Source organism: Nycticebus coucang, chromosome Y, assembly GCF_027406575.1.
Source record: "Nycticebus coucang isolate mNycCou1 chromosome Y, mNycCou1.pri, whole genome shotgun sequence".
Lineage (NCBI taxonomy): Eukaryota > Metazoa > Chordata > Mammalia > Primates > Lorisidae > Nycticebus > Nycticebus coucang.
In genome coordinates, this window is record NC_069805.1 from 18,655,940 (window position 1) to 18,728,028 (window position 72,089).

Consider the following 72,089-nt stretch of genomic DNA (forward strand, 5'->3'; position numbering starts at 1 on the left):
ATAAAGTGATCTTCCTTTTGTGTCTTATTGATTCTAGTAACAGTTGAGATTCTCGGCATGAGGCTCACACAAGTTTTGAGATTTGTACAAAAGTGTGACCCAAGCTACATAACACTGACAAAACTTTATGTAATCACCTAGATAGTATGGTATTTGTTTTTCCTTTTTTCTTTGAGAAAGAATTTTACTTTGTCACCCTTGGTACAGTGCTGTGGTGCAAACAGCAAAAAGCAAACTCCAACTACTTGGCATAGATGATTCTTTTCCATCAACCTACCAACTAGCTGGAAGTACAGGCACCCACCACAACATCCAGATATATTTTGTTGCAGCTTCACAGGTAATGCATTCAAAATCACCACACTTGCTGTATGGGCCCGGCCCCATGCTCACTGAGCTACAGGCACAGCCTGTAGCATGCATTTCAGGACCTGATTGACTCCTACACCAAAACATCCATTAAAAAAAGCTTACAAATTTACTACACATGTCTACAGCCTGAATTTGATCATGGCTACACAGGTCTTAAGCATGTCTACTTTGCTTGAACCATCAAGGTAATGCTGGTCTTTTAAGGTGGTAAAAATGTTGATTTATATGTTGGTTTGCCTGTGCATGGGTGTGTGTCTGGATATTTTTTGAGATAAATTTTCTATTTGTGGCCCAGGCTAGTCTTTTGTGATCTCAGAGTAGATCATAACAATCTAAACTCAGGAGTCAGCCAATCCTCCTGCCTGAAAATCCCGTGTAGCTAGAACTATTGGTGACTGTTTCAATGCGTAGATAATTTTTCACTTATTAGTAGAGACAAGTACTCCCACTTGCTCAGTACATTCTCAGCACCCCTGTATTGAAGAACTGCACTCGTCTCAACATTCCAAAGGGCTTTGTTTTAGGTTTGAGCCATCTAAAGTTTTTGTAATTTTTTTGTAATTTTGTAATTTTATCTTTTTTGGTTTTTCTCCCTGCCTTTGCCCCTCTCTCAATTTACTCTTTCTTTTTCCCATTGTCTCTCTGTCATTCAAGTGCTCTCTCCATTCTTTTCTTTCCTTACATTCTTTCTTTCCTCTATCTTCTCTACACCTTAAGAGAAACTTCTGTGGTAAGAAACAAAGTATACAAGTGATCCATGAAGCTGTAGTATTGAACTCTATACTTGAAATGGGTGAATCGTTGAGTGTGTAAATCATATCTAATTGGAGTTGTTATTTTCTAATCAATGGTCTATTATGTATGAAGATAATTTAGAAATTCTTCAATAAAATGTAAGTATGGATGACCACCATAGCTCACACTTATAATCCCAGGAATTTCACAGGCAGGGCAGAAAGATCACTGGTAGGCAGTAGAATTCAGACTAGACTGATCAACATAGTTACAGTCCATGGTTGAAGAATTAAGTGCAAAACTATCCCAGCAGTCGTGGTATAGGCCTTTATTCTCAGCAGCTGAGAAGCATAACCTTTGGAGGACAACTTGAGCTTAGAAACTTGCATTTTCTTATCTAGGATGGTAAAAATATAGTTTTCTGATGAAAATGGGGAAACACATTATCTAATCCATTAGATATATATTGTATAGGTGCAGAAAAGTCTGGTAGCATACAAAATATTATTCACACGTGTCTCAAATGGGATTTATTACCAGGATTGCCAGTCTAGCTGATATGGGTAAATCAACTAATAGAACACATGCCTTGCAAGAGGGACTTTACCTAACAATTGCAATCAATGTAACCTGGCTTACTGTACCCTCAATGAATCCCCAACAATAAAAAAAAAAAAAAGAATCAATAAGAAAAACCACATAGTAGCAGAAAGAGACACAAAAACATTTTTTTGTCTTAGTCTCCCAGTATTTTATTTATTTATTTATTTTATTTTTTTATTAATCATAACTGTATACATTGATATGATCATGAGGCAACATATGTTATTGATAAATCTTTTTTTTTTTTTTAGCCTTCCTGGCATTTCTTAGTTATTGTACTAAGATATTCACATTCCACATTTACTAAGTTTCACATATACAACAAATCTTTTAAAAATCTTAATTTGGAAGGGAACATGTTCAGGACAATTTAGGGAATTTACAGATGGTTGGATACAAATAAATGCTATATTTACAAAATGAAATATATTTCAACAATTAAAAGGAATAAAGTGCACATTTATGTAGGAATAAAAATGAGCCTTAAAATTATCAAGACAAGGGAATAAGGCCACTTTCATAAAAGCACATAAAGGAGGAATGAAATCAGATGAAAACATCAAGACAAGGCCAATTCTCTGCTATGAGTAGGGGGCCAGTGTTAGGGAAGAAAAAAATGACTGCTAGTAGGTATTGATATTGTTTGTCTGGGGGAGAGACAAAGTCCTACAATTGTATTTTGATGATACCTGTACAATTCTCTGACTATACTAAGAAACACATAAATTTTAGCTTTCAAAGGGTGAACTAATTATTACAATGAAGCTACTTGAGGAAGTTTTCCAAAACGTGAGGTGGTCTAAATGCTCACCGCATAAGAATATAAAGATCGTGAGAATAAGTGAGAGACATTCAACCCTATATCTCTGTTCACACGCAGGTTACCATGAATTGACATGAAAGGCATATTGTTCCATCCTACCGAAGTTGTCATTTTATTTTTATTTCAGACAGAATCTGACAACTTCCCCCTGGGAGAGTGCCCTGACATCATCATAGCTAACCATAATCACAAACTCCTGAGCTCAATAGATCTTCTTGCCTCAGCCTGCTGAGTCTCTGAGAGTCTAGGTGACCCCACAGTGCCCACTTACTTTGGAACACCTACTTCTGCTTCTGAATGTTTTAGGATTACAGGTTTTAGCCACCATATCAGATCTTGAATTTGGGATATTTTTTAAACTATGATTTATGGCTAGTGGTGGTGTTTTATGCCTGTCCTCTTGGCACTTTTGGCGGCCGAGTTACTTGGATTCTCTGAGCTTCTGAATTGGAGACCAGCCTGAGCTCTAGTGAGATTGCTATCTCTGAAGAATGAAAATGGCCAGATGTTATTCAGGTCACTGTATTCCCAGATGAGTGCATAGGTTCGCAACACATGCAAGCCCATAAATGTTAATCACCATACTAACAGAAGCAAAGACAAAGACCATAATATCCTACAAATATATGCAGAAAAAATATTTGATAAAATCCAGTATACTATTCTAATTAGAACACTGAAGAGTATACACATATGTGGCACATTACTGAAACTGATCGAAGCTATCTATGGCAAACCCACAGCTAATATTTTACTGAATTGAGTACAAGTGAAAGATTTTCCTCTTAGAACTGGAACCAGACAAGGTTACCCTCTGTCACCACTACTGTTCAAAATAGTGCTGGAAGTTCTAGGTAATACCATTGGCAAGACAATGAAATAAAGGGCATTCAAATAGGAGCATAGGAGGTCAATTTCTCCCTCTTTGCTGATGATATTATCTTACACATAGAGAACCCCAAATACACAACCACGAGATGTCTGGAAATCACCAAAAAATACAGTAATGTCTCAGGATATAAAGTCAATGTCCACAAGTCAGTTGTCTTTGTATATGCCAATAATTGTCAAGATTAGAGTTTAAGGATAGATATCCCTCCACCATAGCTTCATAGAAAATGAAATACCAAAAAATATACTTAACAAAAATGATGAAAGACCTCTATAAAGAAACTTATCAAATGCCAAGAAAGGTAGTAGCAGAAGATATTAACAAATGAAAGAAAGAACATACCACGCTCATGGCTAGGAAGAATCAACATTGTTAAAATGCCTATACTTCCCAAAGCAATTTACCTATTCAATGTCATCCCAATTAAGATACCAAAGCTTACTTTCAAGATTTTGAAAAAAATTATTCTGCATTTTGTGTGGAACCAGAAAAAAGCCTGTATACCTAAGGCAGTTGTTTTTGTAAAAAAAACAAAGCTGGGGGCATCACCATACCATATTTTAGGCTGTACTACAAACCCATATTCATCAAGATATCATAGTCGTGGCACAAAAATAAACACATAGACATTTGGAATCAAAGACAAAACCAAAAAAAATGAAACTAACATCTTACAACCATCTAGTCTTTGATAACCCGAACAAGAACAAACCTCGGAGGAAAGACTGTCTAGTAAATAAATGGTACTGGGAGAACTGGATATCCACATGTACAGACTGAAACTGGACACATCTTTTCTCTCTCAGAAAAATTGATTCAAGTTTAATAAAGGACTTAAATTTAAGGCATGAAACAATAAATATTCTCAAAGAAAACATAGGAAAAACACTGGAAGATATTGGACTGGGAAAGACTGTGGCAATTGCAACAACAAAAATAAACAAATGGGACTTACTTAAACTGAAAATCTTTGGTACAGCTAAAGAGAATACAAAAAAACAAAATAGACAACCTACACAATATGAAAGAATATTTGCATATTTTCAATCAGACAAAAGTTTTATAACTAGGACATATAGAGAACTCAAATTAATCCTCAAGACAAAATCTAGCAATCACATATATCAATTGGCAAAAGACATGAATAAAACCTTCTCTAAAGGAGACAGACAAATGGCTAACAAATCTATGAAAAATGCTCATCATTCCTATGTATTAGAGAAATTCAAATCAAAACCACCCTGAGATACCATATAACCCCAGTAAGAATAGCATACATCACAAAAATCTCAAAACTGCAGATGCTGGCATAGATGTAGAAAGAAGGGAACACTTTTATACTGCTGATGGGACTGCAAACTAATATAAACTTTTTGTAGGAAAGTATAAAGAATGCTTAAAGAACTCAACTAGACCTCACATTTAATCCTGAAATCCCAATTACTGGCCATCTAACCAGTAGAGAAAAAAAAATCTTTTTATCATAAGGACACTTTCACTAGACTGTTTATTGCAGCTCAATTTACAATCACCAAAATGTGGTAACAGCTTAAATGCCCACCAATCCAGGAATGAATTAACAAGCTGTGGTATATATATATAATATGGAATAATATTTAGCCATTAAGAAAATAAAGACTATACATCCTTTGTAGTAACTGAAATTGAAGTAGAATACATTTTTTCTTAGAAAAGTATCAAAAGAATAAAGAAGTATGAACCTATGTACTCAATTTTCATATGAGGACAATTAACGACTATTAATGACATGGTGAGGGTGGGGGAAACGGAGAACAGAGAGAGAAAGTAGGATGGAGATGTGGGGAAAGAAAGAGCAGAGAGAGGAAAGTAGGGAGGGAAGTGGAATCTTAGTGTGTGCCACAATGTTTGGAGGCAAGAAACGATTGTAAAAGGGACTTTTCCTAGCAAATACAATCAGTATAACCTGGTTTCTTATACACTTAATGAATCTGAAACATTATTTCTGGACTGGCAAACCTGACAATAAATCTCATGTGGGATAAAATCTCATGTGTATAAATTATTTTGTAAGCTACCAGACTTTTCCTACACCACTACATTATCTGTCTTATAGATTAGATACTGCGTTTCCCCATTTGCCACAGAAAATCATAGCTCAAGGAAATTCAAGCTGCTAAGCACAAGTGATCCTTCTGAGCAGCGGAGAGTAAAGGCACATTCCACAACTGCTGAGAAATTTTATCACTTATTCTTTGGACAAGTTGGGTCTAACTATGTTGCTCAGTCTCATCTGAAACCCCTTAGCTTCCAGTGATCTTTCTGCCTAGGCCTCCTGATTTGTTGGAATTATAGGTATGAGCTATGATGCTTATCCATGCTGCTTTGGTGAGGGTTTTTCTCAAAAATGCTCATAGTTTACAACCTGTGGATTACAAAATAACAACTCTATTCACATATAATTGATAACACTCCACAATTCACCCATTTCAAGTACACATTTCATACTACACATTCAGAGATCACTTGTATACTTTGTTTGTTGCTAGAGAAGTTTCCAATAAGGTTTCCAATAAGGAGAGAGCTAGAGGAAAGAAAGGAATGAAGGAAAGAAAGGGTTGCTGAGAGGAAGCAAATGAGGGAGAGAAAATTGGAGGAAGGAAGGAAAATGTAAGGTAGGAGCAAAGGGAGGGAGGGACAGAGAGAAACAAAGAAAGAGAAAATGACCAAACTTGGTGGCTCACACCTTAAATGCAAGCCCTCTGGCATGCTGAGATGAGCGTAGTTCTCAAACAATGGGGTGCTGAGAGCAGACGGAGCAAGTGTCAAACCCTGTCTCTACTAAAAATTGAAAAATAATTTAGAAATTGCAACAGGCACCTGTAGTCCTAGACACATGGTACTCTCAGGTAGGATTGACTAAATCCTGGAGTTTGAGGTTGCTATGATCTAGGCTGAGGCTACAAAAATCTATCTTGGGGTATATATGGAAACCCTTCTCAAATATGCCCATACACATACACATGCACAGACAAACCGACAAACCAACAAACCAACCAAAAAAGATTTTCTTCTTCCAAAAAGTCCAGAATTACCTTGATGGTTCAAGCAAAGTAGACATTATCAAGACCTGTAAATATGACCACATTCAGGCTGTAGCCAGGCACATTAAATATCTAAGCGTCTCTCAAATGGATGTTTTATGGTAGGTATCAAACATTACCTTGAAGTAGTGTTCAAGGGTTTTGCCTGTGGCAAATTGGGTAGGGCACTGGCCCCATATAATGAGGGTGGTGAATTCAAACCTAGCCCCAACCAAACTGCCAAAACAAAACAAACAAACGAACAAAAAAAAAAAAAAACTGGAGGCATTGCCTCATATTATCAGAGATGGTGGGTTCATACCCGGACCTGTCTAAAAACTGCAAAAAAAAAAAAAAATAGCTAGGTGTTGTTCTGGGCTCTTGTAGTCACAAATACCTTGGAGGCTGATGCAAATGAATCACCTGAGCTTATGAATAGCATATTGTTCTGAGCTGTGATGTCGCAGCACTCTACCAAGAGTGACAAAGTGAAACTCTGTCTCTAAGAAAGAAAAATAAATAAATAAATAACATCTTACTTAGGTGACTCCATGAAGTTATGCCATCTATGATGCTGCCTGAGACACACTATTGTACAAAATCTCAACTGTGTTAGTTTAGTACCCAGAATCTCAATCATAAATATTATCAAAAAGGCACAAATGGGAGATCACGTCTCTGTCTGTGGATGTAGGACTAAGAATTTTCCTTTTCAAACCCTTGAGGGATACCAGCTGAAGTAAGCAGGAAATACCACTTAGTATGAACCAGAAGACTGGTTCTCAGGACATTAAAGGATGAAGTCACTATATGGTCACTATGAATGACATCACAATGGATGTTGCCCTGGGTTACCATGTCTATGCTTAAACTTATTCCTGCTAAGCATGTGTGGTGACTATCCTTGTTTGTTGTTGGATTCAAATTGTGAAAGAAGAGTGGCCTTCTTTTCTCCACACTTAATTCCTACTTCCAGAAGTTTGTACATCTGTCCAAGGGATTTAACAACTCTCCCTTTCCTTTTCAAATCATGGATTTGTAAGCTAGTGGAAGAGTATCGTTTATACCTAGTGCTGCCCTGCAGCGTACACACCAACAACAGAAGTCCAAAGAACAGACAGTGATTTCACAGACCTGACAGCTACGTAACACAATTCTCAGTTCAACTTTTCTCGAGATTTTGTTTTTTTTCTCTGGTATGTGCTTGTTTCATATGGTAGGTGTCCAATTGAGGGTCCTCTCTTAAAATCTTGTTAGGTAATGTTTCCAATAGTGTCGCCTGCATTTGCAGTTCTTTCTTTTGATCATGGAAAATATCAGGCTATCACGAAAGTTTCAAGATTCCTGACCTCTGTGCCAGGTTTGGCCAAACTTTTGGCTTCTTTGCCACATAGGAAGCAGAAGAGTTGTTTTGGGCCACACATTCAATACACACTCACAAACGAAACCTGATAAGCAAGAAAGATATGTGGACATAATTGTGATGATATCTGCCATGATGAATATGCAAAACAGTTCTAACATATTCACTATCTGTCACCAGTATCTGAGGATTGGACACTACTCAAAGTCCCTCTAAGCTCATTAATTAGAGCTAAATGACTTTTGCCTCACATGACTATAATATTTGGTTGCTCTGAGAGGCCAAGCTAGGCTGATCCTTTGAGCTCATGAATTGCAGACAAGGCTGAGCAACAGCAAGACATCCTCAGTTTGAAATACACAACCTGTTTGCACTAAAAAGAAAAGGTTGTCAGGGGTTGTAGCACTTACTTTTAGTTCAAGCTACTTAAGAGCTTTACGTAGGAGAATAATGTAGTTTGAAAATCCAAAGGGTACCAAATGTAGTTTGAAAATCCAAAGGGTACTTCATACCAAGGGTTGTATGTTGCTATTTGCTAGGCTGAAGCCATGATACTCTAGCCTGCACAACATTGTGAGTGGTTGTATGATGATAAATAAGAAAGAAAGAAAGAAAGAAAGAAAGAAAGAAAGAAAGAAAGAAAGAAAGAAAGAAAGAAAGAAAGAAAGAAAGAAAGAAAGAAAGAAAGAAAGAAAGAAATTAATTTACCTGGAACAATTTTTAAGAGGCAAAGCACAAAAAGAGGTAAGTAAGTAGATTGACATAGGACTACATAAACGAGAAAATTTATTGTGGGCCCAAGGTGGGGATGGGCAATGAGTCAGGACAAGTAGCTTTTGGATTGGTTTGTTAGGATTTTTCAAATTGATCTGATGGGTAGTTCTTCTCCAAGATATCTGATTCGTGGATTCGGGGACGTGGATTGGGGCAATGAATATTGGCCAAGATTCAAGAAGTTCAACAGTAGATGTGGAGATTATCCTCTGATTATTTAAGGTGGATATGAAAAGGGTGTTCTGAGTCAAGAATTCATTGTGTGTGCAGTTTCCAGTGACTACAAGAATCTAGAATATCAGGCTGTCCCTGTGGCTCAAAAAGTAGGGCGCTGGCCCTGTGTACTGGAGGTAGTGGGTTCACACTTGATATTGGCCAAAATCTGCAGAAAACAAATATTCTAAGATATCAAAGGGTAAGAGTAAAGTAAAATCAAAAAGGGTAATAGAGGTTGTAGGAAAAGATTTCTCTGTGAGAGAATATTTTCTCTAGTTGACATTTAACCTGGAGAAAATATTTCAACTCTACATCAGTGTTCAGAAGTAAAAATGAGGGATAAGTTCCCTACCAAAGTTTTTCTCAATTTATCTACTGAGACAGAGTCTCATTTTTTTGCCCTCAAGAGAATGTTCTGATATCATACATCACAGCAAACATAAAGTGTCATCTTCAAGAGAACCAATTCCTTGAGCTGGCACTCTTGACACTTGCATAACACCTGCCCATTATTTATTCTTTAGAGATGAGGATCTCAGTAGTGCTCAGGCTGGACTTCAAATCAGAAACTCAGGCAAAACTGGACCTTCCTAAATTCTGTCCAAAACTGGACGGACATAAAACACTACTGGTAGCCACCAAATGTAGTTTGAAAAATATCACAAAATCAAGGTCTAGAGTGGTGGCTCATACCTGTAATACTAACACTCTGGGAGGAAGCAGCAGGTGGTTCAAAGTAACTGGAGACTTTGGGTGAGAACATGGACTTCCAGAAGCTCCGGAGGTATCAGGGCATTCTACCCAGTGGAAAATAGTCAGACTCTGTATCAAGTAAAAAGAAAATGTCAACTTTGGTAGGATAGAACAATGTGCCTTCCACGTAATTTGACCCTGTGTATGAGCAGAGAGATAGGGTTGACTGTCTCTCAAGTACTTTCACAACCTGGACATTTGTTATGCTGTTAGCACTAAAGTTTTGGAAAATATCTTCATATAGTATCATTGAAATAAGATGTTCACCCTTTGAAACTATATAATTCTGTGTTACTTAGTACACAATTGTACAGCTATCATGACAATCTAGTTTTACAACTTTGTCTCTTCCCCCACACAAGGAATGTCAATACCTACTAGCTGTTTTACTTTAACTTCCCCACTACTCTCCCCTGCCTGCCACCTACCATAGCAGACAATTGTCTTGAAGATTTATTCTGAGTTCAGTCATGCTCTGTGTGCTTTTTTGAAAGTGGTCATGTTCTCTTCTCAGAATTAGTTTAAGGTTCATACCTACTGAACATAAATGTGCACTTCATTTTTTTGGATTGTTGTAAAATATTCTATCTTTGTGAATATAGCACGTTATATGTATCCACTCAGCTATAAATCCCAATAGTAGTTCTGATCCAAGATTTGTTGTTGTTGTTTTGTTGTTGTTGTTGCCGTTTGGCTGGAGCCAAGTGTGAACTTGCCACACTGGATATAGGGGGCTAGCACCCTACTCAGTGAACAAAAGGCACTTCCCCTCATTTAATATTTTAAAAAGGTATTAGCTACAAGATATATTGTCTCTGTCAAAAGCTTTTTCTATGTCTTTTGAAGCAACCGTGTGATTTTCCTTAGTGAGTCTATTAATGAAGTGAGTTCTATTACTTTATTTTACCATGTTGAGCTGGATTGGCAATCCTGGTAAGAAATCCCATTTGAGATACATGTATAAAACATTTTGTATGCTACTGGATGTTTCTCACACGTATAAAGTATGCCTTATAGATTGATACTGTGTTTACCTCATTTGCTCCAGAAAAATACATTGGTACCATCATAACTCATGGAAATGCAAGCTGCTAACCTCAAGAGTGGTTGCTAGCCCAATCAAGTGTCTGCTAGCCCAATCAAGGACACAAATGTAAGCACTGCAGATGAAATAATTTATTAAGGGAGGTCTTGACCTCACTCAGGCCCCAGCAATTGCCCATCTTTATTCACTGTATTATATATCCAAACTCATCATGTAGGAATAACAAAGAATAAAGAATAAAAGCACTAGTTGAGACTGCCATAAATAATTTCTCTGCAGCATAAAAGTTACAACTTATGTACAAGTCATTTGTAAGTCTGGAGCATTTAACTTAAGATAAACTACAAAGATTGTCTGTTCTGTTAGCCCACCTCCCTAAAAGATTAAATGAAACTTTTTTGTAATTTGAAGTTAGGCAATGAAGAGCAACAATTCAGTTCCAGACAGGTGCTAAATCTCCAGCTAGGGACTTGGCAGGGACCTCAGGGATTTATTTATCAAGGCCCTTTCAACAAGCAAGAAGTAATTAACCCTAGGGTCTTGCTTATAGCCCAGAATGGACTTTTTCTTCTCGGGGCCTTATAACTCAAGGAGGACATAAGAGACAAAGCCACAGTTCTGTGATGCAGAAAACCGTGCACCTTCATCAAGTCAACTTCCTAATGTTTTGTTTCTCAACAGCAGAGAATACACACCCATGCCACAAATGTTGGGGAATTTTTGCACTTATTTCTTGGAAAAGTTGGGTCTTAATATGTTGCTGGCTGTGGTATGATACCATTCATCTTCCAGAGATCTTTTGCCTTGGCCTCTGAAATTTCTGGGATTATACATGTGAGCTTTGGTGCTCATAAATACTTATTTAGGTGAAGGTTTTCTTAATAATCCTCAGAGAAAAGAGCATGTAGATTATAAAATAACAACTTTATTCACATATCATTTTCCCATTCCATAATTTACCCATTTGAATTATAGAGTTCAAAACTACACATTCAGGAATCACTTGCATAGTTTCTTTGTTTGTTACTAGAGAAGTTTCACATAAGCTGTAGAGCAGAAAGATAGAAGAAAGAATGAAGGAAAGATTGGAGACAGAAAGTGAATGAGAGAGATACAATTGAAGGTAGTAAGCATAAAGTGAGGGAGGATCAAAGAAAGGGAGAGACAGTGGGACACAAATAAAGTGAAAATGACCAAACTTGGTGGCTCACACCTATAATCCCAGTACTATGGCATGCTGAGATAAGTGGTCTTCTTGAATGAGGTTGTACTGTGAATGTACCTAGCAAATGCTGACCCTGTCTCTAGTAAAATGTGAAAAATCATGTAGGCATTATGAAAGGCACCTGTAGTCCTAACCACATGAGAGTCTCATGCAAGAGGTTTGCCTGAATCCTGGAGTCTGAGGTTGCAATGATCTAGGCTGAGGCCTTGAGAAACTAGCATGGGCACAAATGGAAACCGTATCTCAATAATACACTCACACACACACATATTGACAGACAAATCAAAAAACCAACCAACAAAGATTTTCTTGATCTAAAATCACCAGATTTACCTTGATGTTTTAAGCTAAGTAGACATGCTTCAGACCTGTGAAACTATGACCAAATTGAGGTTTTAGCCAGATATAGTACATTTGTAACCTTCTCTGAAATGGATGTTTTGGGGTAGATGTGAAAGATATCCTTGAAATAGAGTTGCAGGGGCATTGCCTGTTGCAAAGTGGGTAGGGCACCAGCCCCATATAAAAGGGTGCTGATTTCAAACCTGGCCCTGGCCAAACTGCAAAAATAAAACAAAAAATAAAAATAGTTGGTGTTTTGTACAGCTCCTTTAGTTGCATCTACTCAGGAGGCTGAGGCAAATGAATCACCTAAGTTCTGGAATAGAAGCTTAGATGCCACGGCACTCTCCAAAGAGTGGCAAATGAAACTTTGTCTCCAAGAATGACAGAAAGCATAAAACAAACAGAGTCCTACTTAGATGAATCCATGAAGTTACAGCAGATGTGGTGCACCCTGAGTCAAACTCTTGTACAAAATCTCTACTGTTGTGCCAACTTAGTAACTGGAATCTCAGCCATCAACAGAATCAGTAAAACACAAATTGGAGATCACATTTCTGTCTGTGGATGGAGAGCTAAAAAGTGGGCTTGATCAAAACCTTTGGGGATACAAGCTGAAGTGATCAGAAGAGGCGACTTATTATCTTTGACCAAAAGCCTGGATTACAGGACATTATAGAACTATGTCCCTACATGGTTATTGTGGAGGATATCACAATGGGTTTTGCCCTGGGTTGCCAAGTTTATGCTTAACATTATTCCTGCCAAGCATGTGTACTGGCTATCTGGGTTTGTAGTTTTTTTTTTTTTTTTTCAAACTGTTAGTAACGAGTAGGGTTCTGTTCTCCATACTCAATCCATGCTTCCAAAAGTTTGTTTGTATATCCGACCATTGGATTCAACAACCTGTTGTTTCCTTTTCACATCAAGGATTTGTAAGTAAGTGGAAGAGGATGGTTTATATCTCGTGTTGCCCTGGGATTTTACAGACCAAGGACCCAAGCCAAAATTTCAGTCAGTGATTTCATAGACCTGACAGGTATGTCTCACACTTCTCAGTTCTACTTTTCCTGAGATTGTATTTCTCTACAATAGGCTTCTTTTGGATGGTAGGTGTTTTACTAAAGTTAATCTCTCGAAATGTGGTAAGGTAATGTACTAATGTCTAGTAGTGTACTCCATAACTCTAGTTATTTATTCAGATCATGATAAATATCAGCCTATCTGAAAAGTTTCTAAATTCAAGACCTCTGGTCCAGGTGTGTTCAAACTTTCAGCTCCTTCGCCGTATGCGAATCAGAAGAATTACGTTCGGCCACATATTTAATAAACAATCACTACTGAAACCTGATAAGAAAAAGAGGTATCCATGCATAACTGTGGTGATTTCTGCCACCACAGATATGCAAAAGTCTTGAAATAATCCCTATGTGTCACCGGGACCTGAGGATTGGATACTTCTCAAAGCCCCTTATAATGTCATTGCTTAATGAAGTTCAAGGCCTTTTACCATGCCTTACTATAATATTTGCATCATCTGGGAGGCCAAGGTAGACTGATCTCCTGAGTTCACGTTTGGAGACAAAACTGAGCAACAGCATGACAACCTCAGCCTCAATCTCCCACTCTGTTTCTACTGATGGAAAAAGGTGGTGAAGCCTTGAGGCCCTGGCCTTTAGTTTCACCTACTGCAGAGAATATATTCCAGCTCTATCCATGTGATCATGAAAGTGGTAAAGTCTCCATCTGTTTTAAGGCTATGTAATATTCCATGGTGTATATACACCACAATTTATTATTCCATTCCTGTGTCAATGGGCAGTTGGATTTTTTCCATGACTTAGCAATTACAAATTGGGCTGCAAAAAACATTCTGTTGCAAAGATCTTTGTTATTTTGAGACTTTTATTTCTCTGGATATATAAGTAATAGAGGAGTTGAAGGATCAAATACAGGTCTGTTTTTAGATCCCTAAGTGATCTCCAAAAATCTTTCCAAAAGGAGTGCATTAGTTTGCATTCCCACCACAGTGCAGATGTATTCCTTTTTATCCACATCCATGCCAACATCTATGGTTCTGATATTTGTGATGTGGACTCTTCTTCACGGAGTTAGATTATATTGCAAGGAATTATTTATTTGCATTTATCTGATGATTAAGGATGAAGAGCATTTTTCCATGTGTCTGTAGGGCGTGCACCTGTCTTCTTCAGAGAAATTTCTCTTCAAGTCCCTTGCAAACACTGAGATGAAATCTCTTGTTCTCTTCTTAACTAATAAGTTTGATTTTCTGTGGATCCATATTGTTAAACCTTTGTCAGAGACACAACCTGCAAATATCTTCTCCCATTTTGAAGGTCATCTGCTTGATTTCATTGTGTTCTTGGCTGTGCAGAAGCTATTTAGTTTGATCAGATCCAAGTATTGTATTTTTTGTGTTGCTTCATTTGCCCGGTGTTCCTTCTCAGAAAATATTAGCACAGGCCGATTTTCTCAAGTGCATTACCTGCACTTTTTTCTAGTATTTTTGTAGTTTCATATCTTAAGATTAAATCTTTAATCCATTGAGAGTCTATCTAAGTTAAGTGTGAAATGATTGGCCCAGCTACTATCTTCTACAGGTCACTAGCCTGCTCACCCAGTATTATTTGTTAAATAAGGAGTCTTTGCTCCTCTGAATCTTTTTATTTGTCTTATGGAAGATCAAACAAAGGCAAGTAGCTGAGTTCATCTCTTGATTGTCGATTCTGTTCCATGTAACTGCCTCTCTGTTTTTGTGCCAACACCATGCCATTCTAGTCACTATTAACTTTTAGTATAGTCTGAAAAATGGTAGCATGATGCCTCCTGATTTGTTTTTATTTCAGAGTAATGTCTTGGCTATTTGATTTTTTTTCATATTCCATATAAAATGAAGTATTATTTTTTTGAGGTCTTTAAAATATGACAGTGGTGCTATAATAGAGATTGAATTAAAATTACATATTTCTTTTGGTAGTATGGACTTTTTATCAATGTTGATTCTTCTCAGCCATTACCATGATATATATATATATTTTTTTTCAATTCCTTAACATCTTCAGCTATTTTCTTTCATAAGAGGTTCATAGTTCTACTTATAAAGATTTTTTTACATCCTTTGTTAGGTATACCCCCAAATATCTCTATCTCTAAGAAAAACAAATAAAACAATTGTTTGATCTAAATATTTTCACATCTCTAATAAACAACAAAATTCTTCAAATCAATTATTAGCAAATTATCATACAATGTATTATTAATACAATTTAAAATGAGAAAAGGATGTGAATACACTATTCACTGAATTAAAAATTATCAGCATGTGAAAATGTATGCAACCTCAGTAGTTGCTAAATAAATGAAAATTGAAATAGCAAGAGGATTTCTTCTTAGTTATGTGGAAAATTTAGAAGATTTACAAAGTGTCATGATACCTATTTCTAGAGAGTGTACAGAACAGAGTACAGTAAACAGCACAATATTTCACAAGTGTAGGAGGAGTATAAATGTACTCTTACTACTCAGAAAAATAATTTGGAAGTTCCTATGAACATTTTAAGGATGCATATTCTTTGATGCAGCTCTTTCACTTGCAGTAATTTACCCAATCACTATAAATGAATATATGGGCAGGGATACTCATTATTGTATCCCTTGGTGTTCTAGACATTGCAAAGCTCTTTGTTAAAATCAATTGTAATCATTTGCCTTTCTGAATCAAGATATTTTACTTTAAACGTTTTACCCCAAAGTCATGCATCCAATAATGGTACCAGACTTGTACCAAGAAAACATTTGTTTGATTAAGGCAGTTGATCATTCCCTAAAATTTATGAAGTTTCATTTAAATTTTTTTTTTTTTTTTTTTGGCCGGGGCTAGGTTTGAACCCGCCACCTCCAGCATATGGGACCGGCGCCCTACTCCTTGAGCCACAGGTGCCGCCCAAGTTTCATTTAAATTAAAAAAAAATACTTTCTTAGAATCACAGCAGTAGATATGGGCATCAAGAGTAGACAAAAACAAATTGTTCATATCATCTGTGCATGGTGGGTGCTGGCACCTGTAGTTTCAGTTCCTTGGGCGGCTGAGCCAAGAGAATCATTAAGCCCAAGAGCTGGAAGATGCTATGAGCTGTGATGCCATGACACTGTACCAAGGGTGATGAAGTGAGACTTTGTCTCTGAGAAAAAAAAAATAATACAATTGTTAAATCAATATTATGATTAGATATTTTATTCATTTTCTTTATTTCATTTCTCTCCCTATCTATTAATACTGAGATGTGGATGAAAAATCTATGATATTTTATGGTATGTGATATTGATTTGCCAATTTTCTTACCACACAGTTGACAAACACATAAGAGGAACTAACCTATTAAAGAAGTTCTGTATTGTAATGGTTTCAGTAAGTCAGTCTTGATAATTAGCTATATTAAAATATCACTAGTATAATTTAGGTGCTCAATGCATATTACCTGAATAAATGAATAAACATTCTTTATAGAGAGAAGAAAAGAAAATGTGGAACATAGGCAGAAAAAAAAATAATTCACCCAATTATCTGTTGCATGTCTTAATTTCTGAATTATTTTTCATCAAATGTTTTCACTGAATGCTTTGCATCAGGCACAATTCATTTATTAAAAAAAATTCACTGACAAATTACTTTAAGCTAAGCATGATTTCAAGAACTGAGGACACATGACAGAAAAAAACCTTAAATTATAAAACTTAGACAGTATTTGAATTCCATAACTTATCCCTTATACACACAACACTTATCTAAAGGTTTCTTCAGCATATTTCTGGAAAATATATACCTAATGTAAAAATTTTCTTAAAGGTGTAAGTTGTTCTAGATTTCATTCTTTCAATCCACACATTCATAAAATGTCTACTACTACTATTCTGGGCATTGGAAAAAAATCAGCAAATGAGAAAGACAAAGTCTTTGCCCTTTGTGAAATATCATTTTAGAAAGAAAATCATGCAAGTATTAGTAAGTGGCATGAATAAAATAATGAAGTATGGGTGATAAAATTTATTAGAGCAGCTGTGCCCTGGGCTCCAGCCACAGCAGCCTGGTGGGATACCAGAGGGCAGAGTTGCTGGTATCTGAGGCCACAGGGGTGTCAGGAGCTAGGCAGAAGTCACCAGGCCCTCTGGACCCCACAAAACTCTTGTAATATTTGCAGCTGTTGGCAACGTCCTCCAGCCCTCCTCCAGCTCTAATGACCTGCAGACAGCAACACCCAAGACTGACAACACCACCATGGACAGGGGCAGCACTGCCCCAACTGGTGGTTGCTCCACAGTCTCTCCAAATAGGCTGAAATAGACCTGCCATTGTACCTCCATGGCCTAGATGCTGAAGACTTTTTGAACTCTCCCACCGGGTTGGTGTTTATATTGACTGGAACAATTGGTTTGGTACTCTTGACCTAGGCCGATCACATGGGAACTGCCAAGGTTGTACACTGGTTGTGTTATTGTTGGAATATGGAATTTTCACCTGCCATTGTCACCTGTAGGGGTTGGGTGTGGGGTCTTAGTTGCCTATATATCTTCACAGATGAGATTTAAGTCCAAAGTCACTCACTAAATTGGGCAGAGACTAGCTCAATAATGGTCAGCATCATCTAACCCCACCACACCAAGCATGTTGTCAGAGTTTCAGGTTGTAGTTCTGAATGGGAACTTTGCAAAGCACGAAGGGAAAAGACACAATCACCAATCCCAGTTCTTCGGTAAAGGGCTGCTCAATTTCAAATCCAGGAGCTCTCAGTTCAACTTCACCTTGCAAGCTTTTCTAGGCAAAGGTGAAAAATAATCATGAGGTGGAATCAGAAGAACTCTGGCAACATGAAAAATCAGAGTAGATCTACTTCCCCAAGGAATTACCAGGTGACACAAGAAAATATCCCATTCATTAAAAATGGCTGAGATGTCAGAAATCAAATCCAGAATTTGGACTGCAAATAACACTAAAGGAATGGAGGCAAAAGTGTAATTAGAAATTCAAGGAGGAATTCAAAAGTTGTCTCAATAATTCAATGATTTCAAAGACAAAATCATAAAAGATTGTTGACAACATTGAGGCAAGAACTTGCAGTCTTCAAATACATGAGAAATCCAGTAGAATACCTCAGTAACAGAGTGGAGCAGGCAAAAGAAAGGATCTCTGCTGTTGAAGGCAAAGCATTTAAAAGCCCCCAAATGCTCAAGAGGAAGAGAATTGGAGAGCAAAAATGGATCATACCTGACAAAATTGTTGGATAACTTCAAAAGAGCAAACATTCACCTCCTAGGAATCCTTGTCAGAGAAGAAGATAGTCCAAAAACCACGGATATTCTACTCTCAGAGATAATTGAGGTGAATTTCTCAAGTATGGCAAGAGACACTGAAATTCAGACAAGAGACAGTTTCAGAACACCAGCATGACTCAACCAAAATGAAGTGTCTTCTAGACACATTGTGATTATCTTCTCCAAAGTTCATATGAATAAGAAAATCCTGCAAGCAGCCAGATGTAAGAAAATCATATCTTACAAGGGGAAGAATATTAGAATGACTGCAAAACTTTCTTCTGAAACATTTCAAGCCAGAAGAGGAAAACCATTGACCTTCAATCTCCTAAAGCAAAACAACTTTCAGCTCAGAATGCTTCAATTTATGATGAAGTTAAGTACTTTCATGATATACACATGTTGAAGAAATTTGCCATAACCAAACAGGCTCTTAAGGAAATTCTCAGGACCATCCTTTATAATGACCAGCACAATGCTCTACCACCAAGGTAAACTCATTCTGAAACTCTTGACCAAAACTCAATTTCCACAGTGATGAAAAATTCAGAATGTCCACTGGAATTTCGAAAACCTTGACACCAAAGTTACAAGGCTTATCCATACTCTCGATTAATGAGAATGGTTTAAACTGTCCTCTTAAGAGGCAAAGGATGGCTGACTGGATGCAAAAACTCAGACCATATATCTGCTGCATAAATGAATCTCACCTTACCTTCAAGAATAAATATAGACTCATAATGAAGGGCTGGGCATCTGTAATCTAGGCCAAAGGAAATCAGAAAAAATCAATAAAATGACAATTTTATTAGCAGATACGTTAGGATTTAAAACAACAAAAGTAACAAAAGGCAAGGATAATTACTTCATATTTGCTAAGGACAAAATTCAACATGATGAGATGTCAATTGTGAACATTTCTGTGCCAAACTACATGGCTCCTCAATTAATAAAGGAGACCCTAATGAGATATGAGAAACTTAGTATCTTCCAGCATTATAATATTTGAAGATTTTAACATCCTATTGCCAGTATAGGACAGATATTCCTATAAGAATCTAAGCAAAGAAATTGTGGACTTAAACATCACCTTACAACAATTAAATTTAACACAAATCTATGGATCATTTCATTCTAAGAAAACTGAATAGCCTCTAAAATTGATCACATCTTAGATTATAAATCTAACCTCAGTATATAGTATTCCTTGCATTTTCTCTGATTATCATGCAATAAAGATTGCACTCACCAATAACAGTTATATGCATACTCATAGAAAGACATGGAAACTAAATAACCTTATGTTGCATGATTGGTTATAGATGAGATTAAGAACAAAATTGCCACATTTTCGGGAACAAATCTACAATGAAGACACAAATTATCAGACCATATGGGATACTGCAAAGGCAGTATAGGAAGGAAATTTATAGTGTTGCCAGCTTTCCTCAAGAGAACACAAAGAGAGTAAGTCAACACTTAATGGGACATCTCAAGCAACTGGAAAAGAAAGAACATGCCAACCCCAAACCCAGCAGAAGAAAAGAAATAGCCAACATTAGAGTAGAATTCAATGAAATTGAAAACAAAAGAATTATTAAAAAGATAAATGAATCAAAAAGTTTGTTCTTTCCAAAAGGAATGTATTAATTTGCATTCCCACCAGCAGTGCAGAAGTGTTCCCTTTTCTCCGCATCCACGCCAACATCTCTGGTCTTGAGATTTTGTGATATAGGCTAGTCTCATTGGAGTTAGATGATATCTCAAAGTAGTTTTGATTTGTATTTCTCTGATGATTAAAGATGATGAGCATTTTTTCATATGTCTGAAGGCCTTGCGCCTGTCTTCTTCAGAGAAGTTTCTCTTCAAATCCCTTGCCCAGCCTGCGATGGGATCCCTTGTTTTTTTCTTGCTGATGCATTTGAGTTCTCTGTGGATTCTGGTTATTAAACCTTTGTCAGAGATATACCCTGCAAATATCTTCTCCCATTCTGAGGGCTGAACACTCAGAGATCTAAAAATAGATCTGCCATTCAATCCTGTAATTCCTCTGCTGGGCATATACCCAGAAGACCAAAAATCACAACATAACAAAGATATTTGTACCAGAATGTTTAGTGCAGCCCAATTCATAATAGCTAAGTCATGGAAAAAGCCCAAGTGCCCATCGATCCACGAATGGATTAATAAATTGTGGTATATGTATACCATGGAATACTATGCAGCCTTAAAGAAAGATGGAGACTTTACCTCTTTCATGTTTACATGGATGGAGCTGGAACATATTCTTCTTAGTAAAGTATCCCAAGAATGGAAGAAAAAGTACCCAATGTACACAGCCCTACTATGAAACTAATTTGGGACTCTCACATGAAAGCTGTAACCCAGCTACAACTTAACAATAGGGGGAAGTGGGAAAGGAGGGGGTGGGTAGAGGGAGGGGGATCGGTGGGATCACACCTGTGGTGCATCTTACAGGGGTATTTGTGAAACATGGTAAATGTAGAATGTAAATGTTTTGGCACAGTAACTGAGATAATGCCGGAAAGGCTATGTTAACCACTGTGATAAAAATGTGTCAAATGGTTTATGAAGCGAATGTATGATGCCTCATGATCATATCAATGTATACAGTTATGATTTAATAAAAACAAAATCAATAAAAAAAAATTTGTTCTATCAAAAGTTTAATAAAATGGAAAAAAAAAATTGGCTAACCTAACCAGAAGAAGAGTAAAATCCCTGATATCATCAATCAGAAATAATAAAAGTAAAATAACAATAGACACCTCAGAAATTCAAAAAATGCTTAGGGAATACTATAAAAGAATTTTTATCTTCCAAGTCTTGGTTATAAGATGTTAGGATTTTAATAGAGTTGGCATTGAATTGGTACATATCTCTGGGAAAGATAGACATTCTAACAATCTTGATTATTCCCAGCCATTAGCATGGAATGTTCTTCCATTTGTTAATGTCCTCTGCTTTATTCCTTTATTAGGGTTTCATAACTTTATTTACAGAGTACCTTCACCTCTTTTTTGAGTTATATTCCTAATTATGTCATTTTCTCTGTGGCTATGGTAAAGGGAGTGGTGTACTTAATCAGCCTCTTATCCTGGCTGTTACGGGCTTATACAAAGGGAACTGTGGCTTTGTAGTACAGACTGAAATCTGGTATGCTGATTCCCCCAGCTTTATTTTTATTACTAAGAAGTGCCATAGCTATATGGGTTTTTTTCCGGTTCCATAAAAAATGCAGAATCATTTTTCCAAATCTTGAAAGTAGGACGTTGGTATTTTGATAGGAATGGCATTGAATGGGTAGATTGCTTTGGGAAGTGTAGACATTTTAACAATGTTGATTCTTCCCATTCATGAGCATGGTATGTTCTTCCATTTCTTAATATCCTCTGCTATTTCCTTTCTGAAGATTTCGTAGTTTTCTTTATAGAGGTCCTTCACCTCCTTCGTTAGGTATATTCCTAGGTATTTCATTTTCTTTGAAACTATGGTGAAGGGAGTTGTATGCTTAATTAGCTTCTCATCTTGACTGTTATTGGGGTATACAAAGGCTACTGACTTATGGACATCGATTTTATATCCTGAAATATTACTGTATTTTTTGATGACTTCTAGGAGTCTTGTGGTTGAGTCTTTGGGATTCTCTAAGTATAAGATCATGTCGTCAGCAAAGAGGGAGAGTTTGACCTCCTCTGCTCCCATTTGGATTCCCTTTATTTCCTTGTCTTGCCTAAGCCATAGTGGTCAAGACAACATGGTACTGGCACAAAAACAGAGACATAGACACTTGGAATTGAATTGAAAACCAAGAAATGAAGCTAACATCTTACAACCACCTAAACTTTGATAAACCAAACAAGAACATACCTTGGGAGAAAGACTCCCTATTAAATAAATGGTGTTGGGAGAACTGGATGTCTACATGTAAAAGACTGAAACTGGACCCACACCTTTCCCACTCACAAAAATTGATTCAAGATGGATAAAGGACTTAAATTTAAGGCATGAAACAATAAAAATCCTCAAAGAAAGCATAGGAAAAACACTGGAAGATATTGGCCTGGGCAAAGACTTCATGAAGAAGACTGCCATGGCAATTGCAACAACAACAAAAATAAACAAATGGGACTTCATTAAACTGAAAAGCTTCTGTACAACTAAGGAGACAACAACTGAAGCAAGGAGACAACCTGCACAATGGGAAAGGATATTTGCATATTTTCAATCAGACAAAAGCTTGATAACTAGGATCTATAGAGAACTCAAATTAATCCACATGAAAAAAGCCAACAATCCCATATATCATGGGCAAGAGAAATGAATAGAACTTTCTCTAAAGACGACAGACGAATGGCTAACAAACACATGGAAAAATGTTCATCGTCTCTATATATTAGAGAAATGCAAATCAAAACAACCTTGAGATACCATCTAACCCCAGTGAGAATGGCCCACATCACAAAATCTCAAAACTGCAGATGCTGGCGTGGATGTGGAGAGAAGGGAACATTTTTACACTGCTGGTGGGACTGCAAACTAGTACAACCTTTCTGGAAGGAAGTATAGAGAAACCTCAAAGCACTCAAGCTAGACCTCCCATTTGATCCTGCAATCCCACTGCTGGGCATCTACCCAGAAGGAAAAAAAATCCTTTTATCATAAGGACACTTGTACTAGACTGTTTATTGCAGCTCAATTTACAATCGCCAAAATGTGGAAACAGCCTAAATGCCCACCAACCCAGGAATGGATTAACAAGCTGTGGTATATGTTTACCATGGAATACTATTCAGCCATTAAAAACAATGGAGACTTTACATCCTTCGTATTCACCTGGATGAACATGGAAGACATTATTCTTAGTAAAGCATCAGAAGAATGGAGAAGCATGAATCCTATGTACTCAATTTTGATATGAGGACAATTAATGACAATTATGGTTATGGGGGGGGAACAGAAAGATGGAAGGAGGGAGGGGGGGTGGGGCCTTGGTGTGTGTCACACTTTATGGGGCCAAGACATGATTGCAAGAGGGACTTTACCTAACAATTGCAATCAGTGTAACCTGGCTTATTGTACCCTCAATGGATCCCCAACAATTAAAAAGAAAAAAAGAATAATAAAAAAAAGAAAAAGGGAACTGACTTGTGGACACTGATTTTTTATATCATAGACCATGACTGTATTTTTTGATGACTTCCAATACTATTGTTGTTGAGTCTTTGGATTCCTCTATCTATAAAATCATATCATCAGCAAAGAGGGAGAGTTTGACCTCCTCTGCTCCCATTTGTATGCCCTTTATTTTCTTCTGTTGCATAATAGTATGGGATAGAACTGAATGCAAGATGTTGAATAGTAATGGTGACAGAGAATGGCCTTGTCTGGTTTCAGTTCTAAGTTGAAAAGTTTCGGTTTAACTTCATTCAGTAAAATATTAGCTGTGGGTTTGTTATAGATAGCTCTAATCAGTTTAAGAAATGTGCCACCTATGCCCAAACTCTTCAGTGTTTTAATTAGAAAAGGATGCTAGGGTGGCTCCTGTGGCTCAGTCAGTAAGGCGCCGGCCCCATATACCAAGGATGATGGATTCAAGCCTGGCCCTGGCCAAACTGCAACCAAAACATAGCCTGGCATTGTGGCGGCTGCCTGTAGTCCCAGCTACTCCGGAGCCTGAGGCAAGAGAATCACTTAAGTCCAGGAGTTGGAGGTTACTGTGAGCTGTGTGAGGCCATGGCACTCTACTGAGGGCCATAAAGTGAGACTCTGTCTCTACCAAAAAAAAAAAAGATAAGAAAAGGATGCTAACAGTAATCAAATGCCTTTTTCTGCATCTTTTGAGAGGAACATATAGGCTTTGTTTTTGCTTCTGTTAATATGGTGAATAAAGTTTCTGTGTTTACTTGTATTAATCCAGCCTTACGTCTCTGGGATGGAACTTACTTGATCTTGATGTATGAGTTTTTTGTTGATAAGCTGTAATCTGTTGGATAGAATTTTTTGAGAGTTTGTGCATCTATATTCATTAGTGAAATTAGTCTAAGCTTCATTTTAGTCGGGTATTTACCTTGTTTTCCTATCAGGGTGAAATTTGCTTTATAGAATGTTTTGGGAAAGATTGCTTTCTCCTCAATTTCTTGGAATAATTTCTGCAGTATGAAAATAAGCTCTTCTTTTAAGGTTTGATAGAATTCTGGTGTGAAATCATAAAGTGATATTTTTGTGCCTTATTGATTCTATTAACAGTTGAGATTCCTAGCACAAGGCTCACACAACTTTTGAGATTTTGTAAAAGAGTGTGACTCAAGCTAAATCACAGCTGAAATACTCCACGGAATCAACTAAGTAGGGCAATGTTTGTTTTTCGTTGAGACAGAATTTCTCTTTGTAACTCTTGGTACAGTGCTGTGGTGTAAACAGCTTGCAGAAACCTCCAAATATTTGGTATAGGTGGTTCATTTCCCTCCCCTACCAAGGAGCTGAAACTACAGGTACCTGCCACAACATATGGCTATATTTTTTTGAAGCTTGGCTGGGGCCAAATTCAAACTACCACACATGCTATAGAGGTCTGGTTTCCTGCCCATTCAGCAACAGGCATGGCCCATGGGATCCTATTTTAGGAACAGTTTGACTCCTACACCAAAACATCTATTTGAGAGAAGCTCACAAATGTACTATGCTTTTCTACAGCCTCAATTTGAACATAGCTAATTAGGTCTTAACATGTCTACATTGTTTGAAACATCAAGGTAATTCTGGTATTTTAGGTAATGAAAATGTTGTTTGTTGTTGATTTGTATATGCATGGGTGCGTGTCTGGGTACTTTTTGAAATATATTTTCTCTTTGTGGCCCAGGCTAATCTTTTGTGACCATAGCATCTTGAACTAAGGATTCAGGCAATCCTCCTGCCTGAAAATCCAATGTGCTAGAATTACAGGTGTCTGTTGAAATGCCTGGAAAATTTTTCACTTATTAGTAGAGACAGGGTCTTAAACTTGCTCAGTAAATTCTTGTCACCCCTACATTCAAGAACTTCACTCTTCTCAGCATTCAAAAGGGCTATGTTATAGGTTTGAGCCACCAAGTTATGTCATTTTCTCTTTCTTGGTTTCCCTCCTTCACTCCCTGCCTTTGCCCCCCTCTCACTTTATCCTTTCTTCCTCTCATTGTCTGTCTGTCATTCACATGCTCTCTCCATTCTTTTATTTTCTTAAATTCTTTCATTTCTCTATCTCTCTCCACTACACGTTAAGAGAAACTTCTGTGTAAGAAACCAACTATACAAGTGACCACTGAAGCTATAGTTTTGAACTCTATACTTGAAGTGGGTGAATTGTTGCATGTGTAAATAATTTCTAATTGGAATTATTATTTTCTAATCAAAGGGCTGTTCTTCATGAGAATAATTGAGAAAAACTTTAACAAAATGTAAGCAAGGATGAGTACCATAGTTTACACCTTTAATCCCAGTAATTTCAGAAGCCAAATGAGAAAGATCACTGGTAGGTAATTGGTTTCAGACCAGACTGATAAACATAATAATTGTCCCTTGTTTAAGAATTAAGCGCAAAATTCCCCCGTAGTTGTGGTATTGGCCTGTGCTCTCTGCTGCTTAGAAGCATAAACTCGGGAGGACCACTTGAGCTTAGCTGCTTGCAGTTTCTTATCTAGGATGGTACCAATGTAGTTTTCTGATGCAAAGGGCAAAGACATTATCCAATTCAAAAGAGATATACTGTATAGGTGCTGACAAGTCCGGTAGCATAGAAAATATTATTTGCATGTATCCCAAAAGGGATTTATTACCAGGATTGCCAGTCTAGCTCAATATGTGTAAATTAACTAATAGAACACACTACCTTAATAGAATAAATAAGCAAAACCACATGGTCGCAGAAAGATACAAAGAAAAGTGTTTTGACAGAGACAACATATATTGTTTTTTATTTTTTATTTTTTTATTAAATCATAGCTGTGCACATTAATGCAATCATGGAGCACCATATACTAGTTTCATAGACGATTTGGAACATTTTCATCACTCTGGTTAAAATAGCCTTCCTGGCATTTTATTAGTTATTGTGCTAAGACATTTACATTCCACATTTACTATGTTTCACATATACCCTTGTTAAGATGTACTGCAGGAGTAATCCCAACAATCCCCCTCCCATCTGCCCATCTGCCCATCTCCCCCCTCCCCCTTCCCTCCACTCCTTTTCTCCCTTCCTGCTATTCTTAGGTTGTAACTGGATTATAGCTTTCATGTGAAAGCCATAAATTAGTTTCATAGTAGGGCAGAGTACACTGGATACTTTTTCTTCGATTCTTGAGATACTTTACTAAGAAGAATATGTTTTAGCTCCATTAACGTAAAAGAGATAAAGTCTCCATCTTTCTTTAAGGATACATATTATTTCATGGTGTAAATATAGCACAATTTATTAATCGATTCGTGGATCGATGGGCACTTGAATTTTTTCCATGATTTAGCAACTATGATTATGGCTGCAATAAAAATACTGGTACAAGTATTTTTGTTATGGTGTGAATTTGGTCTTCTGTATATGCCTAGAGGAGGAATTATAGGATTGAATGGCAGATCTATTTTTAGATCTCTAAGTGTTCTCCATACATCTTTCCAAAAGGAATGTATTAATTTGTATCCCCACCAGCAGTGTAGAAATCCTCCCTTTTCTCCACATCCACGCCAACATCTCTGGTCTTGGGATTTTGTGATATAGTCTAATCTTACTAGAGTTAGATGATATCTCAAAGTAGTTTTGATTTGCATTTCTCTGATGATTAAAGATGATGCACATTTTTTCATATGTCTGTAGGTCGTGCACCTGTCTTCAGAGAAATTTCTCCTCAAATCCCTTGCCCAGCCCGTGATAGGATCACTTGTTCTTTTTTTGTTATACATTTGAATTCTCTGTGGATTCTGGTTATTAAACCTTTGTCAAAGACATCACCTGAAAATATCTTCTCCCATTCTAAGGGTGTTTGCTTGCTCTACTTATTGAGTTCTTTGCTGGGCAAAAGTTTTTAGTTTGATTAGGTCCCAACAGTGTATTTTTGAAGCTGCTTCAATTGCCAGGGGGGTCCTCCTCACAAAATACTCGACCAGACCAATTATATCAAGGGTTTTCCCTGCATTCTCTTCTAGTATTTTTATAGTCTTTTGTCTTAAGTTTAAATATTTAATCCAGTGATAGTCTATCTTAGTTAATGATGAAAAGTGTGGGTCCTGTTTCAGTCTTGTATAGGTTGCCAGCCAATTCACCCAGCACCATTTGTTAAATAGGGAATCTTTTTCCCACTGAATGTTTTTAATTGGCTTGTCAAAGATAAAATAATGGTAAGTAGCCTGATTCATCTCTTGGTTCTATATTCTGTTCCAGACATCTACTTCTCTGTTTTTGTGCCAGTACCATGCTGTTTTGATCCGTATCAATTTGTAGGATTGTCTGAGATCTGGTAACGTGATTCCTCCAGCTTTGTTTTATTTCTGAGTAATGTCTTGGCTATTGGAATTTTTTCTGATTCCATATAAAATAAAGTATATTATTTCAAGCTCCTTAAAGTACAAGAGTGGAGCTTTAATAGAGATTGCATTAAAATTATATACTGCTTTGGGTAGTATGGACATTTTAACAATGTTGATTCTTCCCAGACATGAGCGTAGTATGTTTTTCCATTTGTTAACATTTTCAGCTTTTTCTATTCTTAGAGTTTCATAGTTCTCTTCATAGAGATCTTTCACGTCTTTTGTTACATAAACTCCCAAATATTTATCTTCTTTGGCACTACTGTGAATGGAATAGAGTCCTTAACTGTTTTTTCAACTTGACTATTGTTGGTGTATATAAAGGCTACTAATTTATGAATATTGATTTTGTAACCTTAGATGCTGCTGTATTCCTTGATCACTACTAAAAGTTTTGTAGTAGAATCTCTAGTGTTTACCACATATACAATCATATCATCTGCGAAGAGCAAAATTTTAATCTCTCCTGACACTATATGGATACCCTTGATCTCCATTTCTTCCCTAATTGTGGTGGTTAAACTTTCATTACTATGTTAAAGAGCAATGGTGACAATGGGCAGCCTTGTGTGTTTCCTGATCTGAGTGGAAATGATTTCAATTTAACTCCATTCAATATGATATTGGCTTTGTGTTTGCTGTAGATGGCCTCTATTAGTTTGAGAAATTTCCCTTCTATACCGATTTTCTTGAGTGTTCTGATCATGAAGGAATGCCGGATATTATCAAAAGCTTTTTCTGCATCAATTGAAAGAATCATGTGGTCTTTATTTTTTAATTTGTTTATGTGCTGAATTATACTTATAGATTTACAGATGTTGAACCAGCCTTGAGATCCTGGGATAAAACCAACTTGGTCATGATGTATAATTTGTTTGATGTGTTGCTTGGATTCTGTTTGGTAGGATCTTGTTGAATATTTTTGCAGCTATATTCATTAGTGATATTGGTCTACTATTTTCTTTTCTTGTTGGGTCTTTTCCTTGTTTGGGGATCAGGGTGATTTTTGCTTCATAGAACGTGTTGGGTTGTCTTCCTTCTTGTTCTACCTTTTGGATCAGGTTGAGTAATATAGGTACTAATTTCTCTTTAATCGTTTGGTAAAATTCTGATGTGAAACCATCTGGTCCCAGGCTTTTCTTTTTAGGGAGGTTTTGCATGGTTGATGCTATTTCTGAACTTGATATGGGCAGGTTGAACATTTCCACTTCATTCTGGCTGCAGTCATTCTAATATTTTTCCCTCTGTATGTAATGGCTTTCTTTTGTCTGGCTGCTTTAAGAATTTTCTCCTTCATTTCAACTTTAGTGAAGTTGATTATAATATGCCTGTGGGATGTCTTATTGGGACTGAGTCGTACTTGGGTTCTGAAACTGTCTACTATCTGAATTTCAGAATCTCTAGGCATGTCTGGAAAATTCTCTTTCATAATTTCATAGAGAAGGGCCTCTGTGCCTAGCAAAGTGACTCATCGGTTTCAGGGACTCCAATTAGTCAGATATTACCTTTCTTCGAATTATCCCAGAGCTTTCTCAGAGAATGATCCATTTTTACTCTCTATTGCTCTTCCTCTTTGAGAGTTTGAGAGCATTCAAAGGCTTTGTCTTCAATTTCAGGGATCCTTTCTTCTGCTTGCTCCACTCTGTTACTGAGGGATTCTACTGTATCTTTCAGATTTTTTGAGGGCTGCAAAATCTTGCTTCAGTGTGTCTAAGTCTTTGGTGGTTTTGTCTTTAAATTCATTGAATTCTTGAGACAACTATTGAATTTCTACTCGACTTCCTAATTCTGACTTTTGAATTGCCCATGAAGTTTTAATTCCAATTTTTTTCTCCACTTTATTAATCTTGTTTGCAATCAGAATTCTGAATTTGATTTCTAACATCTCAGCCAGTTGTTTATAAATGTGATTTTCAATTACATCTGCCATATCCTTTTTTGAAGGGGTTGATGTATTCTGGTTATTCATGTTACTAGAGTTGTTCCGCTGATTTTGCCCCATAATTTTTTTATTCCCTTTGATTTTTTCACTAGGGCTTTGTCAAGGGCTCGTACACTGTTGTGGCCAGAGAAACTGGGGCCCTGTCTGATGTGGTGTGGCTAAGTGGTTCTGTTTTGTTTTCATCTGGTTTCTGTTTGATCCTTCCTATAACTGCGCACCCAGGGCACCTCCCGATTTTTCCTCAAGCGATTGGCTCAGTTCAAAAGGTCCAAATCAATTGTCTCAGTCTGCATCTGTCAAGGGTGAGAGAGTTTAAGAGGTTACTGGGAACTGATCACAGGGGTCTGGTGACTACTCTGATGTGGCTTGCTTTCTGCAGTGCTACGTGGAGTCAAGAGGAGCCACCCAGCCAATAGATCAGTTTGGGAAGGTTGATGCCTCCTTCCCCACCATGCACTACTGTCACAACCATTCACTGATAGCCCTGCAGTTTGCTGACCCTGATGCCTGTAGTGAACTGATACTCCAGAAGTTTGCACCTGCCTGAATCACAAGGAATTCTGCCAGGTCACTGTGCTTTGCCTCTCTAGCAGGTGGATGTGAGGCCTGACAGCCTTGGGCACTTGATGAATGATTAATGCTACTGACAGAACAGAACAAAACAACTTTGTGGTTTCCCTGCAGAAGAGAAATTGATTTCATTTCCAAATCAGCTTGTATTTGCTCCTGCATGTTTTTACTCAGTTAGCTGTCAGTTCTGTCTGCTGCCGTCCTTTGTCTATAGGCTGATGATCCCCTGAGGGCCAGGTGCATCTTAGGCTCAATAGACCGGTCCTCTGGGTCAGCCCCACCATGGGAGTTTTCCCAGTTTGCAATCCAATGCTTCCTCAGGCAAATCCTTTCCTTATGGTCTCTGGTTGCTCAGGGAGACAGAAGGTGTGGCTTCAGAATATCTGGGGCTGAGCCGTATTACTTCCAAAAGAGGGCTGCTGTTTTATGCCTCAGAAATCTGCTGCTCTAGTGTGGTTCCCTCTTAGCCGACTATCCTCTCCTCACTCCTGCGCCCTGCAGTCTGCACTGATTGGCTGCAGTTCAAGTACTGTCAACACTCCTCAAACAATCGCCCAAGAGTCTGCACTCCTGGGGGACAGGCATCCAGATCCCAGATTTAGAGTGGAGGGGGGTGCTGGGAGCTCAGGGTAACATGTAGATAACACATATACTTTTACACCGTTTTTTTCCTAGCTTTATTGTCACCAAAAGACTGCTACCACACTGTGCCTCAGGGAACTGCTGCTCAAGTGCAGTTCCCTCTCAGCCAACCATCCTCTCCTCACTCTCGTGCCCAGAGCCAACACTTACCAGCTACAGCCCAGGCTCTGTCTACACCTCCTGAGAAATCACCCAAGAGTCTGGATTCCTGAGGGATAGCCCTCTAGACTTCTGAGTGAGAGTGGAGGGGAGCACCTGTAGCTCAGGGTTGCAGGCAGAAAACACATACAGTTTTACACAGTTCTATGCCTGGCCGTATTATCACAAAAAGACGGCTGCTGCACTGTGCCTCAGGGAACCACCACTCAGGTGTTGTTCTCTCTCAGCTGACCATTGTCTCCTCACTCCCGTGCCCCAGATTCAGTGCCACTAGCCACAGTCCAGGCACTGTCCACACCCCTTGAGAAATCACCCAAGAATCCAAACTTCTGGGGGACAGGCCTCCAGACCCCAGAGTGAGAGTGGAGGGGAGTGCTGGGAGCTAAGAGTTTCAGGCAGAGAACATACACAGTTCTACACAGTTTTATGTCTGGCAGGATATTGCCATGGCACCCTAGTAGGGAAGGTAGGTACAGTTTTTAGAGGGTATCTCCTGTGGAGTGGAGTGGGAGGACCTTTGAACTTTGCCTGATGGTTTGTGAGGCATTCCGAACCATTCTCATGGGGGAGGGGACTCCCATCCACTTGATGATGGATTACGAACATTTTGTTTGTATCCTTGTAATCGCAGCTAGCTTCAGCAGGGTTGATGTGCTCTCTTCAACGTTCTCTCTTAGTGAAGCTCAAATCCACCAGCTTACTTTCTAATTTTTTTATTTTATTTTATTTATGTATTTATTTTTTATTGTTGGGGATTCATTGAGGGTACAATAAGCCAGGTTACACTGATTGCAATTGTTAGGTAAAGTCCCTCTTGCAATCACGTCTTGCCCTCATAAAGTGTGACACACACCAAGGCCCCACCCCCTTCCCTCCATCCCTCTTTCTGCTCCCCCCCATAACCTTAATTGTCATTAATTGTCCTCATATCAAAATTGATAGGGTAAGGCCACTTTCATAAAACCACATAGAGGAGGACTGAAATCAGATGAAAACATCAAGACAAGGCCAGTTGTCTGCTATGAGTAGGGAGCCGGTGTTAGGGAAGAAAAAAGTGACTGCTAGTAGGTATTGATATTTTTTATCTGGGGGAGAAAACAAAGTCCTACAATTGTATTGTGATGATAACTATACAATTCTGACTATACTCTGAAACACAGAAATTTGAGCTTTCAAAGGGTGAACTAATTATTTCAATGAAGCTACTTGATGAAGTTTTCCAAAGTGTGAGGTGCTGTAAATGCTTACAGCATAAGAAAACACAGATCATGAGAGTACTTGAGAGACAGTCAATGCTATTTCCCTGCTCACACACAGGTTATCATGAATTGAAATGAAAGGCACATGTTCCATCCTACCGAAGTTGTCATTTTCTTTTACTTTCAGACAAAATTTGACAACTCACTCTTGGGAGAGTGCCCTAACATCATCATAGCTAACAGCAATCACAAACTCCTGAGCTTAACAGTTCTTATCGCCTCAGCCTCCTGACTATCTGGGACAGATACCCCCCACAGTGCCAATTTACTTTGGATCACCTGTTTCTGCCTCTGAACATTTTAAGATTACAGGTTTCAGCCACCACATAGACCTTGAATTTGGGATATTTTTTGAACAATGGTTTATGGCTAGTGGTGGTGCTTCATGCCTGCCATCTTGCCACTTTTGGAGGCCGAGTTCGTTGGATCCTTTGAACTTCTGATTTGGAGACCAGCCTAAGCATAGGGTTAGGATTTCTATCTCTGGAGAATGAAAATGGCCAGATTTTATGCAGGTCACTGTATTCCCAGCTGTGGGAGTAAGTTCACTTAATGACAACACTTGATGATTGCTCTTAGCTATGATCCCAGGGAAATCTACTGAGGGTAACAAAATGAGACTCTGTCTTCATACTTATATGGAGAAAAGTATTTGTAAGGAACGTACCACTTATTTTTACTTTTAAAAACAGATCTAGTGGCTGAACAGTATTCTATGTTATACATATACCACAGCTTGTTAATCCATTCCTGGGTTGGTGGGCATTTAGGCTGTTTCCACATTTTGGTGATTGTAAATTGAGCTGCAATAAACAGTCTAGTACAAGTGTCCTCATGATAAAAGGATTTTTTTCCTTCTGCGTAGATGCCCAGTAATGGTATTGCAGGATCAAATGGGAGGTCTAGCTTGAGTGCTTTGAGGTTTCTCCATACTTCCTTCCAGAAATGTTGCAGTCCCACCAGCAGTGTAAAAGTGTTCCCTTCTCTCCACATCCATGCCAGCATCTGAAGTTTTGAGATTTTGTGATGTGGATCATTAAAAAAAATGGAGACTTTACATCCTTCGTATTAACCTGGATGGAAGTGGAAGACATTATTCTTAGTAAAGCATCACAAGAATGGAGAAGCATGAATCCTATGTACTAAATTTTGATATGAGGACAATTAATGACAATTAAGGTTACGGGAGGGGAAGTAGAAGGAGGGATGGAGGGAGGGAGGTGGGGCCTTGGTGTGTGTCACACTTTATGGGGGCAAGACATGATTGCAAGAGGGACTTTACCTAACAATTGCAATCAGTGTAACCTGGCTTATTGTACACTCAATGAATCCCCAACAATAAAAAATAATAATAATAATATAATCATTATGCAATGATTAATCAAATAATAAATAATCATTTATTTAAAAAAAAAACAGATCTAGTGTTGAAATGTTACCTCTGAATTAGATGTCAGGTAGAGAAATTATTCTCCAATAGGGCAATGGTGTTTTGAAGACTGTATTAATCAATTCTTTAAATTTAATGTAGGTCTAACCCTTTGATATCATAGATTCTTGTAGTCACTCTAAACTGCCCACATAATGAATTCTTGACTCCAATCAGTATTTTCACATTACCCTACAAGTAAGTACACAGTCTACCCCTTCTCCAGGGTTTCTCCAATCTGTGCCAACATTCTTTTGCCACAATCAGTCATAGGCCAGGAACCAGACATCTCAGAACAACTCCTACCTATCATATCAACTGGCAATATCCTAATGTACCAATACTAAACCCACTTGTCTTGATTCATTGTACTCCCTTGGTAACCTATGGCAACACTCATTGTGATGTCATCCACTGTGACTATGTAGTGACTTCATCCTGTAAAGTCCTTGGATTAAGGTTTGTGGTCAAAGATACTAAGTGTTCTTTTCTGTTCACTTTTCCCAGTGTCCCCCATGTTTAAACTGGGACTCTTCATAGCCCTCTATCCACTGAAAGAGAAGTTATCTCCCACTCGTGCCTCATTGATTATATTGATATTTTAGATTCCTGGCAGTAGGCTGACACAATAGTTGATATTTTTTATAGCAGTATGACTTGATCAGCATCATAGCTGACAAATCTTCCTGGACTCATCTAAGTAGGAAGATTTTTTTGTTTTATTTCAGAAAGAATTTAATATTGCCTCACGAGGTAGAGTGTAATGGCATCATAGCTACAGCAAGCTCAAACTCTCAGGCTTAGGTGATTTTTTTGCCTCAACTTCCTGAATAGCTGGAACTACAGGTGCCCAGTACAACACCTGCTATTTTTTGTTGCATTTTGGCCAGGGCCAGGTTCAATCTCACCACCTTCCATTTATGGTCCCAGTGCCCTAAACACAGAGCTACAAACACGGCCCTTGGGTTACTATTTAAAGCACTTCTTTGACACCTACCGCCAAACATCCTTTTGAGTAAAGCTTACAAATTTACTATGTCTAGCTACAACCTTTATTTAGTCATAACTTCATATGTCTTAAGCATGTCTACTTTGCTTGAAAAATCAAAGTAATTCTTGTCTTTTTAGATGATGAAAATGTTTGTTGGTTTATTTTTCACTTTGTCTGTGCATGGTTGCTTTTATGGGAATTTTGAAATATTATTTGTCTATGTGGTCCAGGATAGTCTTTTGTGGCCTCATCCTGAGTCTTATGGACCTCAGACTGCAGGATTCAGACAATCATCCTACCAGAGACACCCATGTGCCTATATGTGCCCATAACAATATCTAGATAATTTTTCAATTTTTTAGACACAGGGTGTTACACTTATTCCGTCTATTCTAAGCAACCCCTCCTACTATAACTTCACCCATTTCAGCCTGCCAGAGGGCTAGGATTACACTTGTGAGCCATCAAGTTTATTCATATTCTCTGTCTTTGTTTCCTTCCCTATTCCTTCTCTTTATCCTCCCTCAGTTTATTTTTCCTCCCTGCAATTCAGTCTCCCTCATTTTCTTGCTGTGTCCATTCTTTACTTTTCTTCATTCCTTTCTTTCCACTATCTCTCCATGTACACCTTAAGGAAAACATCTCTGCTACGAAACAAACTACGCAAGTGATCTCTGAATGTAGTCTTGAACACTATGTTTGAAATGAGTGAATTTTTGAGTGTATAAATTATGTCTGTGTTAAATTGTTATACTTTATTCTATAGGCTCTTTTCTATGAGAAAAATAGAGAAAACCCTTGACCAAAACATAAGCATGGATGAGCAACATAGCTGACACCTATAGTCACAGAAATTTCAGAATCAGACTCAGAAAGATACCTAGAAGCTAAGGTGTTTCTATCCAGAATGAGCAACTCAGTAAGATCCCATGAGTCTTAAACATGAGTGCAAAACTTCCCCATCAGGGATGGTAAGTATGTGTCCTCTCAGCTGCTGAGGTTAATGTCAAGGATACCACTTGAATTTAGCAGCTTACATTTCCTTGAGCTATGATGGTACCAAATTATTTGGGGGGATAAAGGGGGAAACATAGTAAGAAATCTATAAGAGATTACTCCATAGGTGCCCAAAAAGTCAGGTAGCATACAATAAATATTATACATGTAAACAAAATGGGATTTATTACCATGATTTCCAATCTAGCTCCATATGGGAAAATCAACTAAAATAACACAGTACCTTAATAGAAAAATAAGAGATTTGCATTTCTCTGATGATTAAAGATGATGAGCATTTTTTCTTATGTCTGAAGGCCGCACGCCTGTCTTCTTCAGAGAAGTATCCCTTCAAATCCCTTGCTGAGCCTGCAATGGGATCCCTTGTTCTATTCTTGCTAATGCATTTGAGTTCTCTGTGGATTCTGGTTATTAAACCTTTGTTGAAGACATAACCTGCAAATATCTTCTCCTATCCTGAGGGCTGTTTGCTTACTTGACTTACTGTGTTCTTGGCTGTGCAGAGGCTTTTTAGTTTGATCAGGTCCCAGTAGTGTATTTTTTGAGACTGCTTCAATAGCCTGGGGAGTCCTCCTCATAAAATATTCACCCAGGCCGATTCCTCATAAAATATTCACCCAGGCCGATTCCTCATAAAATATTCACCCAGGCCGATTCCTTCAAGAGTTTTTCTGAACTTCTTTCAAGTATTTTTATAGTTTCATGTCTTAAGTTTAAATTTTTAATCCAGTGAGAGTCTATCTTGGTTAATGGTGAAAGGTTTGGGTCCAGTTTCAGTCTTATGCAGGTTGCCAGCCAGTTCACCCAGCACCATTTGTTAAATAGGGAATCTTTTCCCCACTGAATGTTTTTAATTGGCTTGTCAAAGATTAAATAACAGTAAGTAGCCGTATTCATATCTTGGTTCTCTATTCTGTTCCAGACATCTACTTCTCTGTTTTTTGTGCCAATACCATGTTTGTTTGATCAATATCAATTTGTAGTATAGTCTGAGGTCTGGTAGCGTGATTCCTCTTGTTTGTTTTAATTTCTGAGTAATGTCTTGGCTATTCAAGGTTTTTTCTGATTCCATATAAAACGAAGAATTATTTTTTCAAGATCTTTAAAGTATGACAGTGGAGCTTTAATAGGGATTGCAGTGAAATTATATATTGCTGTGGATAGTATGGACATTTTAACAATGTCGATTCTTCCCAGCTGTGAGACTAGCCTATATCACAAAATCCCAAGACCAGAGATGTTGGCGTGGATGTGGAGAAAAGGGAACACTTTTGCACTGCTGGTGGGAATGCAAATTAATACATTTCTTTTGGAAAGAGATATGGAGAACACTTAGATATATAAAAATAAATCTGCCATTCAATCCTGTAATCCCTCCACTGGGCATATACCCAGAAGACCAAAAATCACATCATAACAAAGATATTTGTACCAGAATGTTTACTGCAGCCCAATTCATAATTGCTAAGTCATGGAAAATGTCCAAGTGCCCATCGATCCACGACTGGATTAATAAATTGTGGTATATTTACACCATGGAATATTTTTCAGCCTTAAAGAAAGATGGACACTTTACCTCTTTCATGTTTACATGAATGGAGCTGGAACATATTCTTCTTAGTAAAGTATCTCAAGAATGGAAGAAAAAGTACCCAATGTACTCAGCCTTACTATGAAACTAATTTAGGGTTTTCACATGAAAGCTATAACCCAGTTACAACCTAAGAATTGGGGGAAAGGGGAAAGGGAGGTGAGGGAGTGGGGAGGTGGGTAGAGTGAGGGAGATTGTTGGGGTTACACCAGCAGTGCATCTTACAAGGGTATATGTGAAACTTGGTAAATGTGGAATGTAAGTGTCTTGGCTCAGTAACTGAGAGAATGCCAGGAAGGCTATGTTAACCAGTGTGATGAAAGTGTGTCAAACAGTCTGTGAAGCTAGTGAATGATGCCCCATGATCATATGAATATACACAGCTATTATTTAATAAAAAAAAGATACTGAGTTCAGAGAAAAACAAACAAACAAAAAAAAGAAAAATAAGAAAAACCACATGATTGCCTCAAGAGACACAGATAAGGCTTTTGAAAGAGGCAACTTATCTTGTTGATAAATTTTTTTTAAAATATTTCATATGAATGGAACATATTTAGGACTACTAATGGGAACTACAGACAATTGCATACATATAGTGTGCTATATTTATACGATAGAATATTTTTTGACAATCAAAAGGAATGAAGTGCAAATGTATGTTACAATGGGAATGAACCTTAATATCATGACGGTAAGGGAATAAGGACGGATATAGAAGACAACACAGAGTATGAAAGAACTCAGAAGAAAACATGGAGACTTGAATTAATCCAGATTGTTTGATGCCTCCTTCCCAATTAGTAACTGTAGAGAATAACACTAACAGAATAACTAAGAAAAAGGGGTGAAGGCTATGTTAACCAGTTTGATGAAAATATTTCAAATTGTATATTAAACCAGCACATTGTATCCCATAATTACATTAATAACGCAGCTATGATTTAATAAAAAATTAAAAATAAAAAAATGAAGACAAACCCAATTGTCTGCTGGAAGTAGGGGGCAGGTGGGGGAGGGGAAAGAAAGAGAGGAAAGTGACTGGTGGTAGGTATTGACGTTCTTTGGGGGAGGAGCCATGCTTTACAATTAGACTATGATGATAGGTGTACATTACTGTGACAATAATAAGAAATAGAATTGTATGCTTGCAAAGAGTCAACTATTTATTTAACTAAAGCTACCTGAGAAAGTTTTTCAAAACTTGAGGTATTCAAAAGTCTCACAGCATAAGAAGTACCCAGGTCATGTTTATACCTGATAGTTAACACTATCTCCCTGCTCACACACAGACTACCATGAATTAACATGGAAGGCACATTGTTCTGTACTACCAAATTTGTCATTTTCTTTTTCCTTGAGAGAAAGTCTACCTCCTTCCCCTGGGTATAGTGACGTGATATCATCATAGCTAACAGCAATCTCAAACTCCTGGAGTGAACAAAACATTTTTTTTTTTTTGCACGTTTTTGACCAGGACCCACATTGGATCCTGACACTTCTGGTATATGGGGCAGGTGCCATACTTCTTTGAGCCACAGGTGGGCCCAAGCACTCAACAGATCTTATTACCTTTGCCTCCTAAGCATCTTGGAATCCAGGTGCTCTCCCAACCCCCACGGTCCCAGTTACTTTAAACCACCCGCTTCTGCCTCCCAGAGTGCTAAAATTACAGGTGTGAGCCAAGCTCCAGACCATGAATTTGGAATAATTTTCAAATTATGGTTTGTGGCCAGTGGTGGTGTCTCATGCCTATCATCTTGCACTTTTTCAGGCTCAGTCAGTTGAATTGTCTTAGATTCTTAACTGGCGACCAGCCTGAGAACTAGTGAGATCCCCATCTCTGAAGAATAAAAAATGGCCACATGTTATACAAGTGCCAAGAGTCCATTCTGAGGGAATTGATTCATTTTTGACAATATGTGAAGATTACTGTGACTTGTGATACCAGAGTACTCTACTGGTTGTAATACCAGTGCACTGAGGGCAAACAAACAAGGCTCTGTCTGAATAGATAAATAAATGAAACCATTAGGTACACACTGAATAGATAAATAAATGAAACCGTTAGGTAAATACTTATCCCTCATTTTTAATATTTTCCACAGTTGTATTATTGAAATTTAATCCCTAGTTTAGATGGCGACTAGAGAAATTATTCTTTCATAGTTATATTGTATTCCTAAAATCTGTATTAGTTAAGCTTTTGGATTTTATGTAACTGTGACCCTGTGATATTCTAAATTATTGTAGTCACTGGAAACTATCCATTCAGTGAATTCTTGAATCTAATCAGGCTTCTCATGCACACTAAAAAATGCAGAGTACTTTCTCCATCTGTTCTGTTGGGGTCCTTAAATCTGGGCAAATATTCCCTTTCTTCAATCAGTCAGAGGCCAGGAAACAGAATTTATGGGAAAAAACCTTATCCATGAAATCAACTAGCAATTTCCTAATGAACCAATCCCAAACCTGTGAGTCCCGACTTATTGAGTCCTCATAGTAGCCACAATAAATCTTCTTCTTTATGTAGTCTCCTAGTCCATGTGGCTACTGAAGTCTCACCCTCCTTTTGCTGTTGGAAGCTATTCCTAGCAAATATTCTTTCTTTCTTTCTATGTTTTATTATTTTCTCATGAGACAGAATCTCACTGTACTACTTAGTATGGAGTGTCGTGGTCTCAGCCTAGCACACAGTGAAATCCAACTTTTTGATTTAAGGGATTCTCTAGCCTCAGTGTCTGGAGTAGCTGGAACTCCAAGAAAGTCCTAAAAGGCTTGACTACCATTTTAATTAAGTAGAAATTAGGTAGGAGATCATGGCTGAGGGTGTTTTCTGTCGCTCTGACTTGTCTTTAACACCTGAGCTTCAGGGATCAGCTCACCTTGGACTTCCAGAACATCCAAGCATTGTTGTGATGCTTGTCAATAATTATTGAGCTCTACTTAAGAAATAACTTTGGGACTTTGAGAAGTTCCCAAACATCATACCCTGGTGACATATTGAGATTATGTCAGGACGGTTTGACATATTCATGGTTGCAGATATCACAGCCAATATGCAGCTCTCTCTTTTTTGCTTATAAGATTTAATTAATGTTATTGAATTGAATGTTTTTCCCAAAATAACTCTTATACCTCCTGCATGGCCATGAAGTAAAGAGATTGGATACACCTGGCACAGACATCAGGAATGTTGGAAATTTTCAGATAGGCTGATATTTCCCATGATGACTATAAAAATCTGCAGCCATGGAGTACTCTACTAAACATATTGCCTAACCAGATGTTGGAAAGTGGACTTTCAGGGTGATGCATACTTTCTCAAACAAGCCTATTACAGACAAAAAAGTAAGACATATACAAAAGTGAAATAGACGAGAGGGGAGACAAGATGGCGGACTGAAGCCAGCTTTCAACAAAGGCTCCTGTCCAGAAGGAGAGTTAAGGGACAGGAATTTAGTAAGTATCCTGGTGGACTTGAGCCTCACCAAGAGAGAAGGCAGAAGAAAGCACATCAACACCGCTGAGGCAAGTTGTGATCACAAGGACGCAAACAAAAGGTACAAAATACACCACCAAGCAGACAGGAGTCCCCCTCCCCCATGAGACCGGCTCAAAAGCCCCACAATTGAACAAGCGGGCAGAAATTAAAGGCCCTCCCACTACACTCCATGGGAGAGACCTTCTAAAAACAGGACCTACCTCCCCTACTGGGGTGCCGTGGCGTTCTCCTGCCGGACATAGGGCTGAATAAAACTTTGGGAATCCTTTGACGGCAACCCAGAATCCCCGGTGCTCCCCTCCCACCCACTGAGGTCTGGAGGCCTGTCCCCCAGGACTTCGGATCCTTGGGTGATTTCTCAAGGGGAGTGGACAGTCCCCGAGTTGCGACTGGTCAGCATTGACTCTGAGGCGCGCGAGTGAGGAGAGGGCACCGGGCTGAGGGGGAGTCACGCCTCGCGGCACTTCCCTGCAGTGCAGTGCAGCAACCCTCCCCGGGCATACGGGGCCCAAGACTGAATAAGACTCTGGCCTCCCCGCTGAGAGCTGAGAACCCCTACTCTCACTCGGGGTCTGAGGGCCTATCCCCCAGGAGTTCGGCGCCTTGGGTGATTTCTCAAGGGAGTGCACAGTGCCTGAGCTGCGTCAGGTCAGCGCTGACTCTGGGATACGTGAGCAAGGAGAGGGCACTCTGCTGAGGGGAAATCAAGCCTTGGTGGCACTTCCCTGCGGTGCAGTGCAAGAGCACTCCCCGGACCGTAGTATTGTGTAAAACTGAATGAAACTCTAGTTTCCCGCCCCCACTCCCAATCGGGGTCTGGGGAAACATCCCCGAAGAGTTCTGATTCTTGGGGGATCTCTTAAGGCGTGTGGACCCAGCACAAACTGTGGCCGCTCAGTGCTGACTCTGGGGTGCGGGACAGAGGAGAAAAGGGTCTCCTGAGTGCCCACACCAGAGCAGCAGTTCCCTGGAGGTAGATCAACAGCCGTTTTTTCTTTAACGGCAGAACGCTCACTTCTGGATATTCTGAGGCCACACCCCCTGTCTCCCTGGGCAACCAGAGGAGGCCACCGGTGACAGGGCTCACAAACCCGGGAAGCTTCCAGGGCGGGGCCGACCCAGAGAGGTGTTCAGACGCAATTCTCCAGCAGCAAAGACGTTTGAACTCAAAACAGTCCGTCTTCTGTAGGCGACGACAGGAACAGAGACAGAACCTCACAAAGTTGTCTGTTCTGTTCTGTTCTGTTCTGTTAGCAGCATCCATCAGGGACGGGGCTAAGCCTGAGTGAACACCTCCTTCCCATCACCTGCATCAAACACTCAAAGATGTCAGGCCCCATCTCCTCCTGCTAGATAGCGGCAGTCTGTGGGGGATTGGCAGACTTCCTTGTGATTCAGGCAGGTGCAAACCCCTGGAGTGTCTGTTCACTGCAGGCAACTGGGTTAGCCATCTGCAGAGATACCAGTGACTGGGTCTGATGGAGGGGCAAAGTGGGGAAGGAGACGTCAACCTTCCCAGACTGCTCTGTTTGCTGGGTGGCTCCTCCTGACTCCACGCTGCACTGGGGTGAGCTGTGTCAGAGGAGTCACCAGGCCCCTGTGATCCAGTTCCCAGAGACCTCTTGAACCCTACCATGCGAGACACCCGTTATAGAAAACTATAACGTACAAAGGTAAGAATATTAGAATAACTGCAGATCTCTCTGCTGAAACTTTTCAAGCCAGAAGAGGCTGGTCATCAACTTTTAATCTCCTAAAGCAAAAAAACTTTCAACCCAGGATCTTGTATCCAGCTAAACTGAGTTTCGTCTATGATGGAGAAATTAAATACTTCAATGACATTCATATGTTGAAAAAATTTGCCATAAGTAAACCAGCTCTTCAGGATGTTCTCAGACCTATCCTCCAAAATGACCAACACAATCCTATACCAAAAAATGTAAACTCACTCAGAAACTTCGGATCAAACTCCAACTTCCACACTGGCGAAAGGATTAAAAATGTCCACTGGACCTTTGAAAAACTCGATACCCAAAATTCCACCAGACTTATCAATACTCTCCATCAATGTGAATGGCTTAAACTGTCCTCTAAAGAGGCATAGGTTAGCTGACTGGATACAAAAACTCAAGCCAGATATTTGTTGCATACAAGAGTCACATCTCAACTTAAAAGACAAATACAGACTCAGGGTGAAAGGATGGTCATCCATATTTCAGTCAAATGGTAATCAGAAAAAAGCAGGTGTTGCAATTTTATTTGCAGAAACAATAGGCTTTAAACCAACAAAAGTAAGGAAGGACAAGAATGGTCACTTCATATTTGTTAAGGGTAATACTCAATATGACGAGATCTCAATTATTAATATCTATGCACCCAACCAGAATGCACCTCAATTTATAAGAGAAACTCTAACAGACATGAGTAACTTGATTTCCTCCAGCTCCATAATCGTTGGAGATTTCAACACTCCCTTGGCAGTGTTGGATCGATGCTCCAGAAAGAAGCTGAGCAAAGAAATCTTAGATTCAAACCTAACCATCCAATATTTAGATTTAGCAGACATCTACAGAACATTTCATCCCAACAAAACTGAATACACATACTTCTCATCAGCCCACGGAACTTACTCCAAAATTGATCACATTTTAGGTCACAAGTCTAACCTCAGTAAATTTAAAGGAATAGAAATTATTCCATGCATCTTCTCGGACCATCATGGAATAAAACTTGAATTGAGAAACAACAGGAATCTGCATACTCATACAAAAACATGGAAGTTAAATAACCTTATGCTGAATGATAGCTGGGTCAGAGATGAGATTAAGAAAGAAATCACCAATTTTTTGGAACAAAACGACAATAAAGACACAAACTATCAGAACCTCTGGGACACTGCAAAGGCAGTTCTAGGAGGGAAATTTATAGCACTGCAAGCCTTCCTAAAGAGAATGGAAAGAGAGGAAGTTAACAACTTAATGGGACACCTCACGCAACTGGAAAAGGAAGAACATTCCAACCCCAAACCCAGTAGAAGAAAAGAAATAACCAAAATTAGAGCAGAATTAAATGAAATTGAAAACAAAAGAATAATACAACAAATCAATAAATCAAGAAGCTGGTTTATTGAAAAGGTCAATAAAATAGATAAACCTCTGGCCAACCTAATCAGGAAAAAAAGAGTAAAATCTCTAATATCATCAATCAGAAACAACAAAGACGAAATAACCACAGACTCATCAGAAATCCAAAAAATCCTTAATGAATATTACAAGAAACTTCATTCTCTGAAATATGAAAATCTGAAGGAAATAGACCGATACTTGGAAGCATGCCACCTTCCAAGACTTAACCAGAATCAAGTGGAAATGTTGAACAGTCCCATATCAAGTGCAGAAATAGCATCAACTATACAAAAACTCCCTAAAAAGTAAAGCCCAGGACCAGATGGTTTCACGTCAGAATTCTACCAAACCTTTAAAGAGGAATTAGTACCTATATTACTCAACCTGTTCCAAAATGTAGAAAAAGAAGGAAGACTACCCAACACGTTCTATGAAGCAAACATCACCCTGATCCCCAAACCAGGAAAAGACCCAACAAGAAAAGAAAATTATACACCAATATCACTAATGAATATAGATGCAAAAATATTCAACAAGATCCTAACAAACAGAATCCAGCAACACATCAAACAAATTATACATCATGACCAAGTTGGTTTTATCCCAGGGTCTCAAGGCTGGTTCAATATATGTAAATCTATAAATGTAATTCAGCACATAAACAAATTAAAAAACAAAGACCATATGATTCTCTCAATTGATGCAGAAAAAGCTTTTGATATTATCCACCATCCCTTCATGATCAGAACACTCAAGAAAATTGGTCTAGAAGGGACTTTTCTTAAACTGATAGAGGCTATCTACAGCAAACCCACAGCCAATATCATATAGAATGGAGTTAAATTGGAATCATTTCCACTCAGATCAGGAACCAGACAAGGCTGCCCATTGTCTCCATTGCTTTTCAACATTGTAATGGAAGTTTTAGCCACCGCAATTAGGGAAGAAAAGGCGATCAAGGGTATCCATATAGGGTCACAAGAGATCAAACTCTCGCTCTTCGCAGATGATATGATTGTGTATCTGGAAAACACTAGGGACTCTACTACAAAACTCCTAGAAGTGATCAAGGAATACAGCAGCGTCTCAGGTTACAAAATCAACATTCATAAATCGGTAGCCTTTATATACACCAACAACAGTCAAATTGAAAAAGCAGTTAAGGACTCTATCCCATTCACAGTAGTGCCAAAGAAGATGAAATATTTGGGAATTTACCTAACAAAAGACGTGAAAGATCTCTATAAAGAGAACTATGAAACTCTAAGAAAAGAAATAGCTGAAAATGTTAACAAATGGAAAAACATACCATGCTCATGGCTAGGAAGAATCAACATTATCAAAATGTCCATACTACCCAAAGCAATATATAATTTCAACGCACTCCCTATTAAAGCTCCACTGTCATATTTTAAAGATCTTGAAAAAATATTACTTCGTTTTATATGGAATCAGAAAAAACCTCGAATAGCCAAGACATTACTCAGAAATAAAAACAAAACAGGAGGAATCACACTACCAGACCTCAGACTTTACTACAAATCGATAGTGATCAAAACAGCATGGTATTGGCACAAAAACAGAGAAGTAGATATCTGGAGTAGAGTAGAGAACCAAGAGATGAATCCAGCTACTTACCGCTATTTGATTTTTGACAAGCCAATTAAAAACATTCAGTGGGGAAAAGATTCCCTATTTAACAAGTGGTGCTGGGTGAACTGGCTGGCAACCTGCAGAAGACTGAAATTGGACCCACACCTTTCACCATTAACTAAGATAGACTCTCATTGGATTAAAGATTTAAACTTAAGACATGAAACTATAAAAATACTAGAGGAGAATGCAGGGAAAACCCTTGAAGAAATTGGTCTGGGTGAGTATTTCATGAGGAGAACCCCCCGGGCAATTGAAGCAGCTTCAAAAATACACTACTGGGACTTGATCAAACTAAAAAGCTTTTGCACAGCTAAGAACACAGTAAGCAGAGCAAGCAGACAGCCCTCAGAATGGGAGAAGATATTTGCAGGGTATAACTCTGACAAAGGTTTAATAACCAGAATCCACAGAGAACTCAAACGCATCAGCAAGAAAAAAACAAGGGATCCCATCGCAGGCTGGGCAAGGGATTTGAAGAGAAACTTCTCTGAAGAAGACAGGCGCACGGCCTTCAGACATATGAAAAAATGCTCATCATCTTTAATCATCAGAGAAATGCAAATCAAAACTACTTTGAGATATCATCTAACTCCAATGAGACTAGCCTATATCACAAAATCTCAAGACCAGAGATGTTGGCGTGGATGCGGAGAAAAGGGAACACTTCTGCACTGCTGGTGGGAATGCAAATTAATACATTCCTTTTGGAAAGATATATGGAGAACACTCAGAGATCTAAAAATAGATCTGCCATTCAATCCTGTAATTCCTCTGCTGGGCATATACCCAGAAGACCAAAAATCACAACATAACAAAGATATTTGTACCAGAATGTTTATTGCAGCCCAATTCATAATAGCTAAGTCATGGAAAAAGCCCAAGTGCCCATCGATCCACGAATGGATTAATAAATTGTGGTATATGTATACCATGGAATACTATGCAGCCTTAAAGAAAGATGGAGACTTTACCTCTTTCATGTTTACATGGATGGAGCTGGAACATATTCTTCTTAGTAAAGTATCCCAAGAATGGAAGAAAAAATACCCAATGTACACAGCCCTACTATGAAACTAATTTGGGACTCTCACATGAAAGCTATAACGCAGCTACAACTTAACAATAGGGGGAAGTGGGAAAGGGGGGATGGGTAGAGGGAGGGGAATCGGTGGGATCACACCTGTGGTGCATCTTGCAGGGGTATTTGTGAAACTTGGTAAATGTAGAATGTAAATATTTTGGCACAGTAACTGAGATAACGCTGGAAAGGCTATGTTAACCACTGTGATAAAAATGTGTCAAATGGTTTATGAAGTGAGTGTATGATGCCCCATAATGATATCATTGTATACAGTTATGATTTAATAAAAAAAAAAAGAAAAGAAAAAAGTGAAATAGACTAGTTTCATAAACCGTTTGACACATTTTCATCACACTGGTTATCATAACTTTCCTGGCATTTTCTTAGTTATTGTGCTAATACATTTACATTCCACATTTACTAAGTTTCACATATACCCTTGTAAGATGCACCGCAGTGTAATCCCACCAATTCCCCTCCCTCTGCCAAACTCTGTCTCCAAGAATGAAAAACAAAAAAAAGCAGAAAAACAAATAGCATCTTACTTAAGTGACTCCATGAAGTTTTCTCAGCTGTGATGCTTCCTGAGATACAATGCTTTATAAAATCTCAACTGTTCTTGGAATTTTGTGATATGGGCTAATCTTATTGGAGTTAAATGATATCTCAAAGTACTTTTGATTTGCATTTCTCTGATGAATAAGGATGATGAGCATTTTTTCATATGTCTGCAGGCTGTGCGCCTGTCTTCTTCAGAGAAGTTTTTCTTCAAGTCCCTTGCCCAGACTTCGATGGGATCACTTGTTCTTTTCTTGCTAATACGTTTGATTTCTCTCTAGATTCTAGTTATTAAACCTTTGTTGAATACATAACCTGCAAATATATTCTTTTAACCTAAGAATATGGGTAAGGGGGAGAAAGTTGGGGGAAAAGGGTGAGGATGGGCGGAGCAAGGGTGATTGGTGAGATTACACCTATGGTGCATCTTACAATTGTACATGTGAAACTTAGTAAATGTAGAAGATAAATGTCTTACCACAATAACTAAAAAAATGTCAGAAAGGATATTTTAACCTGTGTGATGAAAATATGTAAAATGGTCTATAAAACCAAGGTGTCGTGCCCCATGATCATATTAATGTACACAGCTATGATTTAATATTAATATAAAAAACTCAACTGTATTGTCAGCTTAGATTTGAGAATCTTAACTTTCAACAGAATCAATAAGGCATAAATGGGATGGATAGCTACGAACTGTCCTGGTTCAAACATTTGAGGGATACCAGCTAAACTGAGAAGAGAAGGCCACTTAGTGTCTTTGACCAGAAGACTTGGGTCCCAGGACATTAAAAGATGAATTCACTACCTGGTCACTCTTGATGACATCATAATAGATATTGCCCTGGGTTACCATGTTTATGCTTAACCTTATCCCTGCTAACCATTTGCGGTGACTATCCTTGTTTGTTGTTGGGTTCAAACTGTTAAAGAAGAGTTAGGTTATTTTCTCCCCTCTCAATTCCTACTTAACAAACTCAAACTCAACAACCCTTCCTTTCCTTTTTAAGCCATTGATTTATAAGCTAGTGGAAGAGCGTGGTTTATACCTAGTGCTGCCCTGGTATGTATACACAAACAACAGAAGTCCAAAGATCAGACAATGTTTTCACAGACCTGACAGGTACATCACATAATTTTCAGTTCAACTTTTTCTGAGATTTTGTTTCTTTCTCTGGTATAGGTTTGTTTCAGATGATAGGGTCCTCACTCAAAATCTGGTTAAGTATTATTTCTAGTAGTGTACACTGCACATGCAGTTATTTCTTTGATCATAGGAAATATCAGCCTAGCTGGAAAGTTGCAACATTCCTGAACTCTGTGCCATATTTGTCCAAAATTTTGGCTTCTTTGACACATAGGAAATAGAAGAGTCATTTTTGACAACACATAAAATACACACTCACTAATGAAAAACCCGATTGGCAAGGCAAGCAAGAGATGTGGACATAATCGTGGTGCTATCTGCCACCAGAAACCTACAAACAGTTCTGACATATTTACTCTGTGTGACCAGTATCTGAGGATTGAACACTAATCAAAATCTCTCAAAGCATGTTAATTTGAGATCAAAGACTTTTGCCTCACATGACTATAATATTTGGTTGCTCTGGGAGGCCAAGCTGGGCTGATATTTTAAGCTCAGGGGTTGCAGACAAGGTTTAGTAACAGTAAGACACCCTAAGTTCTGATTACACGTCTGGTATGCACTAAAATATAAAAGGTTGTCATGGGCTGTAGTCCTTGCTTTTAGTTGCAGCAACTCCAGAGTCTGACACAGGAGGATCTCTTCATCCCAAGAGTTGGATGTTGCTATGTGCTAGGATGATGCCATGATTCTCTAACCTGTGTAACATTGTGAGTGGCTATCTCATGGAAAATAATAAAGAAAGAGAGAAAGAAAGAAAGAAAGAGGCAAATTACAAAAAGAGATAAATAGATAGATGGATACAGGCCTACATAAATGAGATTGATTGTGGCCCCTGGAAGGTTGAGCAATGAGTTAGGACAAGTGGCTTTGTCATTGGTTTGTTAAGATATTTCCAGTTGATCTGATGGGTAGCTGTTCTTCAGAGATGTCTTGTCCCTGAGTTTGGACTGATTGGGGCAGGAAAATCTTGGCCAAGATTGAAGGATTTTAACAGATGTGAAGGGTATCCTGGAGATCTTTATGGTTCATATGAAAAGGCTGATTTGAGTCAAGAATACATTGTGCGTGCAGTTACAAGTGACTACAATAATCCAGAATATCAGACGTTGCCTGTGGGTCAATTAATAGGGCCTTGGCCCCATGCACTGGAGGTGGTGGGCTCAAACCTGACCAAGGCCAAAGTCTGCAAAAAACAAATATTTTAGGATATCAAAAGATCAGAACCAAGTAAAATACAAAGGGTTGATTAATAGAGTTTGTAGGAAACAATTTACCTATGAGGGAAAAATTTCTTTAGTTGATATCTAATCTGGAGAAAAAAATTCATCTTAGATCAGTGGTCAAAAGTAAAAATGAGGGGCAAGTTCCCTACCAATGTTTTTCTCCATTTATGGTATTGAGACAGAATCTCATTTTACTGCTCTCAGTAAAATGATTTTGATTGTTACCCTGGTATCATATCTCACAGCAAACTTCAAGTGTTGTCATCAAGTGAACATATTTCCTAAGCTGGCATTCTACGCACTTGCACAACATCTGGCCATTATTTATTCTTTAGAGATGGAGATCTCAGTAGTGCTCAGGCTGGACTCTAATTTAGAAACTCAGGCAGAATGGGGCCTCCATAAATTCCAAGATGACATGCATGAAGCAACACCGTTGGCCAGCAAACATAGTTTGAAAAATATCACAAATTCAAGGTCTGGGGTAGTGTAATGCTAACAATCTGGGAGGAAAGAGCAGGTGGTTCAAAGTAACTGGAGGCTTTGTGTAAACACATGAACTTCTAGAAGCTCAGAAGAATGATTCAGTAGGCTCTTTTGACCCAAGAGATTGAGATTACAGTTAGCTATGTTAACATCAGCGTACTTTACCCAGAGGGAAGTTGTCAGACTCTGTATCAAGGAAAAAGAAATGTCAACTTAGGTAGGATAGAACAATGTGTCTTCCATGTAATTTGACCATGTGTATGAGCAGAGATAGGGTTGACTTTCTCTCAAGTACTCTCACAAACTTGGTATTTCATATGCCATGAGCCTTTTGAGTACTGCAAGTTTTGGAAAATATCTTCAAGGAGCATCATTGAAATAAGTAGTTTACCCTGTGAAACTATACAACTCTGTGTTTCTTAGTACACAACTGTACAGCTATCATGATAATCTAATTTTACAACTTTGTCTTCCCCTGCACACAAATAATGTCAATACCTACTAGCTGTTTCACTTTAACTTACCCACCACCTCCCCCAACTGCCACCTATCCATAGCAGACAATTGTCCTTGTCTTATTGTTTTATTCTGAGTTCAGTGATGGTCTGTGTACTCTTTTGTAAGTCATTATGTTCTCTTATTGGAGTGAGTTTAAGGTTCATTCCTATTGAAACATAAATGTGCACTTCATTTCTTTTGATTGTTATAAATTATTCTATCTTTGTGAATATAGCACATTACAGGTATCCAATCATCTGTAAATTTCATTAGTAGTCCTGAATTTCCATTTTCATCCAATATTTTGTTGTTGTTGAAGTTTTGTTAGGGCCAATTTTGAACCTGCCACCCTGGATATAAGGGTCCAGCACACTACTTACTGAGCAAAAGTCACTTCCCCTCATCTAATACTTTTACTTTATTTTATTTTATGTTTTTGCAGTGTTTGGCCAGGTCTTGGCTTGAACCTGCCACCTCTGGCATATGGAGCCAGCATCCTACTCCTTTGAGCCACAAGCGCTTGCCATCCACAGGTACTATCCACAACATATATCACCTCTGTTAAAAGCCTTTTATGTGTCTTTTGAAGTGACTGTGTGATTTTCCTTAGTGATTCTATTAATGAATGTAGTGGATTCTATTAATTGAGTTTCCCTTATTGAGCTGTACTGATAATCCTGCTAAGAAATCACATTTAGGATACGTGTATAAAATATTTTGTATGCTACCAGACTTTTCCTGCACGTATAAATCTTATAGATCAGATACTGTGTTTCCTCTCTTTGCCCCAGAAAAATACATTGGTACCATCATAGCTCATGGAAATTCAAGTTGATAACCTCACATTTTTGCTTTCCACTATCCAATCAAGGACACAGATGTAGCACTGCAGATGGAATTATTTATTAAGGAAAGAATGGGGCTCACTCAGGCCCACATTGATTGCCCATCTTTATTCACTTTATTATATATCCAAACTCATCAGATAAAAATAACCAAAAAATAAAGTACAAAACCACTAGTTGAGACTGCCATAAAAATTTCATTTTAGCATAAATGTTACAAAGCACATACATGTCATTTCTAAGTCTGGAACATTAATTTAAATTACAAAGATATCAATCTGTCTGTTCACCTACAGAGGTAACAAAAGGTTAATTGAAACTTTTTTTATAACTTGAACCTAGGGAATGAAGAGCAACAGTTCAGCTGCAGATAGGTGTTAAATCTCCAACTAAGACTTCAGGACCTCATGGATTCATTTCTCAAGGCCTTTTCAGTAAGCAGGGAAGAATTAACCTCTGCATCGCTGCTGTGTTAGCAAACTGGGAGTAATTAACACCCAAGTCTCACTTATAGCAAAGAATTGATTCTCCTTTCTCAGGGCCACGTACCACAAATTGCACATATGATGCAAAGCCATGGTTCTGGGGTGCAGAAAACCGTGAACCTTCATCAAGTCATCTTCCTGAGGTTATGTTTCTCAGCAGCTGCGAGTACATGCTCATGCCACCAATGTTGGGGAAATTTTGCACTTATTACTTTGCCAAGTTGGATCCTAATATGTTGCACATTGTTGTCTGAAACCTTTTATCTTTCAAATATTTTTCTGTTTAAGCCTCTGAAATAGCTGGAATTATACGTGTGAGCTATGGTGTTCATATATGTTTATTAAGTAAATATTTTCTCAATAATACTCATAGAAAACAGAATGTAGATTATAAAATAAAAACTCTATTCAGATATAATTTACTCATTCATTAATTTACCAATTTGAATTATAGAGTTCAACTACATATTCTGGGATCACTTGTATAGTTTCTTTGTTTGTTACTAGAGAAGTTTCACATAAGGTTTAGAGAAGAGAGATAGAGGAAAGAATGGAATGAAGGAAAGAAAGGATTGGAGACATCAAGTAAGTGAGAGAGGTACAATTGGAAGGATAAAGCATATAGTGAGGGAGGTGCAAAGGGATGGAGGGACAGAGGGACAAAAACAAAGAGAAAAATGACCAAACTTGGTGGCTCATGCCTATAATTTCAGCCCTATGTCATTATGAGATAAGTGGATTTCTTGAATGTGGTAGTGCTGACAATGGATTGAGCAAGTGTAGACCCTGTCTCTACTAAAAAGTAAAAAATCATCGAGGCATTATGACAGTCACCTTTAGAACTAGCCACATGGGAGTCTCAGGCATGAGGATTGCCTGCATCGTGGAGTCTGAGGTTGCTATTATCTAGCCTGAGGCCTTGAGTAACTAGCCTGGGTCACAAACAGAAACTGTATCTCAATAATACACACACACATAAACAGACAAACAATAAAATCAACCAACAAAGATGTTCTTCATCTAAAAAGACCAGATTTACTTTGATGGTTCCAGGTAAGTAGACATGCTTAAGACCTGTGAAACTATGACCAAATTGAGGCTTTAGGCAGGTGTAGTAAATTTGTAAGCTTCTCTCAAATGGATGTTTTTGGGGAAATGTCAATGAGTTCCTTGAAATATTGTTCCAGGGACGTTGCCTGTAGCAAAGTAGGTACGGATCTGTCCCCATATAAGTGGGTGGTGAGTTCAAACGTGGGTATGGCCAAATTCCATAAAATAAAAAAATAGTTGGGTGTTGTTGTGAGGTTTTGTAGTCACATTGGCTAAAGAGCCTGAGGCAGAAGAATCACCTGATTTTTAGGTAGGAGCTTGAAATGAGCTGTGATGCCAGAGCACACTCCCAAGGGTGACAAAGCGAAACTTTGTCTTCAAAAATGACAAAAAGAAAAAAGCAAATAACATCCTACTGAAGTGACTTCATGAAGTTAAAGAAGATGTGATGCACCCTGAGTCAAACTTTGTACAAAATCTACTGTTGTGTCAAGTTTGTGCCAGGAATCTCAACCGTCAACAGAATCAGTAAGGCACAATGAGAGATCACTTCTCTGTGGATGGAGTGCTAAGAAGTGTGCTGGTTCAAAACCTTTGGGGATACAAGCTGAAGTGATCAGAAGAAGCCACCTATTATCTTTGAATAGAAGCCTGGATTACAGGACATTATAGGTCGATGTCCCTACATGGTCATCATGGAAGACATCACAATGGGTTTTGCCCTGGCTTACCATATTTATGCTGAACATTATTCCTGCTAAGCATGTGTGCTGGCTATTTGTGTTTGTGGTTGTTTTCAAACTGTTAGAAATTAGGGGGATCTCTTCACACTCAATTCCTGCTTCCAAAAGATACTTTGTATATCTGACAAAGAGATTCAACAACGCTTTCTTTCCTTTTTACATCAAGGATTTGTAAATAAGTGAATAAGTGTGATTTATAGCTTGTGCTGCCCTGCAATTTTACACACCGAAAACACAAGCCAAAATTCAGTGATATCATTGACCTGATGGTTAGGTCTCACAATTCTCAGTTCTTCTTTTTCTGAGATTCTATTTCTTTCTCTAGCATAGGCTTCTTTTGGATGGCAGCTATCCCACTGAAGTTGCTTTCTAGTAATTTAGTCAGGTAATGTGTCCAGAAGTGTACTTCATACCTCTAGTTATTTCTTCAGATCATGGAAAATGTTCACCTATCTGGAAAGTTTCTACATTCATGAGCACTGGGCCAGGTGTATTCAAACTTTCAGTTTTTTGGCCATATGCACATCAGAAGAATAATGTTGGGCCACATGTTCAGTACACAATCACTACTGAAACCTGATTTAAAAAAAAGAGATCCATTAATAATTGTGATTTCTGCCACCATTGATATGCAAAACTGTCCTAAAACCAAACCTATGTTTCACCAGGGCCTGCAGATTGGATATTTTTCAAAGCCTCTGATAAGGTAATTTCTTAATAGAGTTCAATGCATTTTACCACACCATACTACAATATTTGGATTATCTGGGAGGCCAAGCTGGACTGATACCCTGAGCTCACATGTTGGAGACAAAATTGTGCAACAGCATAACAACATCAGCCTTGATCTCCCACTGTGTTTCTACTGAAATAGAAAAGCCTTGCGACCCTTGCCTTTAGTTTCACCTACTCCAAATAATATGTTCCATCTGTATTTATGAAATCTTGAAAGTGGTAAAGTCTCCATCTCTTTTAAGGATGTGTAATATTCCATGGTGTATATATACCACAATTTAGTAATCTATTCATGTGTTGATGGACCTTGGGTTTCTTTCATGACTTAGAAATTATGAATTGAGATACAACAAACATTTTGCCTCAAAGGTATTTGCTATTTCGAGATTTTTATTTGAAGGATCAAATGGCAGTTCTATTTTTAGATCCCTAAGCGATCTTCAAAAACCTTTCCCAAAAAGTGCATTAATTTGCATTCCCACGTACAGTGCAGATGTGTTCCTTTTTTCTCACATCCATGCTAACATCTATAGTTTTGATATTTGTGATGGGGACTCTTCTTTCTGGAGTTAAACAATACCTCAAAGTGGTATTGATTTGCATTTCTCTGATGAATAAGGATGAAGAGCATATTTCCATGTGTCTGTAGGCTGTGCACTTGTCTTCTTCAGAGAAGTTTCTCTTCAAGTCCCTAGCCCATGCTGAGATGGGATCACTTGTTCTCCTATTACTAATGTTTGAGTTTTCTGTAGATTCTTGTTAAAATTTTGTTGGTGATATAATCTGCAAATATCTTCTCTCATTCTGAGGGATGTCTGATTGATTTTAATGTGTTCTTGGCTGTGCAGAAGCTTTTGAGTTTTATCAGATCCACATAATGTATTTCTGATGTTGTTTCAGTTGCCCAGTAGTCTTTCTTAGAAAATATTCATCAAGGCCAATTTCCTCAAGTGTATTACCCTCACATTCTTTCAGTATTTTTGTAGTTTTATGTCTTAAGATTAAATCTTTAAACCACTGAGAGTTTATATTAGTTAAGATTGAAAGGATAGGGTGGCACCTGTGGCTCAGTGAGCAGGGTGCCAGCACCATATACCAAGGGTGATGGGTTCAAACCCGGCCCCGGCCAAACTGCAACAAAAAAATAGCCGGGCATTGTGGCAGGCGACTGTAGTCCCAGCTACTCAGGAGGCTGAGGCAGGAGATTTGCATAGGCCCAGGACTTGGAGGTTGCTGTGAGCTGTGTGATGGCATGGCACTCTACAGAGGGTGATAAAGTGAAACTCTGTCTCTACAAAAAAAAAAAGATCGAAAGGATGGGTTCAGTTTCTATCTCCTACAGGTCACCACCCAGTTCACCCAGTACCATTTGTTAAATAAGGAGTCTTTTCTCCACTGAATTTTATTTGGCTTCTGGAAGATCAAATGAATGAAAGTAGCTGGATTCATCTCTTGATTCTGTATTATATTCCATGTACCTATTTCTCTGTTTTTGTGCCAACACCATGCTGTACTGATCACTATCATTTTTCGTATAGTCTGAAGTATGGTAGCGTGATTCCTTCTGATTTGTTTTTATTTCTGAGTAATGTCTTGGCTATTCAATTTTCTTTTTCATATTCCATACAAAATGAAGTATTATTTTTTTGAGGTCTTTAGAATATGATAGTGGTACTATAATAGGGGTTGCATTAAAATTGCTTATGGACTTTTTAACAATGTTAATTCTTCCCAGCCATTACCATGGAATTTTTTTCAAATTCTTAAAATCTTCATCTATTTCTTTTCTTAGTGTTTCATTGTTGTGATTATAGACATCTTTCACATTCTTTTCTAGGTAAACTCCCAAATATTTAATCTTCTTTGGCAATATTGTGAAAGAAATAGCATCCTTTACTATTTTCCCAGCTTTACAATTGTTGGTGAATATAAAGGCTACCAATTTGTGAGTATTGATTTAAACCAACACAAATAAGGAAAGATTAGGATGGGCACTTCATCTTTGGTAACAGTAACGCACAACATGTTACCTGAGGCCCTGCTATACTCTATGATCTCTTCTAAGAGCTTTGCATTTGAATCCCTAGGTTGTTCCTGATACACAGTCATATCATACATGAAGAGTGTAAGTTTTATCTCCTCTAACCATATGTGAATACAATTGATAGCTTTTATTTGCCTGATTGCCATAGCAATCATTATATTTCATAACAATGATAAAAATCAGTGCTGCTACGGACCGCCCTGTCGGTGGCCTTCAGTCCGAGGGAGTGCAGGGAGAAGGAACGAGGAAAGTTGAGAGGTCGGCGCAGGAAAGACAGTCTGACACACTACGGGTGAAGTATGCAGCTGTAAATTTACTGGGTACACATGTTGGTATTTATACATTTTTACAGAGCTTACATAATGCAATCTTTCTGCTTACGTGTGCGGGTTATCTTTGCGTTTACAAGTGTGATTTATCATGTATTGTTATGTTTTAACGTTCCGCTTCCGAAGGGTGGCGGTTATTAGTCAACTTTGCCCGCTTCCTCCTATCTCAGTTTCTTATTATCTTTTTAGAACAGCTTGACATCTTCTTTATGTTAATGCTTGACTAATTTTACATTTACTATTTGATCTTATTGTTATTGATAATTATAATTTTGATTTAGAGTAAATTCTTTGACAAGTATTATTTTTCCTATTGATTTTTATTATGCGTGACAATTGGTGAAATAAGATGTTCTGAACAGGACTTTATGGTGGGTGGATGTGTTTCAGTGACTTTGTAACTTATGTAGATAATTTGTATTTTATGTCCTTGGGCTTATCGTCTTAGCTCACTGGTGGGAAAAACATCCTTATGTGCTCATTGTTGGTGCCACTGAGTTTAGCAGCTCACAAGGCTGTGCTCTATCTGGATTAGTAGTGCATTGTGCTCATTCTTAGGAAAGCACATATTGACAATTTATTAGAACAAACAGACTTTTGGTACAGGATGACAACCACATGAGTAGATGCCACAATCTTTAAACTTAAGCGTGTAACTGAGCATGCTAGGCAACATTTCTGATGCTGTGCATACTGGGGGCGCTGGGGGCAAAGCTCCGGGGAGCACAAACCACCTTCCCGTCGTTCTATAACGCGGACAGCACTGCCTCACTACGGCTATATGCCGTGGGTGCGGCATTTCCCCCTTTTTTGTTTTTAACATAAAGAAGATGTCAAGCTGTTCTAAAAAGATAATAAGAAACTGAGATAGGAGGAAGCGGGCAAAGTTGACTAATAACCGCCACCCTCCGGAAGCGGAACGTTAAAACATAACAATACATGATAAATCACACTTGTAAACGCAAAGATAACCCGCGCACGTAAGCAGAAAGATTGCATTATGTAAGCTCTGTAAAAATGTATAAATACCAACATGTGTACCCAGTAAATTTACAGCTGCATACTTCACCCGTAGTGTGTCAGACTGTCTTTCCTGCGCCGACCTCTCAACTTTCCTCGTTCCTTCTCCCTGCACTCCCTCGGACTGAAGGCCACCGACAGGGTGGTCCGTTGCAGGTGGCACCTCGAACAGGGACCTGAAGGACAGGTAATCTTCTCTCTCTTTCTTTCTTTTTCAAGGTTGAGGGCGGCTCTCACCAGGGAACTGCAGTCCCGCCGGTAAAGGCTGACCGGTTAAGTGTGAGTAATCAACAGGTACCATGGGGCACGCATTGGTTAAGGAAGAACGTATGTTCAGTGTCATGCTACAGCGTTTGTTAGTTAAAAATGGGTTCAATGTGTCCCTCAAACGGTTGGAGGAGCTTATACATTTTCTTATTAAGCAAGGTATGGAGGAGCCGTACCAAGACTTTATTTCAAGGCTGGAAGAAGCCATTAACAGAATGCTCCCCCCGTCTAAGGGCACATCACTGTTGCTCAAACAGTTAGAAGCATGCATGGATGCCTCACCAGCTATAGCCCAGGGTATGGCTTATGCTGCAGCAATGCAAGGACAGAAATTCAACGCCTATGTTAATAATACCTTCAATAAAGGAGGTAAGGGGCCAACAGCTCCTACTAACACTTGCTACAATTGTGGCAAGGCAGAACACATGCAGAAGGACTGTAAACAGTCCCATGCCAATAAGCCGAGGGGGGACCCACCCGGCTTATGCCCTCGTTGTAAGAAGGGGCGACATTGGAGAAATGAATGCAAATCAAAATTTCATAAGGATGGAACCCCCTTGAATGACAAGGGAGACACTGATCCTGAGGATCAGGACATACAAAGATCAAAAAACTAGATAAGGGGCATTCTCCCAACCCAGACCCCAAGGGAGAGCAGGCTGTAGCTTGTAACACACAGCCTTTATCTACATTGAATCCTCAAGCCCCTGAATTTACTATTCATGACCTTTCACGAGGCACTCCTGGAAGTGCAGGTTTAAATTTAGCAAATGAAAAGAATGTCTTATTATCCAAATGGGACGGTGTTACTTTAATCCCCACTGCAATGAAAAGGCAACTTTTACCTGGAACGGTTGGAATTACAATTAGTAGAAGTTCAAATTATACTAAAAACTTTGAAGTTATTCCAGAAGTAGTTAATTCAGATTCGGAAAAGACAACGCAGAAGGAGGCGCCAGCAGCTACTACAAGATCTCACCCGCCGCTTGAAGAAAATGAAAGTACACTCGCCGATAGCAAAAAAAACCACCGGGCGCATTTCCACTGGCTCCAAGACAGCTGAAAAAGCCCAGCAGAGAAGGAAGCTGGGGGCCCCCCTGCCCTTCGTGGGGCGGGCCTGCCTCCCAAGTGTTACAGCCCCCAGACAGCAGCACTGGCAGAATCCCAAGGGTGAGATTTAGAACCTTTATTATTGGCCCTTTGCCACTAGTAATTTGTATAAATAAGAAAAATATTTTTACAAACTGAATCTTTGTCAACGGATAAAATTCTTGCCTTTTAAACCTTCTAATTATCAGTTTAACTGAGTGAATAAGTGACTTCATAGTAAACTAGGATCCTGTTTGGTGGAAAGTGAGTTTTTGAGAGTAAGAGAAATTAAACAGAAAGGAGAATGACATTGTGTAAAGAAAGAATCTTGTGTGATAAATTTTGTCCTGAAACAGAATAGTTATGTAAGAAAGTAAAAGGCAGGGCAAAAGTTCAAGAAAGTTTAGAATGTTTGTAGATGGTCTGTGCAGGTTAAATGAAACTCATAAAAGAGAATTTATGAAAAAATTTACATGTGATCCAGTTAACTATGTATTTCCTTTAAAAACTTTTAACTTGTAAAAATAACTAATTGTATTGCGTCCTTTAATATTCAACATGATAAACAAGTAAATGTTATGTTAATTATAAAAAAACCTTCTTATGTAATATTACCTGTAAATCTACAAAGCAATCCATAGTATGATAATACAGCATTACAAGTGTTAAAAACACTTAATGAATTAATTAGACCTAAAAAATTTGTAACAGCTTTAATTTTAGGCATTGCAGCTTTAATTTCTATAATCACTACTTTTGCTGTAGCTACTACAGCTTTAGTGCAACAAATGCATACAACATACTATGTCAATACTCTTGGCAATAATATAACTTTAACATTAATGACACAAGCTAATATAGATAATAAGCTTAAAACTAAATTAAATGTGTTAAAAAGGGTAGTCTTAACTTTAGGTCAGAACATTAAGTACATACAACAAAAACTACAAACAAAATGTCACTCAACATTTCAAGCCATTTGCATTACACCTTTACCATATAATGTATCTAACTCATGGAACAAAGTACAAGCACATCTTCAAGGTGTCTAGAGAAACAATAATATAACACATAATTTACACAGCTTACAACAAGTTTACCAATAACTTCTCTTAACACATTAGCTCAATCTTTAACTAATGGGTTTAGAACACTCAATCCTCTTAACTGGATCCAGTATATTGTGCTCATAACCATTATTAGTTGTTTGTCATTTTGTGTTGTGTTGTTGTTACCATGTCTCATACAGTATCTGTTTTCCTCTATTAACTCTATACGCCAAGAAGTCTTTGAACTGCAGTTTAAAAACAAAAAAGGGGGAAATGCCGCACCCACGGCATATAGCCGTAGTGAGGCAGTGCTGTCCGCGTTATAGAACGAATGGAAGGTGGTTTGTGCTCCCCGGAGCTTTGCCCCCAGCGCCCTCAGTATGCACAGCATCAGAAATGTTGCCTAGCATGCTCAGTTACCCGCTTAAGTTTAAAGATTGTGGCATCTACTCATGTGGTTGTCATCCTGTACCAAAAGTCTGTTTGTTCTAATAAATTGTCAATATGTGCTTTCCTAAGAATGAGCACAATGCACTACTAATCCAGATAGAGCACAGCCTTGTGAGCTGCTAAACTCAGTGGCACCAACAATGAGCACATAAGGATGTTTTTCCCACCAGTGAGCTAAGACGATAAGCCCAAGGACATAAAATACAAATTATCTACATAAGTTACAAAGTCACTGAAACACATCCACCCACCATAAAGTCCTGTTCAGAACATCTTATTTCACCAATTGTCACGCATAATAAAAATCAATAGGAAAAATAATACTTGTCAAAGAATTTACTCTAAATCAAAATTATAATTATCAATAACAATAAGATCAAATAGTAAATGTAAAATTAGTCAAGCATTAACATAAAGAAGATGTCAAGCTGTTCTAAAAAGATAATAAGAAACTGAGATAGGAGGAAGCGCGCAAAGTTGACTAATAACCGCCACCCTCCGGAAGCGGAACGTTAAAACATAACAATACATGATAAATCACACTTGTAAACGCAAAGATAACCCGCGCACGTAAGCAGAAAGATTGCATTATGTAAGCTCTGTAAAAATGTATAAATACCAACATGTGTACCCAGTAAATTTACAGCTGCATACTTCACCCGTAGTGTGTCAGACTGTCTTTCCTGCGCCGACCTCTCAACTTTCCTCGTTCCTTCTCCCTGCACTCCCTCGGACTGAAGGCCACCGACAGGGTGGTCCGTTGCAGGTGGCGCCTCGAACAGGGACCTGAAGGACAGGTAATCTTCTCTCTCTTTCTTTCTTTTTCAAGGTTGAGGGCGGCTCTCACCAGGGAACTGCAGTCCCGCCGGTAAAGGCTGACCGGTTAAGTGTGAGTAATCAACAGGTACCATGGGGCACGCATTGGTTAAGGAAGAACGTATGTTCAGTGTCATGCTACAGCGTTTGTTAGTTAAAAATGGGTTCAATGTGTCCCTCAAACGGTTGGAGGAGCTTATACATTTTCTTATTAAGCAAGGTATGGAGGAGCCGTACCAAGACACTGAACATACGTTCTTCCTTAACCAATGCGTGCCCCATGGTACCTGTTGATTACTCACACTTAACCGGTCAGCCTTTACCGGCGGGACTGCAGTTCCCTGGTGAGAACCGCCCTCAACCTTGAAAAAGAAAGAAAGAGAGAGAAGATTACCTGTCCTTCAGGTCCCTGTTCGGGCGCCACCTGCTACCGACCGCCCTGTCGGTGGCCTTCAGTCCGAGGGAGTGCAGGGAGAAGGAACGAGGAAAGTTGAGAGGTCGGCGCAGGAAATACAGTCTGACACACTACGGGTGAAGTATGCAGCTGTAAATTTACTGGGTACACATGTTGGTATTTATACATTTTTACAGAGCTTACATAATGCAATCTTTCTGCTTACGTGTGCGGGTTATCTTTGCGTTTACAAGTGTGATTTATCATGTATTGTTATGTTTTAACGTTCCACTTCCGGAGGGTGGCGGTTATTAGTCAACTTTGCCCACTTCCTCCTATCTCAGTTTCTTATTATCTTTTTAGAACAGCTTGACATCTTCTTTATGTTAATGCTTGACTAATTTTACATTTACTATTTGATCTTATTGTTATTGATAATTATAATTTTGATTTAGAGTAAATTCTTTGACAAGTATTATTTTTCCTATTGATTTTTATTATGCGTGACAATCGGTGAAATAAGATGTTCTGAACAGGACTTTATGGTGGGTGGATGTGTTTCAGTGACTTTGTAACTTATGTAGATAATTTGTATTTTATGTCCTTGGGCTTATCGTCTTAGCTCACTGGTGGGAAAAGTATCCTTATGTGCTCATTGTTGGTGCCACTGAGTTTAGCAGCTCACAAGGCTGTGCTCTATCTGGATTAGTAATGCATTGTGCTCATTCTTAGGAAAGCACATATTGACAATTTATTAGAACAAACAGACTTTTGGTACAGGATGACAAACACATGAGTAGATGCCACAATCTTTAAACTTAAGCATGTAACTGAGCATGCTAGGCAACATTTCTGATGCTGTGCATACTGAGGACGCTGGGGGCAAAGCTCCGGGGAGCACAAACCACCTTCCCTTCGTTCTATAACGCGGACAGCACTGCCTCACTACGGCTATATGCCGTGGGTGCGGCAGGAAACAATGGGGAACTTTGCCTTATTCCTGATCAAAGTGGAGATGATTTCAATTTAATTCTATGATATATGATATTGGCAATGGGTTTGCTCTATCAGTTTAAGAAATGTCCATTCTCTACCTATTTATTTGCTTAGTTTATTTATTTCTTTTCTTTTCTTTTCTTAAACAGTGACAGAGTCTCATTTTATCACTCTTGGTAAAGTGTGTTGGTGTGACAGCAACCTCCAAATCCTGGACTGAAGTGAATTTCTTGCTCAACCTCCCAAGTACCTGGAACTACAGATGCCTCTCACAATGCCCAGCTATTTTCTTTGTTGTTGTAGCAATTTGGCCAGGTCTATGTTTGAACCTTCCACCCTCGGTATATGGAGTCAGTGCCCTACCCACTGAAACACAGGTTCCTTTGCTTAGTTAATTATTGCAGGATCTATTCAACACTGCCTAAGGGGAGTTAAAATCTCCAACTATTATGGTTCTGGAGGAAATCAAGTAGCTAATGTCTGTTAGAGTCTCTTATAAATTTAGAGACATTCTGGTTAGGAGCATAAATGTTAATAATTGAAATCTCATCATGTTGTGTGTTACCGTTACCAAAGATGAAGTGCCCATCCTAATCTTTGCTTACTTGTGTTGGTTTAAAGCATATTGTATCTGCAAATAAATTTGAAATGTATGATTTTTTTCTGATTGTCAGTTGCCTCGATTATGGATGATCATCCCTTCACCCTGAATCTTAATTTATTTTTTATGGCAAAATGAGATTCTTGTATGCATCAGATATCTGGCCTGAACTGTGGTATCCAGTTAGCCAACCTGTGCCTTTTCATAGGAAAATTTAATAAATTCACATTAATTGCAAATATTGACGTCTAGTAATATTTTGGGTTTCATTTTTTTTCAAAAGTCCAGGGGATATTCTTAATCCTTTCGCCACTTTAGAATTAGGAATTTGATCAAAAGTTTCTGAGTGAGTTTACTTTGGTGGTAGAGGATTGTGCTGGTCACGATGGAGTAGGTCTGAAAATATCCTAGACAGCTGGTTTACTTATGGCAAATTTCTCCAATATGTGAATGTCATTAAAGTATTTAATTTCTCCATCATAAATTAAAAAAAAAAAAACGAAAACTCAGTGTAGCTGGATGCAAGATCCTGGTTTGAAAGTTATTTTGTTTTAGAAGGTTGAAGTTTTATGACTATTTTCTTCTAGCTTGAACATTTTCAATAGAGAGATCTGCTGTCATTTCAATATTCTTCGCGTTTTAGTTATGCTTTTCTTACATGTGGCTGCTTGCACAATTTTCTATTTTATAATAAATTTGGCTAGGTTAATTATGATGAGTCTGGAGGATGCTTTATTTTGGTTCAGTTGTGGTGGCATTCTGAAACTGTATGTTATCTGGATTTCCAAAATTCTTGCAATTTTGGAAGTGATGCTCGATTACCTCTTGAAGTAGAACATATCTGCTGCTTGAAGCGACCTTGTTGGGTTCAAGAATTCCAATAAAGCCAAAATTTGTTTCCTTTGAATTGTCCCAGAGAACTCTGACAGAATGATCCATGTTTGCTCTCCACATCTCGTTTTATTTGAGTGTATGGAGTCATTCAAAAGGTAAATTTTTAACGTCAAAGATCCTTTCTTCTGCTTGCACCATTCTGGTACTGTATTTGTCAGATCTCTGAGGGCTGAAAGTTCTTGCCTCAACGTGTCAAAATCTTTGGTCACTTTGTTTTTGAATTTATTGAATTTTTGAGGCAACTTTTGAAATTCTCCTTGAATTTCTACCTCCAACTTTACTGTCATTCTCTTAATCATATTTGCAATTCAAGTATTAAATTTGATTTGTGACATGTCATCCATTTGTTTATGAATGGAATCTCTGGCGTGTCCACCTTGTTCTTTCATGGGGCAGATAATCTACTCTTATTATTCATGTTGCCAGATTTTTTCCACTGATTCCACCCCATCATAAGTTTTCATCATTTGGTAGATGAGCACATAAGGTGTAAGTGAGTTCAGGGCTCCTGGAATAGTGATTAACTAGCCCTTTTCCCAAGAACTATAACTGGAGACTGCAGATTTTCCCATACAGCTTCACAAAAAACCTGTACATTACTATGGCCTGAGACACTGTGGACCTGTTTGGTGTGGTGGGCCTAAGTGACACTGTTTTGTTTTCATCTGGTCTTTGTCAAATCCTATTGAATAAGCAACTCTTGATTGACATCTCAGCTGTGGATAAATACCAGCAACTAAAACAGCCCACCTCCCATGGGTAACAAACAGAAAAGATAATTCAAACCGTTCCTCAACAACACAACCCAAGGTAGAACTTTGGATAGTCCTCAGTTAATTGGCCCTGGTCAAGAGTTCCAAATCAATTGTCCTAGTTAGCATATAGTTTCAAGTTGGAAAGTTCAAAAGGTCGAAAGTAAATAGATAGAAGGCATCTACTGACAGGAGTATGAATAGTTCCTGTGCTCTGTGAAGTCAGAAAGTCCCACCAAGCAAATGAATTATTCCATGAAGATTGATGCCTTCTTCCTCAACTTGCACCTCTGTCACACCCAGTCACTGGTAACGACACAAAGCTGTGACCCAGTTTTCTCCAATGAACAGATGTTCCAGGGGTATGCTATTGCCTGAGTTACAGAAAGAATTATGTCTTCTCAGTAAGGCCGCTGAACTCTGCTATCAACTGTCAGTGGGAGCTGAAGCCTGAGAACCTCGAGTTCTTTTTTTTTTTTTTTATTGTTGGGGATTCATTGAGGGTACAATAAGCCAGTTACACTGATTGCAATTGTTAGGTAAAGTCCCTCTTGCAATCATGTCTTGCCCCCATGAAGTGTGACACACACCAAGGCCCCACCCCCCTCCCTCCATCCCTCGAGTTCTTAATGGAAGCTGGGGAGATCCACCTTTTCCTGTCCTGCCCCAGATTGATGTTGCTGCCACTTGTATTCTCACAGAATTGGCATTTATGTCCCAGCAATATTCCCCTGTTGGCCAGGTGCTTTTTGAGTTCACAGAAACTGTGAGTTAGCCCTGCCCTGTGCCACTGCCACTGCACCAATTCTCACAAAGATGGTGTTCAATGCTCCGCGGTACTCTGTCTTGGGTCGTGTGTGGTTAGAACTCAAAAACAACTGTCAGTTTCTGACCTTCCCTGGGCTGGTGCTGCTGCCACACCTGCTTTTGTCCCAACTATGGTCCCCTGGGAGCCAGTTGCATCTTGGACTCATAAAAGTAGCAATTCTGACTCAGCTCTGCCCTGACAGTGTGCCTCTTCTGTTTACACTGATTGTATTCTCTATCCTGACCATGCCCTCAGGCATACCCTTTTCTCACAAGTCCTGCATTTCCATACCATATCTGTTCTACCACTGGCTGGCACTGGAGTAGAAGCCTCTTTCCCTCTGGTTGTTAAGAGATGGGGGAATTTTCTCTGCAACATATCTCCAGGTGTGTGAGCCCTATTTTCCCCACCATTCCTGCTGCCACACCATGCCCAGGGCAACCCCTTCTGCCTCTCTCAGATGGCAGTTGAAGGAACTGCTTCAACCTCTTCTGTATGGCTGCCTTGCTTCCTAGTCTGTGCTCCACCCGTGTGATACAGAAACAGTTCATAACTGAAATAGCCAAAGCCACATCAAAACCTCTCCAAAAAATTCCCACAAACCTGGAATCCAGGGTAAACAGGCTTCCAGACCTTGGGGTCAGAATGGAGGAAATTTCTGGGAGTTCAGAATTGCAGGTGCAGTCTATGTTCATTTTCATGACTCATGAGACAGTACCATGGCACACTCATGTGTCCTCTGTGTTGAATGAGTTCTGATATTCTCTCTCATGAGATAAATAGGAAGAGATCTGAACTCAGCTCACTTGTTGGATGAAAATATACTGCAAGTCATTATCAGAGGGGAGGGGACACCAGTCCACTTGGCAATGGATTTTGTACCTAATGTTTGCTTCATTGGGGTAGCAGCTCACCTCAGCTGGGAAGATGAGTGCTCTTCAAGTTCTCTCTAGGATAAACACCAAACCATCAGTTTCTTGCTAATCTTCTATACTTTAATTCTTTTTCTGGAAGGGAGCCTCTGTGGATATTTGGTTATAGGCAGCCATTTTGCCTCCTCCCCTCATTTTCCCTTATTATAAGGATTTTTAAATTTCTTTTTTTTTTTTTTTTTGTAGAGACAGAGTCTCACTTTATGGCCCTTGGTAGAGTACCGTGGCCTCACACAGCTCACAGCAACCTTCAACTCCTGGGCTTAAGCGATTCTCTTTCCTCAGCCTCCAGAGTAGCTGGGACTATAGGTGCCCAACACAACACCTGTCTAAGGATTTTTAAATTTCATTCCTATTGTAACATAAATGTGTTCTTCATTACTTTTGGTTATTGAAAAATATCCCACAGTGTGAATATAGCAAGTTATATGTATCCAAGCATATTTAAATCCCATTAGTAGTCATGAAGACATTCTCTTCTCTTCTAAGAGTTTTAAAAGATTTTGTCATTAACATATGTTGCCTCTGTCAAAACCCTTTACTATGTCTGATAAGGTCACCATGTGGTTTCTCTTATTTATTCTATTAATGTAGTGTGTTGTATTAGTTGATTTACCCATATTGAGATAGACTAGTTAGCCTGGTAATAATTCTTCTTAGGGACACAAGAATAAAATATTTTGTATGCTATTGGACTTTTCCTGCACCTATATAGTATATCTCTAATAGATTTGACACTGAGTTTCCCCATTTGTCCCAGAGAAATCCATTGGTTGTGGTGTGCCTGTGGCTCAGTGGGTGGGGAGCTGGCCCCATATACCAAGAATGGTGGGTTCAATCTGGACCCCAGCCACACTGCAAGAAAAATATAGCCAAGTCTTCTGGCAGGCATCTGTAGCCTCAGCTACTTGAGATTCTAAAGCAAGAGCATAACCTAAGACTAGGAGTTGTAGGTTTATTTGAGCTGTGTGAGGCCAGATCACTCAACAAAATGTGATAAAGTGAAACTGTGTCTCTACAAAAAGAAAAAAAAAGAAAGAAAAAAAGAAAGAAATACATTGTACCCTCATTGTTCAAGGTAATTAAAGCTGCTGACTTTAAATGATCACCATAATTTATCTTTCTCAGTAGCAGAGAGTAAAGGCCCATGACAACCCCGCTGGGGAAATTTCACACAAATTTCTTGAACAGGTTGGGTCTCACTATGTTACTCAGTCTAGACTGAAACCTCTAACTTTCCAGTGATCTTTCTGCCTTCGCCTCTCAAATTGCTGGGATCTTACGTGTGAACTATGGAGCTCATCCATGCTTATGTATTAGTGAAAGTTTTTATACATTTTCCACATAGATAACATTCCATTGAATAAAAAAAAACATACTATTTATATATACATCACACACCATACAATTCACCCATTTTAATTATAAAGACTACACATTCAGTAATCGCTTGTGTAGTTTCTTTGTTACTACAGAAGATTCCCCTAAGATGTAGAAGAGAGAAGTAGATGAATGAAAGTGATGAATTAAAAAAAGAATGGTGACAACAACTGAATGAGAGAAAATTTGGAGGAAGGAGGGATAAAGTGATGAAGTGGAAAAGAGAGAGGGGTAGGTAAACAAAGAAAGAGAAAATGACCAAACATAGTTGCTCAGACCTATATTCCTAGTGCTCTGGAAGTCTGAGATGATTGGAGTTCTTGAATGAGGATGTGTTGAGAATGGACTGAGTAAGAGTCAGACCCTGTCTCTACTAAAAAGTGAAATATCATCTAGACATTGTGATGGACATCTGCAGTACTACACACAAGGGGATTTCAGACAGTAGAATTGGCAGAATCCTGGAGTTCGAAGTTTTTATGATCCAGGCTGAGGCCACGACAGACTAGCATGGCTACATATGGAAACTTTTTCTCAAAAATACATATTAACACATTCATGCACAAACAACCAATAAACCAACCAACAAAGATTTCCAACATCTAAAAAGGCCAGAACTACTTTGTTGGTTCATGCAAATAAGACAAGTTTAAGATCAGTGAAACTATGACAAATTTGAGGCTGTAGCCAGACATGGGAAATTTGTAATCTTCCTTCAAATAAAAGTTTTGGCATCATACACTCGCTTCATAGACCATTTGACACATTTTTATCACAATGAAGTGAGTGTATGGTGCCCCATGATCATATCAATGTATACAGTTATGATTTAATAAAAAATAAATAAATAAATAAAAAATAAAGTAAATCTCCAGGAAAAAAAAAATAAAAAAAATAAAAGTTTTGGGGTAGGCGTCAATACAAATTCTTGAAATAGCATCTCACAGGAGATGCATGTGCCTCAATAATTAGGAGATGAACCCCATATAACAAGAGTGGTGTGTTCAAAAACACTCCTGGCTAAAATACAATAAAAAAAGCACAGAATTGAGTGGCACCTGTGGCTCAAGGAGTAGGGCGCCAGTCCCATATGCCGGAGGTGGCGGGTTCAAACCTAGCCCCAGCCAAAAACCAAAACAAACAAACAAACAAACAAACAAACAAACAAAAAGCACAGAATTGTGGCAGACACTGGTAATCCCAGATATTGAGACATGGCAGTGGAAGAATCACTTGAGACCAGGAGTTGTAGGATGTTGTGAACTGTTATGTCACAGCACTTTACCAAGGATGACAATTTGAGGCTGTCAAAAAAACAAACAAACAAACAAAAAAAAAAAACACTGCGAATAATAGTGTCCTACCTACATAAGTGACTCCATGCAGTTTTTTCAGCTGTCTTGCAGCTTGATTCACTGCACTGTATAAAATTTCAACTAGTGTTTTATGACCTACATAAGTGACTCCATGCAGTTTTTTCAGCTGTGATGCAGCTTGATTCACTGTACTGTACAAAATTTCAGCTAGTGTTTTATGTGGTCTAAGCCTAGTGCTGGAAATCTCAACTGTAAATAAAATCAATAGGGCACAAATGGGATATCACTTCTGTCTGTGAATGCAGGAATAATGTGTGTCCTGGTTGAAACACTTGAGGTACACCAGCTGAAGTGAACAGAAAAGGCCACTTAGTATCTGACCAGGAGCCTGGATCCCCAGACAATAAATGATTAAGTCACTACTTGGTCACCATGGCCAACATCACAATGCATGTTGCCATGGGTTACAATTTTCAAGCTTAACCTCATTAATGCTAAGTCTGTGTAGTGGCTTTCCAGGTATGTTATAGGATCCTTTCTGTTACAAAAGATTGTTCTTTTTTCTCCATTCAATTTCTGCATCCTAAAGTTTCTTTGTGTCTGAGGCCAAGGGATTCAACAACCTTTCCTTTCCTTTTAAATTTATGGATTTGTAAGCAAATGGAAGCATGTAGTTTGAAACTAGTACTGAACTGAGATGTCAGAGCATGAAACTGAGCAAAAGATGATTGATTTCCCAGACCTGACAGGTATACCCCATCATTCTCAGTTCTACATTTGTGATGTTTTACTTCTTTTCTAGAATTTTTTTTTGAGAATGTTGGGGTCACACTGAAGGTCTTCCTTTGGCATCTGGTTAGAAATTATGTTCAGTAGAGTACTCCATAGCTGCAGTTATTTGTGATGATCAAGGGAAATATCAACCTATCTGGAAAGTTCAAAAATTCTTGACATCCATGCCAAGTGTATCCAAACTTGTCTCTTCTTGGCCACATACTAAGTAGAAGTTATGTTAGGCCACACATTCAGTACACACACATTAATTAAATCTGATAAGCAAAGAAGAGATGAATACATAATGCTTGTGATATCTGCCACCAAAAATATGCCAAACAGTCCTTACGTAATCAACAGTGCCTGAGAACTGAAAACTCAAAAAAGCCCAGGACAAGGTCATTTCTTAAATAAAGGTTAATTACTTGTGGCACTTTCATGTAGTTCCACCTACTCTAGAGACTGAGGCAAGAGGATCACTTAAATCAAAGAGTTGGATGTCGTCATGTGCTAAGTTTAGGTCAGGACACTCTAGATTGGGCAACAGAGTGAGATTCTGTCTCATAAAAAATAATAAAATATAGATACAAAGAAAAAAAATTTCTAGGAAGCTTTCTCAATAGTAATATTAGGAAGAGGAATCAGCAGGCACATGGCATAGGGAACTACATGAAAGAGGATATTTATTGTGGTTTTTGTGGGGAAGATCAATAAGTCAGGATCTGTGAGTTTGGGATTGGTTTGTTAGATTATTGCCAGTTGATTTCATGGGTATGGGATTTTCAGAGATGTCTGGTCCCTGGCATCTAACTTATTGGGGCAAGTGAATATTGGCCCAGATTAAAAACCCCCAACAGAAGAGATGTAGAGAGTACTCTGGATTTTGTGGTGTGCATATGAGAAGCCTGATTAGAGTCAAGAATTTACTGTATGTGAAGTTTCCAGTGAATACAAGAATTTAGAATGTTAAAGGGTCAGAGTTACATAAATCCAAAGGATTGACTAATACAGGACTTAGGAATGCAATTACACTTGAGAGAATGATTCTTCTAGTTGATATCTAACCTAGGGGTAAAATTTGAAAGCTACAAATTTGGATAAAAGTAAAACGTGGGGGTAAATGCCAAACCAATGCTGTTCTTCATTTATATATTGAGACAGATTCTTCCTTTTTCACTCTCAGTAGAGTGCTGTGGTATCATAACTCACAGCAATCTTTGTGTGTTGTCCAAAAACAAATGAATTCTCTCAGCTGTAACTCTTGGCATCCTCATAAAATCCTTCCATTTTTTATTCTTTGGAGATGGGGATCTGGGGACTA